The sequence below is a fragment of the Juglans microcarpa x Juglans regia genome, chromosome 2S, assembly GCF_004785595.1.
Source record: "Juglans microcarpa x Juglans regia isolate MS1-56 chromosome 2S, Jm3101_v1.0, whole genome shotgun sequence".
Classification (NCBI taxonomy): Eukaryota; Viridiplantae; Streptophyta; class Magnoliopsida; order Fagales; family Juglandaceae; genus Juglans; species Juglans microcarpa x Juglans regia.
Window position 1 is genome coordinate 10,329,891 of NC_054597.1, and position 72,089 is coordinate 10,401,979.

Genomic DNA, 72,089 nt, shown 5'->3' on the forward strand with positions numbered 1-72,089 from the left:
TACAGGATCAATAAGCTGGATCTAAAATATTTACCTTGTGTATTTTTTAGGTATAGCATCAAGCACAAGGGCTACAAGTGTTTTTATCCCCTCACTGGGTGCATGTGTTTTTCTCGCCACGTTGTTTTTGACGAATCTGCCTTACCATATAACTCTTTGATTGGGAACAAGGCTCTTCACAAACACCACTCCACATGCATCAGCTTATGCATCACTGATACTTCATCAGCCATCTACAGCTGCTATGCCATCCTCTTCACATGAATTGACACCTGCTTTGATCCGGTCAACCGAATCAATCATTGTTGCTCAAGAGTCCACAAGCCCTACAACTGGCATAGTCTCCTCTGAAACTATCTCAAAGGCTCCAACCAAGGTAGCACATCAAATGGTCACTTGTTCCAGAGTTGGAATCCGTAAACCAAACCCAAAAGACCTAAAACTGTATGTGGCTTTACTCTCCTCAGACATACCCTATCTTCCTTGCTTAGTCATTACGGCCAAACGCCATCTTGGCTGGGCAGTCGCCAAGGAAGAAGAAATTGCAGCCCTTGCTACCAACTCAATCTGGCAGCTTGTACCTCCACAATTCTCTATGAACATAGTTGGGTGCAAATAGGTTTATCGAGCAAAACTCAAGCCTGATGGATCTTTGGATCACCTCAAAGCACGGTAAGTCGCAAAAGGATTCAATCAAGTAGATGGTTTCAACTTCTTGGACACATTCTCTCCAATCATCAAACCGGCAAGTATTCAACTTGTGCTCACTGTGGCTGTTGTTAAAGGCTGAGAAATTCAGCAACTTCACGTAAAAAATACATTCCTCCACGACCACCTCTCTACCCCAGTATATGTGCAACAGCCTCTGGGATACACTGACCAAAATCATCTAAACCATGTTTGCAAACTTTCTTGGGCATTATACGGCCTCAAACAAGCTCCCCGAGCTTAGTTTGATCGTCTTAGTCATTTTCTCCTTCAACATGGTTTCTACTGCAGTGTCATCGATCCCAGTATATTTATCTACAACTCACCTGATGGTCTCTTGGTCTTGTTCTTGCATGTTGATGACATGATTCTCACCGGTGAAAATCAAACCACGCTTGATTGGCTCATCTCTCAACTTAGCATAGAATATTCCATTAAAGACCTAGGGCCTCTCCATCATTTTCTTGGCATTGAGGTTCAACGTTCTGCCACTGGCATGGTGCTATCTCAAACTAGTTATGCATCAGACCTTCTCGAGCATGCCTCCATGGGTTCATGCAAACCCATCTCCACACCATTGCCTTCCAAAGGATGCACTAAACCATCCTCAAATGAACCATACAATGATCCTACTCACTATCGCAGCTTGGTTGGTGGTCCTAACATTCACACGGCCAAATCTTCCTTATTGTGTCAATTATGCATGGCAATTCATGCATTCACCAACAGTTGAAAATTTCAAGGTTGTCAAGCGTATCTTATGCTATGTGCATGGTACTGCTGACTATGGTCTCCAGATTCTCTCCTCCAGTACTTTGGACGTATATGCCTTCTTCGATGCCGACTGGGCTGGCTGCCCCACCATTCGTTGCTCCACCACCGGCTTCTACACATTTCTTGGTAGCAACTGCATATATGTGCACATTTCTGCACATATCATGGAGCGCCAAAAAAGAGCCAACCGTAGCTCAATCAAGTGCTGAGACCGAATATCGATCTATGGCCTCCACTGCAGCTTCTTGCTTCGTGACCTCAACATTCATCTACCTCACCCTCTGTTTTACATTGTGATAATATTAGTGCCCATCACATGACCGTAAACCCAGTATTTCATGGCCACACCAAGCATATAGAGCTGGACTTCCATTATGTACAGGAAAATGTGGTAGTAGGATCTCTTCAAACAAAATTTGTTCATTCTCAGCACCAAATCGCAGACATATTCACAAAACCTTTTGCAAAGCTACCATTCCGTCATCTACACAACAAACTTGGCCTACAGCCTCGGCCTCGTTTGAGGGGGAGTGATAGCCCTACAGCTCACACACTGTAACTCTAGGAATTCGTCTGTACATTATGTATAGAAACTTGTTCTTGAATATTTGTAATCCTCACAAATCCTCCTGAACATCCTCTATATCATCCCTTTTATAGTTCATTCATTGTAATATTTTTTGTTATATATTCTCAATAGAACCAGCATCTCACGCAGGTGAGACAAGTTTAGCAAAAGTCTTCAAATACTTTATTAAAAAAACTATAATCAATGGAAATATAGATTAGGTTAGAAATATAGAATGCATCTTTTTGTTTTATAAATTAAAAAGAAGAAAAACTAATATGATAATTTGTGTTCTTAGGATGGTTTCTTGGCTATTATATTTTCATGGGTGTATCTGTTAGACTCACCTAATATCTATTAGAAGCTTCAGTTGCAATCTAAATCCATCCACAATTGAACTACCTCCAAATCTACAGGATGATGGCTTTGAATCATGTGAGACATTTTTAATGTGCTTCATTTTCACAATAGTATTTGTCTTTTGGAATTTTCACATTTATTCTTTGTAAATTTATGTTTTACATTGTGATGTAAATAACAATGTAATATGTAGTATGCATGTATTGTGTGTTGATGTATTATTATTTATTTTGTATTATAAAAATTTGAATAGGCAATAAAAAAGTTTAAAAAATGCCTATAAAGATCCGGTTAATTTTTTCGAGTAGATAGCCGATTAATTTTTAAAACTCAGATACGGATCTGGTTATGGCCTGTTATCTAGATCCATATCCGGATCTATACCTACAATAAATTATATTTAAATAATTGGTCAATTTTATAATATTTTTATTTAATTTTTAATGTTTTAAAATTTAATAAATATCTTAATTTGTTATATATATATATATTGAGATATTGTAACTATTCAAATAAATATAAGAGAGGTTACGTTTGGATGTTGAACTGAGTTGAGTTGAGGTAATAAAATATTGTTAAAATATTATTTTTTAATATTATTATTATTTTAAAATTTTAAAAAAATTAAATTATTTATTATATTTTATATTAAAATTTAAAAAAATTATAATAATAAATTAAGATAACTAAACAAATCCAAGAGTATACCGAATATGGTAGATTGATTAGATGTTGTGGCCAGATGTGTCCACAAAAGGTTGCCGAAAAAGTAGCTGACAATGAACTCTTAAGAAGTAGAGATTAACCATTTTCCTCCTAAAAATGTAGACAAAAGAATGAACTCTAAAAAGTAGAGATTAATCATTTTCCTTCTAAAATATAGACAAAAGAAAACGAACCTAGAGTCTCGTGAAAGAGAAATTTGAGACCGGAAGTACTGATATGGGTGAGAGATGTACAAATGTCAAAAGTAGGTGACAATAAACTCAATGAATTTAATAGGTAACTATCATTTTAAATAAACTCCGAATTAACTCATATGTTAAAAAGATTAATATTTGATCTATTTAAGAAATAAATTATAAATTAACATACTTTAATGTCATACAATATATTATATTTATATAACGATGTATCACATATTTATTTTCTAAATTTTTTATAAAAAAATTATTTAAAATTAACAATAACATCCTAATTTGAAAATCAGAAAGTATGTTAAATAATAATAGAAACTATATTTTCAGTTTTATAGTAGATAAATTTTGTATACTTCTTTTTAAAAGAAAGTAGATAAATTGAAAATTTGTATAAAAAAATTAATTTTTTAATGATATATTCTATGTATTTTTTAAAAAAATACGTGTAGCTTGCATATTTTGAAATTATGCATTATTCAATAATAAAATATGTTAGATTTTAAATTTATTTTTTATTTTTTAAAAAATGAACAGCAATTACACGACTGAAAACATCATTTAAAAAAAAAAAAAAAACTCGCCGTTTGGAAATGTCAAAAACAGCTACTATACCACGTGTTGGAGGAAATGGCAGAATCTAGAAGGCCATGAAAGAAAGCACGTGAATCCGTGTAGTCCCCTCCCGGTGGTCGTAGAGAGAATCTTTGATCTCTCTTATATATAAACAGAGTTCCCCACAACTTTCTCATTCTCCGTTTAGCTCCAGTTTTACGCGTTTTCTTCCTCAAGGCCGAGGATTCGTGATTCGCTCCTATTCCTCAGGTACATTCTATATCTTACGATTTTATTTACCAAAACATGTCAAACCAGACTCGATCTCTCAGATTTTTCTCCAATTGAATATAAATTGTAGCCCTGTGGAAGTTTTCTTCTTCTTCCCTCTCTCTCTCTCTTTTTTTTTTTTCCCTTTCCGAGTTTTGGAAAGGAGCTTTGATGGATTTCCCGTGGGAGTTTGAAAGTTGCCTTTGGTTTGTGAGATCCGATTTCTAATGTTGTTTCCTTTGCTCGAGGATTTCAGTTGGTATATTTTATCCTCGTCAACTCTTGTTATTTTTCAAATTCTTGAATATATGTGTATACATATTGTGGAGTCTCTATCTGATGTTTGGGATTTGGGCCTTCGGCTCGCGGTTAGTTATGGAGACCAATTTCTATGCAAACTTAGAAGACTTTTATGACTTTTTAACGGAAGCTTAAACAAATGGAAATCTTCTTTGTTGATTGCTTCGCTTTCTTAAACCTCATTGTATCGAAGTCGGAGTCGTTTTGATTTGCATTTTTTGTCATTTTCGTGGTTGGTATTGTGCTCTGATGTGTTTCATAGGCCACACTAATTGGTCCTTGTTCTGGTTTGTATAGGTCATCTTGATCAATTTTATTTACGATTCATAAAGCATCGTGTTCTGAACTTTTTGATTCCGTAGTATCATGGCCGAGGTATGCGGTTCTTTTAATTTTATCGTAATTTATTTATTTTTATAAGGTTTACCGTCCTTTGTATTTGTGTTTCTTCTCCTATTGTGTTCTGCAAATTCTTATGTATTAGTTCCTTGAACTCGCGGCAGGAGGGTCACAAGGTTACCTTGAATGTTTATGACCTTAGCCAAGGACTAGCTCGGCAGCTTTCCACGTCTTTTTTGGGGAAGGCTATTGAGGGTGTATGGTGAGTGCACGCATTATTGATTCATGGTCATGGTACAGATGTGGCAGTACCTTTGATAAGCATGATATAAGTTTTATGTTGGTGTGTATGGAGTGTGTAACTGACATATCAAATGCTGATACTCAGATCAGATAGGTGTTAACTAGGTCGTATTGGTGTTGCATTTTTGTTTAATCATTGCGTGCTTCTCTTTAAATATTTAGGCCATTTTTCCTTCTAAGGATATGTTGGATTGATGCTTCTAAGGATTATTTGTGGTTTTCGTTTATGATGTATATCCTTTATTTTTTACAGGAGGGAATAATTGACTGTGGTTTAGTACTTTAATCCAAGACATTTTTTTTTTCAAATATCTTTTGCATGACAGGCACACCGGGGTTGTTGTTTACGGTAATGAATACTACTTTGGGGGAGGCATACAACATGCTCCTGCTGGATTGACACCATATGGTACACCAATGAGGGTTGTAGAATTGGGAGTTACGCATGTGCCAAAGGAAGTATTTGAAATGTATCTTCAGGAAATAAGCCCTCGATATACTGCTGAAACATATAGCTTGCTCACAAACAATTGCAATAACTTTAGCAATGATGTTGCTCAGTTTTTGGTTGGTGCAACCATTCCAGACTACATTCTTCAGCTTCCTAACGAAGTCATGAGTAGTCCAATGGGAGCTCTTATTTGTAAGTTATTATTGACCTCATTTGTTGTTCTCCTTCTGTGTGAGATGTTAATAGGTATAGACATCTGCTGTGATATCTTTTGTTTTAATCCCAAGTAGCTTAGTGGTCGAAGGTTCTGCATCTTCCTGTGATAATTCAACCTACCGGATGGTGGGCTTTTTTTTTTTTGGCAGGATAAATTTATCTTTTCCTCATAGTTTCTGTTTGACTTAAAGTATTTGCCATCTGCCCTCCTCCTGTGCGCACAAGGAGGTGTTACCGGATTGAGCGAATGGTATTCTTGAGTGGTTTGGATTCAGAGATGAGTTGAGATGGGTTGAGATGGTTTGTGAATAATAGAATAAAAGTTGAATTATTTATTATATTTTGTGTGGAAATTTGAAAAAATTGTTTTGAGATTTGAAAAAATTAAATTATTTATTATATTTTGTGTGAGAATTTGAAAAAGTTGTAATAATGAGATGAGTTGAGGTGAGGTGAGTTTTGAATGCAAACGAGGCCTAGTGCAACGGCCTTTTGTAGAATCTCCCTACCTTGGAGGGTTACTGGAAACTTCTGTTTTTCTTGGTTCTATCTCTCTACATTTGTTTCATCTTTGCTTTCTCCCCTTTCTGAGGACCCTTCCCCAGTCGGAATGGGTTTCCAATTCTATGCCTGTTGATAAAGAAATTTATCAAATTAACAAAATTGAGGAAATGGAGTTATTTTTATTGTTGGTTAATTTGTGGGAATATTGTTGTCTTTGTTTTTTTCTTCCCTCTCTTCTGGATCAGTAAATAAGGAATATTGTCCTTCTGTCTTTAATCGTCAGAATTTATGTTGCAGTGCCCATGATACAGAATCTGGAGACAACAATGAAATCTGGTGCTGTTCCCCAAGTCCCACAATTTAGGCCTTCGATGGGGCAGTCTTCGCGACCCACCACAAACATCAAAGCGAGTGATAACAAAGTGAAATCTGAAGAGAAACGGTCCAAGTCCGAGAAGCCAAGGACACCCGAAAACACAGTGCCACATGCTGTCAACGTTGCAAAGGAGAAGTCTGCAATCAATGGGATCGCGGGAGACCCTCTTGGGAATGCTCGGAGCAAGGTGCAGGAGGAGATAAGCAATGAATTCGCTGCAATCATGGCAACAGGGACATTGCGTGCAAGTGAGGCAGCTGCGCTTGCAACAAGAAGAGTTATGCAAAGATATCAGAATGTCAATGCAGCAATGCCCCAGAGTTAGTATCTGGAGGAAACAATATTCTTTTCAAGAGTACTACTGTTAATTTCTCTATTGCGGGTCTACAAGAAGACCCATTATCTATATCGACATTTTATGGTTTGACTCGATTAAGTTGTGCCCAAATTGTGGGCATCTAAATTTAAGCTTGTTTTTATGGATCCGATGGAATTATTCAGAATTGAGCATGAATATGATGTCATTACGGTTGACATCGTCAGAATTGAGCATGAATACGATGTCATTATGGTTGACGATGTTGTGATTTTTTACTTGAAAAAAAAAAATATTTGAAGTGGAAGAGCAAAATGCTGATGATAAAAAAATAAAGAGAAACTGACAGCCAAAGGTGTTATCTTTTTTTTTTTTTTTTTTTTTTTTTTTTGTCTTTTGTTTTTTTTAAAAAAAATCTAAGACAAATTAAGGAATATGCCACCATTAAGCATCATAATGGGAATTTGATTAGAGAACTTAGAAATTCAGCCTCTTTTCCTGACAAGCTTTTGAGGTCCTTAAACAAGCTATTTGAGAATTGAACTTGTTCTGTATTTCTTGCATTAAGCCTTCCAAACTTGTTATCTCTCCAAGAAATATAAGAGAACTGTGTGTAGAATAATGACAATCCCTTTTTGTTCCTGTGATGTATAGTTACGGGTGAATGCTCACTTTATACTTTTTAGGTCTCAACAAGTGAAAAGGAAGTAAATTCTATGCTCAAAGCTGCAAGATAACTTGGTTTCTCGTTGTATGAGTATTATGGTGGCTGATATTTGTAATGTAAATTATTGCAAGTACTTAAGACTCTTTGAGGGGCCTGAGGTCCAATGAAAACACTCAAAGTGAAAGAAACTGATCACCGCACAACGACAACTTCTAGACTCTTCTACATAACAAAAGCATAAAACATAACGGAAATAAACTTGGCCCATGACATATGCTAAGCCAGGTTTCAGACATTCCCCCTAAAGTCTAGGGTTTCACTCAACGCTCATAACATATCTCCCCCTTCAAAAGACCTTGCCCTCAACGTCAGGGAAATGCCGTTTCAGCTCCTTACGATCCTCCAATGTCGCATCCTCTCCGGCCATTCCTTTCCACTGAGTATCTTCTCGGGTTCTGGTTCTGGTTCTGGGGTTCCTTCCATTGTCACCTTTGGGAGTTTGGCCAGTGGTTGTTTGTGTTCTCCCAGTGTCTTTTTAAGGCACGAAACATGAAATGTTGGGTAGATCTGAGGTTCCTGTGTTAGATCAAGTCGATACGCAACCTTCCCGATTCACTATACCACCATTAACGGTCCATAGTACCTCGGTGAAAGTTTAAGGTTCCTCCATACCGCAACGAAAATTTGACGATAAGGACGTAGCCTTAGGTAAACTATGTCTCCTACTTGGAACTCCTTGTCAGTCCTCTTATGATCTGCATACATCTTCAATTTTACTTGTGCTTCCCGTAAATTTTCTCGAACTAACTTGTTAATAAGCTCTTTGTTTCTGAGTTCATCATCTACTGCTTGGACTCTTGTGGATCTTGGTTCATACGATAGCATCCTGGGTAGTGGATGTGCATAAACCACCTCATAAGGTGAGATCCTTGTTGATGTATGCTCAGATGTATTGTAAGCATACTCTGCTAAGGACAACCCTCGTGCCTAGTCACGTGCCCTATCTCCAATGAAGCACCTCAGGTAACCTTTCCAATCCTTTATTCATAATCTCTGTTTGGCCATCAATTTATGGATGGTACACAAAGCTTAGTAATAAATATGTGCCACTTATTCTGAACAATTCTTTGTAAAGACTGGATCCCTGTCACTGACAATGGTTAGGGGTAAACCATGTAATTTAAAAACATTATCAAGAAAAATACATGCCATTGTCCTTACTGTGTATGGATGTGAGAGGAGACATGAAGTGAGCATATTTGCTTAATCCGTCTACCACCACCATTATTACTGTACGCCCTCCTAAGAGTGGCAACCCCTCGATAAAATCCATACTAATGTCCTCCCAATTCAATGTAGGACAATGGTAAAGGCTGGAGCAAGCTAGAGGGTTGAATTGTGTCCAACTTATTTCTTTGGCATATGTCACACTCACGGATGAAGGCTGGAACATCCCTTCGTCCATATTTTTTATATATACCTATGTGGCACCCTAATAGACTCTATGGAAATGCTACAAGATCTCTTGTTGGAATGACACCAAGCTTCCAAGGCCTTTGCAGGCCATTGTGGATTTGGTACTGGGATTAGTCCAAGATTTCCTGATGGTAGTTGCTCATCAGATCCTACAACTGAAAATCTTGGGGGTAAGGCTTTTTTAACTCTTTTATCCACTGTGTTTGAATGAGGCTTATGGCTTGTACTTGAGGGTTGGTGGTTTGGGTTTTGTGGAGGATGAGATTTGGTTGTTTGTGTTCTGATGGGGTGGAAGGGTTGGTGTCTAGGTTGGTGTTCGATTTGGTTGTTGTTTCTGGTTATTTAGTAGAGGGTAGACTAGATAGGGCATCCGTTACCTTATTTGTCTTCCCACTCTTATACTACACAAAAAAATCATATCCCAGTAGCTTTGAAACCCATTTTTGTTGGGTAGGGGTCACCCGTTGCTCTAACAGATATTTCAAGACTTGCTAATTAGTGGGAACCTTGAAATGTTGCCCTACCAAATAGTGCCTCCATTACCTTATTGTCATCATCAATGCTAATAATTCTTTCTCATAAGTGGATAGCATAAGACTCCTTCACTTTAGACCTTCATTGAGATACACAATTGATCATCCTTCCTACATTAAAACATCTCCCAATCCCTCACTTGAGTCATCACATTTCACCACAAAAGTTTTAGAAAAATAAGGTAATCTCAAAACAGGAGGACTAACTATGGCTCCCTTGAGTTGCTCAAAAGTTGTTTGAGCCTTGTCAGGCCCGATGAAAGCATTCTTTCTGAGTAAAGCTGTTAGCAGTGCTGCTATGGTGCCATAATTCTGTACAAACTTACGATAATAACCAGTGAGATCCAAAAAACCCTTTAAGGCCTTAAGATTTTTGGGCAGAGGCCAACTTTGCATAGCTGCAATTTTCTGGGGGTCAGCTTTCACTCCATCTTGAGAGATTAAGTGCCCTAGATATACCACTTCCTTGATGCCAAACACATACTTAGATCTTTTTGCAAAAAACTAGTGAAACCTGTATGCAAATGTTGCAAATGATCCTCAAAGGACTTGCTATAAATCAATATATCATCAAAGCAAACCAAGACAAACTTTGTTCATCAAACCTTGGAAGGCGGAGGGAGCTTTGGTGTGCCTGAATAGCATCCCCAAAAACTCGTAGTGACCATCATGGGTCCTAAAAGCTGGCTTGTGTATGTCATCAACATGCATTCTGATTCGATGATAACCAAAACACAGATCCAATTTATAAAATATTTTAGCCCCATAAAATTCATCTAACAATTCATCAATATTAGGAATATAGTACTTATCTTTTATCGTGTTCTTGTTGAGGGCATGATAATCCACACACATCCTCTAATCCCATCTACTTTCCTAACCAATGGAACAGGAGAAGAATATGGACATTGACTTCTTCTTATTATGCCATTTCTTAGCATTTCAACCACCAAATGCTTTATTTCTGCCTTCTGGTAATAGAGGTGTCTGTAGAGTCGAACACATGGCTGGTTTTGAGCCTTCCTACATCTGTATCTTGTGGTCATGACGCGGGGCTAGAGGCAGACTATGGGGTTCAGAAAAAGTAGCCTCAAATCCCTTCACTTGCAGCACAGCTGGCGCAATTGCTCCCTCATACTCGATTACATCTTCTCCTATTAAATGCAACCAAATTCCTTTCACAAATCATTTTTATAGTTTAGGGACATGCTCCTCATCTTCCAAGGTCTCACTGGGTGGTTGTAACCCCTGCAATTTAACCACAGCTCCCTTAAAATCAAACTCCATGGTCAGATCAGTAAAATTTCACAAAATAGACCCGATATTTCTTAGCCAATGCACTCCCAACATGACATCACAACCTCCCAAAGACAGTAGATAAATGTTAGCCTTAACCCTTAGGTTTTGTAGTTGAATAATAAACCTTGGCAAGGAAGGCTATCTCCATTGGACACTTTGACAATCAGCTAGCTCTCTCCCACTAGCAGTCTCGACTTCCTTGCTATATGGGCATCCACAAAACTGTGAATGTTACCTGTATTAATACGAATTAAAATCTTGTAATGGTTAATAATTCCCTCTACCCTCATGGTTTTTGGGGATATGGAGACTGCCATAGCATGTAAGGATATGCCTAATAGTTCACCAATCTCATTTCCTTCTCCAGCAGCTTTTTCAAATTGTAAGATTGATATATTCCCTTTAGTTGTCTCAGATTTCTCTTTCTCTTCCTCCTTTAATCCTTTGAACAAGAATATTTTGGGTCAACTACACCTATGTCCTGGAAGAAACTTTTGATCATAGTAATAACATAGACCCATTTCTCTCCTCTCTTGCATTTGGTTTGGTGTGATTCTTTTGATGGGTATGGTGGAATACTTTTAATTTCTCGATTAAGTTTTGCCCAAATTTGAGGCATCTAAATTTCAGCTTGCTTTTATCGATCGATGGAATACTTCAAAATTGAGCATGAATACGATGTCATTAAAGTTGACGATGTCGTGATTTTTACTTGAAAATAAAATATTTGAGGTGGAAGAGCAAAATGCTGATGGTAAATAAAAGTAAAGAAAAACTAATAGCCAAAGGTGATATTATTATTTTTTTAAAAGAAAATCTAAGAAAAATTAAGGAATATGCCACCATTAAGTATCGTAATGAGAATTTGACTAGAGAACTTAGAAATTCAGCCTTTTTCCCAACAAGCTATCTGGGAACTGAACTTGTTATGTATTTCTTGCATTAAGCCTTCCAAACTTGCTATCTCTCCAAGAAATAGAAGAGAACTGTGTGCAACATAATGGCAATTGTTTTTTGTTCCTATGATGTATAGCTACAAGTGAATGCTCACTTTAATCTTTTTAGATTTTAACAAGTAAGAAGGAAGTAAATTCCATGCTCAAAGCTGTAAGATAACTTGGTTCCTCGCTGTATGAGTATTATGAGTATTATGGTGGCTGATATTTGTAATGTAAATTATTGCAACTACTTAGGCTCTTCGAGGGGCCTGGCGTCCAATGCAAACACTTAAAGTAAAGGAAACTGATCGCCCATTAATTTATAACTGAGAAATACTTATAAAAAATAAAAATAGACTTAGTCAAATGATGATTACCGGACTCGACTAAATAACTACCCATAATTAGATAACTTACCCACAACATTTAACAGACCCACTTGCCATATCGTGGCCCACGACTGCAACTTCTAGACTCTTCTACATAACAAAAACATAAAACATAACAAAAATAAACTTGGCTCATGACATATGCTAACCCAGCCCATGTGGCTTCAGACATTTCCCCTAAAGTCTAGGATCTCACTCGACGCTAATAACAATGAGAAGTTTCAAAACGATAAAATTACTGGTTATCGTCCTGTTTTATAAAAGAACTTATGAGCGAGGTCCTTGTTGATGACCTACTACACTTCATATATTCATTGCTAGGGTTGGGTTGTAAGCCTATCACTACTTATGTTGTTAGGGAGTAAGGAGAAAAGCACTACACCTATTTGAAGAAATGCTACAAAGAGACTTTTGACTACGTAGAATTCATTTCATTCTTGAATAATTCCTCAGTACAACAATGAAGTATTTATAGACTTTTTGAGCCTATATTTCAGACAGTAAATTTTAGAGAATATTTACAAAATGTGCTCGTATTCTGTTATGGAAAATATTAGAGAATCTTCTACTTTATTCCAGCATGTCTATTGTTCAATTCTGTTGAGAGTTTGTTGCAGAAGTTTCTTTCGATGCTGAGTCACTATGTGCTCTATTATCCCCCTTGCTCTAAGCGGCATAGGAAGTATGCTAAGACTTGAACGCAACAATGAGAAACGGACAGTAGACAAAGGCTTTGTAAAAATATCAGCCAGTTGGTCATGACTAGAGACAAATGACACATTGAGTGTTTTGGCTGCCACATTGTCCCACACAAAATGAAAATCCAGGTCCACATGCTTTGTTCTAGAATGCAAAATAAGGTTCATAGAAAGATAAGTAGCACCTAGGTTGTCACAAAGTAAAGTAGGGGGATTAGTAAGAAAGATTCCTAATTCCTTTGATAAGGATTGTAACCATAGTAGTTCACAGGTTGTATTTGCCACCGACTTGTATTCAGCCTCAGTAGAGGAACATGCAATCGTAGGTTGCTTCTTTAAGCTCCAGGAAATCAAGTGTGAACCAAAAAAAATGCAAAAATCACCGATGGACTTCCGGTCATCAAGGCAGCTAGCCCAATCAACATCGGAGAAGGCAGGAAGTTTACAAGATGAAGTAGGAGAGAAACGTAAGGCAAAGGAAGCTGTGAAACGAAGATACTGAAGTATTCATTTTACAGCTTGCCAATAGGGAAGATGGGGACAATGCATAAACTGACTGATTTTGTTTACGGCAAATGAAATATCAGGCCTTGTGAAGGCAAGATATTGGAAACTCCTTACGACACTACAATAAAGCTGTGGATCCTCAAAGGAAGAGCCTTCAAGTGCAGACAGCTTAGTTGAAGTAGACATAGGTGTAGACACAAACTTTGAATTGTGCATATTCGTGCATAAGACTAAGTTAGAAATATAACGTGACTGAGAAAGAAATAAACTAGTAGTGGTGCGAGACACTTGGATTCCTAAGAAATAATGTAACATGCGAAGATCTTTTACTAGGAATGTAGTGCGAAGTGCAGTGATGAAATTAGTGATAAGGGAAGGATCAGAGGCAGTAACTATGATATCATCGAAGTAAACCAACACATAAACATATGTTGAAGTAGATACATAATGAACAATGAGGAATCAGAAACAAATGCATGGAAACCTAAAGCAATTAATTTCGAACTAAGTTTTGAAAACCAAGCTCATGGAGCTTGTTTAAGCCATAAATGGATTTTTTGAGTTTACACACATGATGAGGAAAGTTAGGATTTACAAACCCTACTGGTTGCTGCATAAAGACGTCCTCCTCCAAGTCGCCATGAAGAAAGGCATTCTGAACATTAAGTTGATGCAAGGGCCAGTGACGGGAAACAACAATGGAGAGCCACAACCGAATCGTTATTGGTTTGACAACTGGGCTAAAGGTCACAGAGTAATCAAGACCAATCTGCTAATGAAACCCAGCAACTAGTCGAGCTTTTCGTCACTCTAGGGTGCCATCAACATATCTTTTGGTCTTGAGAACCCATTTCGAGCCAAGAAGATTTTGACTGGGGTGTAGAGGGACAAGGGTCCAGGTTTGGTTGTGGAGTAAGGCCTCAAATTCGCTTGCCATGGCAGCACGCCAGACAGGAAATTTGGAGGCCTCTGTGTATGTGGAGGGTTCTTCGGGAATGGACTTTGGTTCAGTAAGATGAGAGATAGATTTTGGAGGGGGCCAAGGTACGGTATTGTCGGAACGATGTAGAAGACAATGGATGTTTGTTTTTGAGAGGGTGACCATGGGATGAATCGAAGGAGAAGATGGAATGGAGTTAGGTTTAGATAGAATCAGTGATGAAATAGGAGATAAGGTGGGTACCATGTTTGACTGAGGAGACGAGGCAATGACAGAGAGTGATAGCGTTGGTAAGGGAGATGAGATATTAGGGTTTGATGGGGGAAGAAGATGACTCGAGACAATGAAGGGAGAACTCGGGAGCTGAAGTGGGTAAGTTGGATGTAATGGATTGATGGGTTGATGATGTTAAGCCGAAAGAGGGGGATGAGGCTAGATGCTAAGAGTTAGTAGAGGGAGATAAAGTCTGTGAAAACAAGTGTGAGTTAGTATCGGAAGAGATACTAGGCTGAGAGAGTGTATTGGGCTCAGAGGGAAAGGTGTATAAGTCAGGATGGGCCAAGGGAGTTATGGAGGTCTGAGCGGTAGGTATAGAGGGACTTGTATTGACAGCAAATGGAAAACAATTTTCGTCAAATCGAACATCACATGAAATATAAATGCGTCCAAATGGAATGTGAAGGCAATTGTACCTTTTATGATTAGATGTGTAGCCTAGGAAAACACAAAGTTGAGAACGCACGTCTAGTTTATGACGATTAAAGGGACGTAAATTAGGCCAACAAGCTGAACCAAAAATACGTAAGAAAAAAATAATCAAGAATTTGTTTGAAGAGTATTTGAAAGGGAGAATTATTTTGCAAAATAGGAGTGGACATGCGATTTATAAGGAAAACAGTAGTTTGAAAAACATCAACCCAGTACTTGGTAGGAACAGAAGACTAAGCTATTAATGACAGTCCTGTTTCTACAATATGGCGATGACGCCGTTCAATAGTACCATTTTGAGCATGTGAATATTGACATGTAATTCGATGTGAGATGCCAAAATTTTGGAGTATTTTTGGAAGGAGATAAAATTCACCCCCCAATCTCTTTGAATTGCAATTATTTTGGAAGAAAAGGTATTTGCAACATATTTAATAAAAGCTAGAAAAATAGTAGTAACATCAGATTTGACACGAAGAGAGAAAAATCAAATGTACTTACTAAAGTCATCAACAATAGATAAATAAAAACAAAAACCACTAGAGGACAGCACAAGCTCTGGTCTCTAAAACATCTAAAAATAAAAGTTGAAATGGTTGAGTGGATCGGGATGGTGACGGTGGGTGTGGATGTGGTAGTGCATGGGATTTTGCTTGGAGACAAGCGTAGCAAGGTGACAAGTTATTTTTTGTATTAATTGGAAGTTGAAAATGCCAAATAGTAAATGAGGTAGTACGTGGAGAGGGATGACCAGGACGTGAATGTCATATTTGTGGAGAAGTCACCAATAAGTGCTTGTTTGGGTGGAGAAGTCATAGCCGAAGCATCAGATGGAAGCACATATAAGCCATCCTTAACGGGTCCCTGAAGAAGAACCTCCTATGTGCGTAAATCCTTCACAAGAAAATCAGATGAATTAAACTCAAAAGAAACTGAGTTATCAAGAAAAAATTGATGAACAGATAATAAATTGCGAGAAATTGAAGGAACATGAAATAAATGACGGAGAAGAAATTTGCCAGATGGAGTTGGAAGAATCCCAGTGCCAGAATTTCAAATTGAAATAGATGAGTCATCTCCTATGCTGACTTGGTTAGTGTCGTGATATGGGTGGGAGTCCAAATTCAAGTTTGAGAAATCAGCTATAAAATGGTTTGTGGCCACTGTATTAGGAAACCAATTGTTGGAAGAATCAGGGAAGTAAGGGTAGGCCGTGTAGTTGGCTGAAAGAGACTGTGGAGGAGGGGACTGATAAGTCTGATTAAAGCGATAGTAACAGGTTAAAGCAGTGTGACCCATTTTCTGACAAACCTGACACATCGGACGATTTGGGGAAGGAGCTGTAAAGAAATTTGAGGAAGGAGAGGAACTAGGAGCACAACCTTCACTGTAACGCCCCGACCCCAAGGGTTCGGAGAGTTAACTCATATAACTTGAAAGTCCATTCCAACAATACTCATGTATTTCGAAATCCAAGAATATATACTTCCAAAACTTCAAATTAAACGTATATACTTCAAATTAATAAACCATACATACTCACATATCAAATCCTCAATCCAACAACCCAAATAAAATATCAACTTTTCTCCATGTCTCAAATAACAAATCAGAATATAATAAAATTGACATAAGTCTCCATAAACCGTCTAAATCTAATGAAATCAACTTAAAAAAAAAATAATATCCAACAGCAGCACTAATATCGCGAGATCCCAATAACTATTCACCGCTATTCTTGTCCACAAACCCAAATTCTGATCCTCAACTGAACCATCAATGTCATCTGAAAATATTATGAAGAATTAGGAGTAAGTTATCAAGAACTCAACAAGCAGAGAGCATATACTAACATGTAAACATGAGCATTTATAACGTTGATATGCAAAACAAAACATTTTCTTTCAGAATGTAGAAACAACATATTTTACTTTCGAAATGCATAATCCAAAACTTGGTGCAAAACATCAGAGCGAAATTTCTAGAAATACAAACTTATTCCCTAAAAAGAAAATCCATTGGCATATCCAAACTGAAACATTATATTTATATCATCTCATAGCATCACATCGAGACTAATACCATGTTTAACCCCCATGGTAATGTTATAAACCACCATTATACCCGTGGCTGGGTCATATACCATGTTTCACCCTCGTGGTAGGGTTATAAACCACCATTATAACCTTGGTTGGGCCTTAACAGAAACAGAACGGAATATCATCGGAATCAGATCACATTTATATACAGAATCAGAACTTCATGCCAAGGTTTTTAGATGACACATCATATTAAAACAAAGTACTGAATAATTTCAGATCATTTCACATGTTCGAAATAAACATAATCAAAATATTTTCATTTATTCATAACAAAAATTTTTAGATTTTCATATTCGCTCTTTTGCATAGTTCAGAAACAAAATGTACAAAATTGACTCACGTCTATACCAGTCATGACAGAAAATACTTTCTCTTATATAGAATTTATGCAAATGCAGAATAAACATTTGAGGTCGTTTTCAGATTTCTTTTCAAAAACAAACATGCTTATTTTCAAAGTCAACCTCATTTGATTTCTTTTATGCGAAACTAGTATATGAACCCCGCTTACCTGACTTCCGTGTATTATCTATACCTTGAGTTGAAACTCTAGTAGTAACACCACCTAAAAAAAACATATACCCAACATTTAATAAACCAATCCAGTAAGCTACTATTTATTGAGTAATAATTCAAAACAGCCCATTTTTAACTCAATAACTATCATAAATTTAAACCCGACCAGTCTCCTCCTCAAACCATTAGCATTTAAACCCCATCACCGCCACTAACATCTCCACGCAGCAGCCAAATACAACTCATACATCTTACCTCTTACCAACATGCCTTTAATCAAAGACAATCAACCACAAAACACCACTCCACCCTTGATCACTGCTATTCCCACCAGCCATGTAATTAAAATTTCACACCAAAACCATATCAACAACACCTTATCAACATTTCACAACCAACCATGTAATTTCTAAAAAAAAATATACTACCTTTACTATACAATCAAGACATAAAAGCTTTCAGATTAGGAATAGAAAATACAGATCATAATATTAAGTATATAAGTAAAATGATACTATCACTATAGATTGACTTAGATTCTCGAGTTTAGTACGATCAAAACGAAAGCGAACGGACCCTGCCTGAAGATTATATCAATGCCCTGTGACACAAAGGCAGTGTTACTTGTGATTTACACTTGCAGTTAACGAATATCACTCTCAAAAGTTTCGGAAGAGCATCACCTAATAGAGTTACCAATGGCTTCGCACAACCTCAAATCAAAGTAACCCACAGAATTCTAAGCCCAAGACTCACTAAAATCTAGTGAAAGAAAAAAAAGTGATTCTGCACAAAGGGAAAAAATTTGAGTGGTCTGAAAGTGTACACGATGAGTTCAAACAGAGAGAGGGAGAGAGAGAGATGACTCACCGTCGTGGAACCCAGCCAACGGCGACGAGCTTTCGAGGACACATAGAGATTGTAGTGGCAGCCAAGGACGAACCAAAACCTGTGAAAAAGGGAGGGTTCTGAGTAGTTCAAATGTGGTGAGGGAAATTTCTATGAAACTGAAAATAATTGTAGAACGTGGGAAGAGACACATGGGATGGGAGGTTTGCGGAACTGCAGTGCAAATGAAAGCAGAAACTCACGTAGAAGAGAAACAGTGCAGGAAAAAGGGGAAAAAAAACACTCACCAAACGACGCCGTTCGAGCCTCCCTTCAAGTGATCACCATGGGCCGGGCTTCGTGCAATCGGACTGGCTTCAACGGAAACTGGGCTTAGAGCCCGAGTATTACATCCACCCCAACCTCGTTGAAAGCCACAGCCACGGCTTCGGTTTGGTGGTGTGGGTGAAGAGAATGGTCGAACTACAGTGGAATGTGCAGCCATTGGACTGCTAGAAAGAATCGATTGAGTTTGGTGGGCAAGTCGAGATTCGTGATTGAGGAGGTAACTGAAGATTTATGAGGAAGAGAATGGATCTGGTCTAGTAGAGATAGACGTGACCAACGATTCATAGTCAGAATCGAGGCTAGCCAAGAGGTATATATTGAATTCAGAGGAGGGGAGAGGGTGACTGGCAACATGAAGAGAGGTAGAGAGTGCTTTGGCTTTATTGAAATAGTTAGAAATCGACTCAAAGCCCTTCTTGAGAGTGGCTAATTGCATGAATTTGCATAAGATGTGCATTTGTTTGGGAAAAAAAAAAGGCCATGAAGTGTCATCCATACCTCCTTAGATGTTGAATAGTCAAGAACATGGACAAGAACACTGTTAGTGAGGGAAAAATTGAGGGAAAAGATAATCAATTAGTCTTGGAGAATCCATTTGTCATGATCGGGATTAGGCTAATCACTAATAACGGGTGGAGGTTTGGGGCAGGAACCATCTACAAAACCATATAGTTGGTTACCCTTGAGAAATGGTATTACTTGGGCTTTCCAAAAAAGGTAATTTGTAGAGGTAAGTTTGCTGGTAATGAGGTGGGCAGCGGAGGAGGTGATGGTAGGAGTAGGTGTGGGGTTTTGTGAGGCCATGGAGAATCGAGTAGATGAACATGAGTCCTAAAGGCTCTGTGATACCATAAAGAGAAAAGCACTACACCTATTTGAAGAAATGCTACAGAGAGACTTTTGACTACGCAGAATTCATTTCATTCTTGAATAATTCCTCAGTACAATAGTGCAGTATTTATAGACTTTTTGAGCCTATATTTCAGACAGTAAATTCTAGAGAATATTTTACAAAATGTGTTCATATTCTGTTATGGAAAATATTCGAGAATCTTCTACTTTATTCCAGTATGTTTATTGTGCAATTCTGTTGAGAGTTTGTTGCAGAAACTTCTTCGGATGCTGAGTCACTATGTGCTCTATTAGGAAGTGACCTTTGTTACATCTTCTGGAAGAAAACAAACCTTTGAATAGAAAGTTCCAACAGAGGAAATACAAGCTTTTGGGTGTTGGGCAGTTGCTATTCACATATAAGAAGGTGCCTGCAAGGCAAGGAAAGCTATGCTTATCTTAGTAATGCATTTTTAGGGTAAATTATACCTAGCATGTCTTTTTTGGCACTATCGTTATAGCTCTTTATGACTTGGAATAAAATATATATATTAATTGAGGAATTTTCTCCCTGACGTAGAAATGTCATTTGAAACACGAAAACCCGCCCCAAGTTACCTTCAATGGAACTTATACTTTCATGAAAGAGATCACATGATAATTTTGTTCTCAGCCATTGTGAGGACTGAGGTTTACAATATGTATTTGATATACCAGGTGCTCCTGCTTGAAAGTATACATGAACTGGGATGAAAAATATAAAAATTCTGGTTTGGTCCAAAGGTTTCCGGGGGAATAAAAAAACAGAAATAATTTGTAGTTTTCTCATATTTCTAGAAGATTTCTATTTTCTTTCCTATTATTTGAAAGAAACAGTGGCTGATCACAAAATGGAAAACAGGTAGAAATGGATATAACAGCACCTCTCACGTCCATATCTATGGTAAGACAAACCATGACTTACAAAGATCATTAGACTTGCACTGTGGAACAAAAGGGAAAGAATGTCATGGGAGAAATTCATGACAGATGCCATAACAAATAGGGATTATCGAAGCATAGAGATACATCAAACATGTGGGACAACACTACCATGCAGAATTGTAGAATTACAAAGAAGAAACACTTTCACCCCGTGATGCATTACGTCTGGAAGTTGAACCCCATTCCATGGCTTCTGCCACAGCTCGTTGTCGTTCACTTGTGCTTTCTTCATCATGAAGATTCCCATTTTCACCCACCATTATTTGGTTAGATGGTGGAGAAGGATCGTCAAAAGATGCTGCAGCTGCATCTGGACCACCGGTCCCAAGGAAACTGAGAGCACTGACAACATCGATCATTAAGGGTCGAACTGATGGTTCCTCCTGGAGACACATGGCTGCGACTGCTACTGCTTGGTGTAGTGCTCTGACAGGGAAATCACTAAGAAGAAGTGGATCGGCTAGCTCTTGGAATCTATGAGGATCCTTAAATACAGGTCGTGCCTGATAAGAGGAAACAAATTCAGTACATTCTAGTCTGATAAAGATCTTCAAGTTCCCTCAACAGAGAGAAAGATGGACACATGAAATGTACTCTACAGCATTTATTAAGCATTTAATGCTGTCCAAAAAATGCATATGTTAATAATAAATGTCGTAGGGCTCATTTTATGCATCTGCGATCTTTTTCCTTCTAGTCAATGAATTGACAAGATAACAAAAATTTGAAAAAGAATGGCCTAATAGAAACGGGAGAAACATACCCAAGTCACTAGATTTTGCTCCTCGGTACATCTCGTGTTGTCAATGGCTCTCCTTCCAGTGATCAGCTCCAATAAAACAACTCCAAAACTGTACACATCCGACTTCACTGTGAGTTGTCCAGTTCTTTGATACTCGGGAGCACAATACCCATATGTCCCCATGACTCTTGAAGACACAGACTTGTCCCCAGCAGGTCCAACCTTGGCTAATCCGAAGTCAGAAAGTTTGGCATTGAAATCCTTGTCCAGCAAGATGTTTGAGGATTTTAAATCACGATATATTACAGGTGGACTGGCCTCACCATGTAAATATTCTAGGCCCTTGGCAGCTTGTAAAGCTATTTTCATTCTTGTGAACCAATCTAATGGCTTTTTCCCTGGTGCTAGATCTGAACATCCAAATATTTTTCATGAAGATCAATGGTGTGTAGTTTTCTGATGCAGGGTACACATGGTTATTGGGAAAAGATGCATAGAGAAATAGGTAACGTGACAAAATCATTAGGGGGTTTTACTCTTTATGTCCCAAACTATCAAACTTAACATCTTGTATGTTTCTACTACTAAAATTTGACAAATAGCATCATTGTCTAATTATGACTGGTAAGATAGACTAGAAATAGGTAACTATGACAAAAGAGTAATGTGACTCATCATCCCAATTCTCATAATCCTTTCATCATCCCATGATGTGACATTAGATGATTAGAGATTTTATTATATTTCATCTGTGAACCTATCATCTAATACCACATCATGGGATGATGAGGATGATGAGAAAAAAGATGATGAATAGATTTACTCTGTGACAAAATCTTAACTATCGGATCTCAATAAAGAATGTACATTGCAACTTTTTATAGTTTGAGGCAGATCATTTGGAATGCAAAATGCCACAAACTTCAAATACTCACCCCCATATTTATCTATACCTTGTAATAATTAATTTTAGAAACGAAATATAAAAGGGTTAGTACCAAGTAGATGTTCCTCCACAGACCCCAATGGCATGTACTCGTACACCAGAAGTCTCTGCTCCCCATCAGCACAATATCCTATCAGATTCACGAGATTTTCATGGTGTAAGGCGCTTAACATCAATACCTCAACAAGAAACTCTCTATTTCCTTGCAATCCATTCCTATCAAGTTGCTTCACAGCCACAACCTGAATAGAAACAACCGCAAGATCACTACTAGAAATCTTCTAGAAGTTTTGCATGAACTGTGGAAGCTTTCAAGGCTAGAAAAAAAGCATCAAACAGGAATGTTTTTACCTACCCGGCCAATTTTCTCAAGTCGCCCCTTGTAAACTCTTCCAAATCCACCTTCACCTATTAGGCATTCTTGTCTGAAATTCTTTGTCGCCGTGGCCAATTCACGGAAAGTGAAAGCTTGGGCTGCATTGTTGTTGTTGGCAACTTCTTTACAGGAATCCTTCTTCTTGGTGGTTTCAACTGGTGCCACCTTTGGCTTTTGATTTTCTGAACAAGATATCTCTTTTTGTGAATGTGACAATTTAATTAGATTTTCCTAGAGTACCTCCAAATTAGAATTAGAATTTAAGACAAGGTATTATGATACCATGTTAAATCATAAATTGTTTCAAGAACTTAGATTAATTGAAAATGGTAAATTTTAATCACTTACTTAACCAACTTTTTAAAAGGATTATGCTAAAAACCCAGCAGTCTCATAATAATTAAGGTGGTCGCTTAAGAGAAGCCATTTCTATTCACTACAATCTACCTAATTAAAGAAAACCTAGTAATTATAAAATACTTCCATGAAATTGCAGAGGTGAAGGTGATGAACTGACCCAGCCTTGGCTGTTGTGGAATGGCTGCGTCTCTACGAGTGGAGGCGCCAGGCAACTCTTCCTTCCTTCCGCCATCGATCTTCTTTGATGATTTCTTCTCATGGGATGAAAAACAGGGAAAACAACTCATTTCTTGTACAAAGAATTTTCTCTGTTATTCTCCCCTATTTTGTCCTTGAATTCCCACTTTTGCGATACGTCCCAAAAAATGATGTATGCACTAGCTAGATAAACTATTTGAAGAGGAAAAAAAAAACTTCTAAACTCGATAATGGATATAGCTACAAAGTTTTCATCGAATAAATTAGAGAGAGAGAGAGAGAATGCAAAACTTGAGCTTCGTCTAAACTCGATAATGGATATAGCTACAAAGTTTTCATTGACTCAAAATGCTGATCGGCAATGCAAGCTTAACCAAAATCCCAACGTCGACAAAACCCCCATGCATGAAACTTAAAAAAAGAAAAAAGAAAGATTCAACAAACTCACCAAAAAGCCACGAACCTTGCAGAGGGAATTAATGGAGGCGAAACTGAAATGGGTTGACAGCTTTTGGCGTTCCCGCAAATGATGGAGAGACGTAGGTAGAAAGGGAGGTTTTGGAAGTTCGTAAATGTGACAGTCTTGAATACAACACATACTGCAACATAACTAGAAACTCAATAATTTTTTCCAAATTTTAGCTGTGTTTTTTATCTGTGTTTTGAAAAAATTATCTGTGTTTTGAATACAACGAGAACAATTCTAGAAATTCACTTTTTTCAAAATTTTTAAGAGTTTGCCCAGAGTTAATACCTTAAACCTATATTTAGTATTATTTCATAAATTAAATAACGATCACGGTGGCAACGTATACAGATCTCTCTTTAATTATTTAAAAAGTAATACTACATCCACATATAGTCTTGGAATGCGCAAGTACAGTCATTTTGAAAAAGAATTGAATGTACTATTAAACATTATTATTTTTTATGTGGGTATCGTATTTATTCATTTTTTTAAAGTGATTGCACGTCGTTTATGCACTCACGACTGCAACTATCATTTTTTTTATTTAAATTATATCGTTAAGCTTAACTCAACACATATAATAGTTGATTAAAGACTGCATTTGGATGCTGAGGTAAAATTAGATAATTTGAATTGATTTGTGAATTGTATAGTATTTTGTGAATCTCATTGAGATGTGTTTGAATATAAATAGTAAATGGGATAAATGCTGAATCAGAATTTAAATTCAGGATCTATATTCTGGTATTAATTTGTCCTAAAAATTTTTTAAAAAATTATATCGTTAGGACCTTAACAAGATTCAAGTATTTTTTTTTTCTCGGCAAGTTAGCTATTTCATTATAAAAATTGGGAAAAGAAATACATAGTTTGAGTATTAAAATATTACAAACAGGAGGATCCTTTCAACTATGAAATTTCAGCAGTGTTGGTAGAGAGGGGCAAGTTTCTATAATGATGATTGGAAGTAGCCCATTGTGCTATTTCATGTGCACATCAATTTTGTGATCGATCAATTTTACTTACATCCCAGTCTTCAAAGGATTGAAGTAGATATCTTGAGTCCGATGAAATACCTTGAATTTCCCAATCAAATATGGAATTATGGTCTGAAATAGAATCAATCCACTTGTTGGGAGTCTCCTTCAATTTATAATTTTTTCAGATTTCTGTGATGTGCCTCTTGGATGCCTTCAAACACTATTGTTGCTTCACCCACAAGAGGATTGATGTTGTTAGTGAAACTTGTGGTAACGAATGGGGCTGCCATCACTTGATTTGCAAATGGATGTTGGGGTGCATTCTTTTTCTCTAATTGCCACATCAAATTGAAGCAGGTTAAAACCTTCTCTAATAATGTGTGCTCTGACTGTGGGATGATCGTACTTCTTAGCCGAAGCTGAGATGTGGTTCGAAAAAAGAGAGGCTACAGATAAGACAATCTGAGTTGGTGATGGTTTGAAGGTTGTGTGGATGACTTTGTCTCTGAGGAACCAAATGCAATCCATAGCTAAAGATGCAAATAGTTGGAAATTTTGAGATTCTTCTTCAGGAATCAAAAGAGAGCTTGAGGGATTGAGGATTCTATTTATCCGGACTGTGATGGGAAACTCATTAAATTTTGATATGTCAATGGGCCAACTTGATTGCCTCCATAGAATTCTGGCAAAAGAGTAGTTGAAGAACAGATCGTGGAGGGTTTCCTCTTATGATTCACAAAGGGGACAGAGTATTTGATCAGCATTAAGATTGATGGCTGTTTTGAGAAGTGATTTTGTGGGAAGAAAGTTATGAGCAACTTTCTAGATTAGAAGTTTGAGGCGGTCTTGAATTTTGAGTTTACACAACTTTTTCCAAGAAATGTCTGAGACAATTGTTTCGGAGGTATTAACCAAAGCTACATAAGAAGACTTCATAGAGTAATTTCCTAAATAGTTGTAACACCCCGCATTTTAGTGTATTTTTACTAAATGATTATTTTTATTTATTTAAATTTTATTCTCGTATTTTAAAATTGGTTGGATTTTTAATGAGTTTATTTCTATGATTTTAATTTGGTGAAAATTATTTTTATGTGCTTTCTTAATATTTATTTATTGTTATGCATTTAAATTGCTTTTAATATTTATTTAATTACTGTGGGATTTAATTATTTCAATTTGACTTTACCATTACGTTTAAATTATTTTGATTAACTTGAGGTTTTGAAATCGTTTCCGTTGGATCATTTTTGTGACCCAAGTTATGAGGATTGGACCTCATTTCTTTTCCCTCTATTTTTCTTTTCCTTTTCTTTTTCTTTTCTTTTCTTTTCTTTTTTTTCTTTTTCTTTTTCTTCTTCCTGGTTTCCTCCCCGGTGCGCGACTCTCTCTCTCTCTCTCTCTCTCTCTCTCTCTCTCTCTCGCCGTGCATTCCTCTCTCCCCCAGCCCGCCGCCATGCGCCGGCGGTGGTCAACACCGCCCGGCTCCTCCGCTCCCCCTGCCGCCGGCGATCACCCCCCTCCATTTCCAGCTCCTCCATCGCCGCCGTTAACCACCACGAACCCATTGAAGCCGCGGCGTTCCATGCACCACTGCGCCGCCGTCGCGCCACCTCCGGCCACCATCTTTCTACCACTTCATCCCCGACCTCTTGGCAACCCATTGGACCCAACCCCAGCTCCGATCCGTCACCGGTGAAGCCCCACCAAGTCCATTTCCGATTTGTGTATTTTTGGCCTAAAACCACCCCTTGCGCCGCCACCCACGCCAAACCACCACCACCACTAGCTTCACCGACCTCTCTAGGCCCTACCCTACCATTTTTGGGTCTTCGTTTGTCCTCGTTGAAAAGTGGGTATCTGTGACCCACGGCCACAGTGTATTTTACACTGTGGTGTTGCTCAGACATCACCACTTGCAGCTTCGTGATCCTCCGGAAATTATTATATTGCACTGTAAGTATTTCTCCAAAGAACTTTCGTAATTTAAATGTATTTTTGCACTAACCCATTTCACTGTATATTTGGCATGCCGGACTGAGTCCGAGGAGTTCGGGGGTCGGATGGATTTGTGATTGGAGTTGTTTGGTTGGATTTGATTGGATTGGTCATTGTTGGTTTGGATATTGTGTTGGTACATGTGCATTTCATTATTTCATGCATGATCATGTTTGTAAAAGAAAACTGGGTTTTCGTGTATTGCATTCATGTTCATGTGTTTATGAAAACTGGGTTTTCATGTGAGAATGGATTTTTGGTGCGTGTGTATCACGACCCCAAGCCGAGATGGGGTATTAACTCGGTGGAGCTCCTCTGGTTACTCGGGAGCGGAATATACTGAGTAACGTCCCCTGGATTGTCGCCGGGCGACAATGGGATCGGACGAGATGGTCTCGTGCCGACTCCGTGGTCCTTTTGCTGGCGAGGACTAGAGGATGTCTGGCCACGTACGCGCTGGGCGCGGAACTGGGCATCGCTCGTTGCGTAGTGTGGGTGCTTGGCCATGTACGCGCTGGGCGCGGAACTGAGCACCGCTGCGAAGCCAGGACGTGCGGATGGTCCATAGGGGAGGCCATGGTGCATATGGAAATAATGCATGGTGCATTTGGAATTAATGCACTATTTTCTGGGAAAATAGTGCGAGTTGGTTTTTGGGTAAATCATTTTCTGGGAAAATGTTTTACGGATAATTTGGGCCAAAATGAGATTTTGGTGTGTGTTGGAAAATTATCATTTTTGGGGAAAATGATGTTTTGTGGAAAATGCATATTTTTCATGTGCATGCATGTTAGTTGCATTTAATGCATTTTTTATTACGTTGTTGTTTGGGTTATACTTACCTGCGATACCATTTTGTGGTAACGTAGATTTTGATGCTGAGGAGGAGGAGGGCGAGCCTGAGGAGACGGCTCTGCCTAAGGAGTGATCTGGGATCACTCGTTTGTATATCTGGAACTATTGTAAATTAGTTTATGGATGACTGTATAACTGCTATTTAAATCTTTACTGATGTTTGATTGTAAATAAATTCTGGTACTTAGTTGACTATCTGCTGCGTTATTTTATTTGTACACTGTTGCATGTACACACACTGGCACTTCGTTGGGATGTGTGACCGTGTTGTTACTATCCTGGTGTCTCAATCTCTGTGTATTTATATAAGGGGGATTGGGGGCGCCACAGGTGGTATCAGAGCAGTTCGACTCTGGGTAAAACCACATGTCCCTTAAGATAGTACCAGAAAATTATTTTTATTATTATTTTAAAATAATAAAATTTTTGTTTAAGTGGTGTAAGTTAAGTTATTTATTTTATATTATGAGTTTATTGCTATTTTATTTTATGTTAATTGATGTTATTTGATTTATTTGATTTTATTGCTTTAATTCGTGTTTACCTTTGGTTGAGTATGGTTTTATTGGCTTTATTTATTTTATTGTATAATAATTCTGTTGTTTATTTATTTTATTGTATAATAATTTGGTTGTTTATTTATTTTATTGTATAATAATTTTGGTGTTTATTTATTTTATTGTATAATAATTTTGTTGTTTATTTATTTATTTGTATGTCATTTTAATTTAATTGTTTTATTTTATGGCGGATTATTTTATTGTTATATTTATTTTATGGTGAACTACTTCCTTAGTTTTATGCATTTTGTCATATGTTATTTTATTTATGGAATTTTATTTTATTTTGTTTTGTTCGAAATTGAAAGGCGGGTTAAGGGTTATGTTATGACAGGAAGATGGTACGACTGAGAAGGCCATTGTTAGGCTTAAACATTGGTATAGTAGGCCTGAACTCTTGGTGATTGGTTGTTTTAATATCAAGGCTTGAACATCAGGATCTGGTTGAACTCTTTGGATTAGGTACTCAAGTTGCTGCTAACGAGGGGAATAATTTTTAATTGCTTAGGATAATTGAGGATTTAGGTTCCGTAGAATTTAGGTAATGAGTCTTTGGGGTAGGAGGTTGTAAGTTCAACGAATGTCAATGTTAGATTTATGAGAAGTTCATCTAAGGTTTGTGGCCCCATAGTTTTTTAGAAAATAAGTTAATAGGATTTAAGCTGGTAGGTTCAACAAGCAATTAAGAGATTACTTAGACTAGAAGTTTTTGATCTTGCTGACCTCGATAAGCAATTTGATAACATTTGGGGTTTTAGAATTTACAAGTTTTATAAGGCGAATGTTTTAGATTTAAGTTCATCAATCTTGAGGATTTCAGGAAATGATTTATATCTGGGTTAAGGTTTTAGAATTTCAGAGTTGAATGGCTGAATTAAAATAGGATTGATCTGAGTTGAGTTACTGATATGAGAATTTTTTTTTTTAGGGGAGAATTTCTTTGGAGATGGAGGATGTTGATCTAGTTCGGTTAATAATTGTTTTTAGCTTGAGGTTACAGTGACAGGTTAATGATTTAATCCATATCAATTTTAAGGATAATAGATGGTGACGATTAAAGAAATGATTCTTATTGATTTCGAGGATATAGGTTTAGTGATGGAAATGGTAATGATGATCACCTGCACGTTTGGAGGATTATTGGTTTTGGCTAAGGGTGCGTAAGATTGATGTATAGTAGTGGTGAGTGATTATGGATTTCGGAGAGTATAGGTCCTAGTCTCATTTGGTTTGGAAGAAGTGGTTTTGGTTGGTGTGGAAGAGGAGTCAACACAATAGTAGTAATTCAAGAGACCTTGGCTTGGAGTTTTTGGTGAGTCGATCGAAGTGTGCAATTGAAGTGGGTTACTCAATGAATCATGGTTGGGAATAGTTATTGTGATTATCTTCAGGAATTAATTGTGACTTGAGGTTACCTAGGAATTTAAATTTTTGAGGCTATACATTCTTTTGGAGTTTGAGCATCTAGTTGGTTGAATGAAGGACATTGTTATTTAACTTGAAGAGAGATTGATGGGATGTCACGTATGGTATATGAAAAGATATTCGAAGTTGAAGCTTAGGCATCAACAGTGGATAATATGATCAAGTATGTGGGGGTAATAAAGCATTAGGATCCTTGGATGCTTTGCAATGGCTTTTGGTAGATTGAAGATTTGATCAGTATGGTTTGCCCTAAGGTTTAATAGTGATGTGCTATTGAAGGAACTAATTGTGTTAATACTAGCTTATTGGAGTAGAAATAGGTGGGCGAGTTACCAAGGAGGTTTTGTTAATGTTTTGGTGAAGTCAATGGTGGTTCGTTGTGAGTTAGTCACCGTTAGATTAGATGTTGTTTAGAATGTAGATGATGAGCTCTCGGGTTTAGGTTGTTAGGTAGAAGTCTCTAGGCACTCTTTTTGATTCGCTAGGTTAGAATTGAGTCTTTTAAAGTATGTTCCTTATCGTAGATGAGACAGATGTATTTTGGGTTGAGGTTGCTTATTTTTAATTTGGGATGCTGAGGTTGGTTGATATTGGTTTTCTGTCAATGATCATGGATGTATTTTATAGAATTTGATTTTGATCAAGGCAGTAGAAATTAATTGAGGAATTTGAGTTAGAACTCGTGGTTTTGGGAGAGAGTATTTTTTTTTTCTACCAAATTGTGATAAGAGTTTTGGTTAGTAGGAATGGAGCCACCATGTACTCGATGGTGTTAGTTTCATGAGAACGTAAGTTTTATACATGAGGCGAATATCAGAGTGCGCAGCAGAAGCGTGGTATTTTTGTTGTAGTCAGGAGTTCAAATTGTGCTGATTTGAAGAATTAATGGTGACTTGAATTTTGAGAAGATACTTGTGATTGGCGATTAATCATTTGGTTGTGCAAAATCTGTTACTGATGGTTAACATTGGAAGTGGCTATTAGGTTTCCAATAGTAGAATTCAATAAAGGTTTAGAAGTTGGAGCATAGGAGTTGATTGCAGTTGGCACATATTATTGTAAGGGCTTTTGATCATTGGAATTTATTGGATGTTGTATTAAGGTTCTAGAGGAAATGAGATTTTTTGGATAGCAGTCACTCTAGGAATACTGGTCGTGATGTGTCATTGGGGGATTAAAATGAGTATGTTGGATAGTGCCATGTTCATTGAGGAATGTGCCACGTGCCGTCAAGTTAAGGCTGAGCATTAAAAGACCTACTGGTAGACTTCAACCTCTCCCTATTCCAGAGTGGAAGTGGGATGATATTTCTATGGATTTTGTTGTGGGTTTGCCGAGGACTCCTAGTGGGAAGAACTCTATTTGGGCGATTGTTGATTGATTGATCAAGAGTGCTTATTTCTTGCCTATTATTAATACTGACTCTTTGGGTAAGTTGACTCGGTTATATGTTAAAGAGATAGTGCGTTTGCATGGAATACCCAAGAGTATCGTGTCAGATCGGGACTCGCGATTCACGGTCCATTTCTGGAAGAGTTTGCAGGCAGCATTAGGCACTAAATTGAAGCTTAGTTCGGCGTATCACCCTCAAAACAGACGGTCAATCAGAGCGTACTATTCAGACTCTGGAGGATATGTTGCGGTCTTATATCATGGAATTTCAAGGAAGTTGGGAGAATCATCTGCCGCTTATCGAGTTCTCTTATAATAACAGTTTTCATTCCTCCATTCAGATGGCTTCGCATGAAGCTTTGTATGGAAGGAAGTGTAGATCGCCTTTATGTTGGGATGAAGTTGGCGAGAACAGATTGCTTGGGCATGAGATAATTCAAGAAATGAAGGATCAAGTTCAGTTTATCAGGAAGAAGATGGCTGAAGCGCAAAGTCGCCAGAAAAGTTACGCAGATACAAGAAGAAGAGACTTATCCTTTGAAGTAGGTGATTGGGTTTATCTTAAAGTCTCTCCTATGAAAGGCGTTAAGCGCTTTGGTAAGAAAGGAAAGCTTAGTCCAAGATATGTTGGCCATTTTCAGATCGTAGAGAAGGTTGGGTTTGTTGCTTATAGAGTGGCCTTGCCAGACTATTTTGGTGGTATGTTCTTAGTCTGCTCTTAGTTGAATCTTATTCCTGTCTTAGTCTTAATGTTGACCTTGCCAATTTCGAGGACGAAATTTTATTTAAGGGGGGAGGATGTAACACCCCGCATTTTAGTGTATTTTTACTAAAGGATTATTTTTATTTATTTAAATTTTATTCTCGTATTTTAAAATTGGTTGGATTTTTAATGAGTTTATTTCTATGATTTTAATTTGGTGAAAATTATTTTTATGTGCTTTCTTAATATTTATTTATTGTTATGCATTTAAATTATTTTTAATATTTATTTAATTATTGTGGGATTTAATTATTTCAATTTGACTTTACCATTACGTTTAAATTATTTTAATTAACTTGAGGTTTTGAAATCGTTTCCGTTGAATCATTTTTGTGACCCAAGTTATGAGGATTGGACCTCATTTCTTTTCCCTCTATTTTTCTTTTCCTTTTCTTTTTCTTTTCTTTTTTTTCTTTTTCTTTTTCTTCTTCCTGGTTTCCTCCCCGGTGCGCGACTCTCTCTCTCTCTCTCTCTCTCTCTCTCTCTCGCCGTGCATTCCTCTCTCCCCCAGCCCGCCGCCATGCGCCGGCAGTGGTCAACACCGCCCGGCTCCTCCGCTCCCCCTGCCGCGGCGATCACCCCCCTCCATTTCCAGCTCCTCCATTGCCGCCGTTAACCACCACGAACCCATTGAAGCCGCGGCGTTCCATGCACCACTGCGCCGCCGTCGCGCCACCTCCGGCCACCATCTTTCTACCACTTCATCCCCGACCTCTTGGCAACCCATTGGACCCAACCCCAGCTCCGATCCGTCACCGGTGAAGCCCCTCCAAGTTCATTTCCGATTTGTGCATTTTTGGCCTAAAACCACCCCTTGCGCCGCCACCCACGGCAAACTACCACCACCACTAGCTTCACCGACCTCTCTAGGCCCTACCCTACCATTTTTGGGTCTTCGTTTGACCTTGTTGAAAAGTGGGTATCTGTGACCCACGGCCACAGTGTATTTTACACTGTGGTGTTGCTCAGATATCACCACTTGCAGCTTCGTGATCCTCCGGAAATTATTATATTGCACTGTAAGTATTTCTCCAAAGAACTTTCGTAATTTAAATGTATTTTTGCACTAACCCATTTCACTGTATATTTGGCATGCCGGACTGAGTCCGAGGAGTTCGGGGGTCGGATGGATTTGTGATTGGAGTTGTTTGGTTGGATTTGATTGGATTGGTCATTGTTGGTTTGGATATTGTGTTGGTACATGTGCATTTCATTATTTCATGCATGATCATGTTTGTAAAAGAAAACTGGGTTTTCGTGTATTGCATTCATGTTCATGTGTTTATGAAAACTGGGTTTTCATGTGAGAATGGATTTTTGGTGCGTGTGTATCACGACCCCAAACCGAGATGGGGTATTAACTCGGTGGAGCTCCTCTGGTTACTCAGGAGCGGAATATACTGAGTAACGTCCCCTGGATTGTCGCCGGGTGACAATGGGATCGGACGAGATGGTCTCGTGCCGACTCCGTGGTCCTTCTGCTGGCGGGGACTAGAGGATGTCTGGCCACGTACGCGCTGGGCGCGGAACTGGGCATCGCTCGTTGCGTAGTGTGGGTGCTTGGCCATGTACGCGCTGGGCGCGGAACTGAGCACCGCTGCGAAGCCAGGACGTGCGGATGGTCCATAGGGGAGGCCATGGTGCATATGGAAATAATGCATGGTGCATTTGGAATTAATACACTATTTTCTGGGAAAATAGTGCGAGTTGGTTTTTGGGTAAATCATTTTCTGGGAAAATGTTTTACGGATAATTTGGGCCAAAATGGAATTTTGGTGTGTGTTGGAAAATTATCATTTTTGGGGAAAATGATGTTTTGTGGAAAATGCATATTTTTCATGTGCATGCATGTTAGTTGCATTTAATGCATTTTATATTACGTTATTGTTTGGGTTATACTTACCTGTGATACCATTTTGTGGTAACGCAGATTTTGATGCTGAGGAGGAGGAGGGCGAGCCTGAGGAGACGGCTCTGCCTAAGGAGTGATCTGGGATCACTCGTTTGTATATCTGAAACTATTGTAAATTAGTTTATGGATGACTGTATAACTGCTATTTAAATCTTTACTGATGTTTGATTGTAAATAAATTCTGGTACTTAGTTGACTATCCGCTGCGTTATTTTATTTGTACACTGTTGCATGTACACACACTGGCACTTCGTTGGGATGTGTGACTGTGTTATCACCATCCTGGTGTCTCAATCTCTGTGTATTTATATAAGGGGGATTGGGGGCGCCACAATAGTGATGAGTCCATTTTATTTTATCTTGCACTTGGGAAAAGTTATGCCTTAACAGAAGGATTTTGAGAATTTCTTGGACTGAATGTGGTGAGAAAAGGGTGTGACGAAGGAGAGAACACCATCTCCTAGGTTCCTCAAGTGTAAGCTCAACAACCTTCAGGGTGAGATCACTGATGGAATTATCTGGATTTGGTTCAGGGATGTGAGTGTCCATTGTTGGAATCCAAGGGTCTAACCAGACCTGGATTGAGACCCCATTGTTAATCTGAAAATAGATACCATTTTTGAGAAAAGTTCTATGTTTTAAAAGGCTTTTCCAGAATCAAGGTCAGAAGACTTTTGCTGAATCTAAAAAATGCTAGAATTTTTCAGATATTTCTTTGTTAAAAAATCTTTCCAAAGGCTGCTTGAGTTGTTGATGAGGGACCAGAGGAATTTCATGTTGAGGGCATTATTGAAGAGATGTCAGCTTTTAAGACCAAGACCACCAAGAGATTTTGGTATACAGATTGATTTCCAGGATTTTGGGGTGAATCTTTTAGTAGAATTATGATCCTTACCCAACCAGAATTTTTTGAACATGCTATCAATGTGAGTGGAAATAGATTTTGGCATTCTAAGAGTAGTCATAGTGTATGAGGGGATTGAAGCTGCGATAGATCTGATGAGGGTTGTTCTGCTAGCTTGGGATAAGACTTTTGTTTTCCACCCCTGAAGTTTGTTTTCGATTTTTTCAATGGTTTCTTTGAAAAAGTTTTTTTTTTAAGGCCCGATGAAGAGTGGTAGGCCTAAGTATTTGAGTTTTGAGGGCAAGTCTTGAAATCCAGAAAGTTTTTGATTTCCCTTTTTGAGCAAATTGGAGTATTATTGCTAAAATAGATAGTGGACTTGTTGTGGTTGGTCTTTTGACCAAACCAAGCAATGTATATATCAATGCAGTTAGCAAAGGCAGCTGTTGTGGAATGGTTTACCTTCCCAAATAGAATGAGGTCATCTGCAAAGAGAAGATGAATTATAGAAGGACCTCCTCTAGATATTTTGATACCTTCAAGATGGTTGAGATTTTCTTCTCTAAAGATGAGGCGGGAGATGACCTCGTTTCCAATAATGAAAAGGAATGAGGAGAGTAAATCTCCTTGTCTAAGATCTCTTGATGGTTGGATGAAACCAGAAGGTGAACCATTTATAAGAATGGAATAAGAGATCGTAGACAAGTATTCTTTTATCCAACCTATCCATTTTTTACTAAATCCTTGGATTTCAAAGATTTTGAGGATGAAAGGTCACTCCATATAGTAAAAAACAAGATTCACATATTTATTTATTCACAGTCAATTATTCAATATCCGGAGACACTCTTGTATGTTTTATATTTATTTATTTTTTTAATTTATTTATTTTTAAATTTAGAAGGTTTACTTAGTTGCCGTTTGGATAATAAGATGAGATGAGATAAAACAGTTTTAGATAAAAGTTAAAAGTTAAATAAAATATTGTTAGAATATTATTTTTTAATATTATTATTGTTTTGAGATTTGAAAAAGTTGAATTATTTATTATATTTTATGTGAGAAGTTGTAAAAGTTATAATGATAAAATGAGATTAGATGAAACCGTTTTTATATCCAAACGAGCCTAATAAAGGCGGGCACATAGAGGTTAAGTTCTTGAATTTTGAGATGGGGACTTGCATCTTGCATGTATTATTTTCTAGAGAAATGCTACATATCTATAGTCGTGAAATATACAAGTGTCGTGTAATTGTTTTAAAAAAAATAAGATCTATTATTAAAAAATTAAATTTTTTATGTAGATTCTGTATTTACTTAATTTTTAAAAAAAATTGCGTGAGGCTTATTGATTCGGCAACTATAAATATCACTTCTCTAATTTTTAAAATGCATGAGCAGGGCTATATCATGGATAAACCGAGGAGAAGAGAAAGAGTATCATCTCTCTCGTAAAAAAGAATAAAGCATGTTTCACAGTCTCTGACTCACTACTGGTATCCTCCAATCAATTGAAAAAAAGATCTCATCAAGCTATTGTTCAAAGGTTGCGGCAACTATGCCGTCCATCTTGACCGTTGGGCGGTATACCTAGCATAATTATTTTTTTTTTTTATATATTTTTAACATATTTAAATATATTTAAAAAATAAAAAAATATATAAATATATTTAAAATTACTTCCTTCATCACTAAGTAAAATATATATATATATATATATATATATATTTGACCAATGGTCAAATGGAGGTATCAAATAGTGTGGACATAGTAGTGTTTTTCATTGTTCAAATTTAAAAATCTTAAGTGAAAAAAAAAAGCATAAAAATGGAATAAATATCCGTATAAACATTTTGAATAATATTAAATGAATAATAAATATTATAAAATTTACTTTATATATATATATATATTTTTTTAAGAGTAATGTTATATACAATTGTAGAGTACACAATGTAATCGATTTGAAAAAGAATAAAAATTTACTATTAAAAAATTAATTTTTTTTATTTAAGTCTCATATTTACTCATTTAAAAAAAAATATTTATACACTCTACGACTGTAAATATCTTTTTTATTTGTTAATATTCTGAAGTTCGGTCAAATTTAAAATTTGGTTATACTTTGACGGATCAAAATTAGCTACGATGGTTTCCCCTTCAAAGAAAAGAAAAATGACTAAAAACAATTAAAGCTAATCCTATCATGTTTCCATTTATTCCAAAATGATTTCTCGTGCGTCGCTAGAACTCTACTCGTCTTCCTTTCAAGGTCTTTTTTTCTGTTTTTTTTTAATCTCTGGTTTGTCACCGTGACATTCCATCTCATGTAATTATTATAATTTTTAAATTTATATAAAATATAATAAATAATTTAAATTTTTTAAATTTTAAAATAAAAATAATATTTTATTCTACTTTTAATTTTAATTTCATTTTCATCGTGTAACCAAACGAAACTGGATTTCGGGTCGTCTTCGCAATTGAGTCAAACCAGTATTTTTATGTATGTCTTTGCAATTTCCATTTTCCCTTGACGAGGAATGTATACAAAGGGACATTTTGCAAAGAAAAATACTAGAGACACCGTTCCCCCTTCCCGTTTTGGCTTCCCGCTTGACGTGGGTATGCCCCGTGGAATTTTTTTTTCCTTTCTTTTTTGCTTCATTTCTTTTTTTCTTCCCCCGTCGTCTTCGTCTTCCAGTATCCCTGGTATCCATTTCGTCACATTTTTTTTTCCTTTCGTTTTTCTTCCCACATCGTCTTCCCCATTTCATTTCTTCTTCCCCATTCCATTTCGTCTTCTCCATTTCATTTCTTCATCCAAGATATGGAACATATTTTCTTCTATTACCTTATCTCCAAAATGTTTTCTTAATTGGAAGAGATGAATATTAATTCAAATTGATCTGCATATCTTTTCCCCTATTTTCGTCTCCTTGAAGTCTTTGAACACAAGATACTACTCTCTGGAAGATGGGCGACGTTTATGCATAGAGTGCATGGAATCTGCTATCATGGATACTGGTGGTTGTCAACCCGGCCCTTTACCATGCCATAAGAGATTATTATGAAGGACTGAACATGAAATTAGATCAGCAAATCCCAATGGTTCTAGTTGAAAGACAAGCACTTAATGAAGCTATTGTTGGGGAGAAGAACGTAATAAATGATCTCTTGGTGTTTGTATTTTATTTACTTTTTCATGGAAATTCTCAGATTCTGACGTTGCTCTGGGCTTTCATCACATGCCTGAGACAAGGGGTTTATGTCTTTCAGAAGAGCAGACAGTCACCAGTGTATGTAATCATAATCTTATACCACTTGGTTTTGCTTTTCTTAAATTTGAAAGAAGATAACGAGTAATGGGGCCGATTGTTTATTAGCTACTCTACCTGTGATTATTATCTTTTGTTATTTAGATATACAAAAGGCTGAAATTTAGCGTCCACCGACAGGTAGGAATGAGAACCCAACACCAAAAACTGACTTGAAAATGTGAAGTTACAGCCATTCTTGTTCTCTGTGGTCTTCCAAGGTTCGTCAATGACAATTTCGCCATTTTTTATTTTTTCAAGAGAAGGGGTTTGCAAATTTTCTAAACCCAATGCATTTTGTGTGTATGTGGTTTTTTTCAAAAAAAAAAAAAAAAACACTCAAGTCTCCATGCGCGAAGAGACATTGGATTGTAATTTTAATCTTTTCTTTGTTCTCTGTATTGAACGACTGTCCAAAAAGCTCAAACACCAATACTCCACATGTAAATGGACTGAGAAATAGTGAACAACCACAGGCCTTACGCTGCAAAACCCACGAAATTTACAGAATAGGATCGCCAACATTTTAACCTAGGACTTTTGGCCAATACCATGCAGAGAGACGAAATACAGAGGGGCTTCTGCAGACGAAATGCCTAAAGAAAAAAAAAAGTGCAAAGAGACAAAATGGATACCAGGGATTCTGGAAGACGTTGTGGGAAGGAAAAAAAAAGGGAGCAAAGATGAAAGAAAAAAGAAAAAGAAAAAAAGCATGTCACGGGGCATATCTACGTCAAGCGGGAAGCAACAACGAGAAGAGGAAACGGTGTCTGTAGCATCACCCTTTGATTAATCTTTATTCTTCAAGATCATAACATTTTACTACGCTTCTAAATCCGACGTTTATGGTAGTCCACTCTATCGACACTGATCCGATGGTAGCCCCGCTATCTATCAATATTCAATGATAAACCTTTAACCCTATGAATCATGAGCTGTTCATTTTATTGCCAAAACTGAAAGGGTGCAAATGATATAGATTTAGAGCAGTGCTAAATACAAACTCCAAATGTACAAGCCTTGCATAAATTTTTTGTAAAAATTTGAACCCCACCTAAAAAAGCTCACTTTTTCAAAATAGAATTCACTTTTTTATACAACGCTTGTGAATTTGGAGCTTGTATATATCATTATTCATAGATTTAAAGTACCAAGTGCTGAAAATCTAATTTCTGAGATTTCATTCGTAAAATGGCCGATCTCTTCTCAAAAAGGATCCTGTGACATAAACAATCTTCCTCTTTTTCAGGTACCATAAGTTGTCACCATAACAACATAAACTAGACTATCCAACAATATGGGATCTTGCCAAAAAACTAAAATAACAAGCGTGCTGTTCATTTGAAGAGAAAGAAAAGCATGATTTAGTCACGGTTTACTCTCTCTCCATCACTCATCAACGAACTCGACACCAGACATGGGTACCTCTCCAATTATTTGATTGCCATCATCCTCATCCTCGCTCCCATCACCGACATTCATGGCAGATCCTTTGTTGACATAGTCCACTTTGAAGTCATAGTCATCATCCATTGCATTTTCTGGAATTGATTTTTCAGCTTTTTTCCTTCTCTTCTTCTCAGCTCTTTTCATCTTTGTATTAAGTATACTTTCAACTGCATATAGCTTCTCATTCTGCCTGCCAGTAGCAGTTTTAACCTTGTCCTTGCTGGCTTCACCTTCTTCACCTGCCATGGGCACATCGTCCCCATCATCAGCCATGCCTTTGAGGGCTTCACCACCTTGAGTTGATGGTTTTGGTTCTTCATCATTCTGAGTCATAAAAAATGCAAGAAAGAGTTAAGACAGTAATGACGCAGTTGCCTGCATTCTCAAGCCATGTGTAATGACACCTCCATTTAGAACTAAATTGCATGTAGATTTAGTAATTTTCATATTCAGTTTTTCACCATGTCTGCGGATATAAAAAAAATATGATATTTTCTTCCTGGGGAAGGGATTTGGAGCCCCTTAAGTCACTTGACTGCCCAAGACCATAAAAATTTGTAAACCCTTAAGTTACCAAGGAGATCACAAACCTCCAGCATGTCATTATCAAAACTGAGAGGGCGGCTTGGAGGAACTTCAACAGGATTCAGATCGTCAACAGACTTGAGGCTTCCGATGAATGAAGATTCATTGTTATAAAGATCATCAATGTTAAACTCTTTACCAAGTGCAGTAACAATCTTGGCCTCCGAAGGTTCTCCTTGATTTCTAGTTGGGGGCATAGTGTAATATGGAATTTTACCTACACAAAATCATATAAGAAAAGTTACTTTGCACATATAATATTGTTGTTTGCCCTTTTTTTTTTTTTTGGGGGGGGGGGGGGGGGGGGGGGGGGGGGGGGGGTGGTTCTTTTTTTGTTTTGTAACTTTCTTTGTGTATTCTAGAGCACACATACTAAAACAATAGCCTAGAGACACATACCCTCATTCCAGTCACGCAAAACAATTCTTGCTACAGCATCAACATCCACAATCCCGCCCTTTTTCAGCTTACCCCGAACTGTAGCCACTTTCTGCAGAAAGTCATCAACCGAGTCAAAGCTTGGGATCTTGTACAGAGTTACCAACAGTCTAGCAGGGCAAAGCTTTAAAATTTCCTTCACTGCACAGATGGGGCAGGCGTTAGTATGACTCTCAAATCTGCTGATATGACTAAATATAAGCAAGGAAGCTAGAAATCTGAGTATACCTTCTGTAAACATTGGACTCATCTTTTCTCTTAGTATATGTGTAAATATAAATATAAATATCACTCATCAAAAGATTATAATAATACAATATGAACCAGAATTTTCATCCACTATTTCATCTTAAAATGCCAAGGTAGATGTAAGTAAGAGAAGTTGATGTCACTCTAGTTTTTTCTAACCAATGCTCACTCTCTTTGCCTTAATCATTTCCAGATCTAAAAATGCAAAAAGCGGTACACCAGCTACAAGTTCTCTTTGCCAGGAATAGATATGTGGAAATACATCCCTATCCTACAAAATATAAAAATATGAGAATTACAATTTATGTGCAGGTAAATAGAAGAAAAGGTTCAATCTGCCAATCAGGTTATAAAACAACTTGAGATATATTAGTCTTCAGCCAACTAGAAAAATATACAATGAAATTCCTGCCATGAAAACAAATCTATAAGCAACAATGATATATTAGAGGGAAAAAATGAATAAAAATCCTTTTTCGTTTCCACGTGGGGCCGGTTTTTGAGGAAGGGGAGGAGGTCCCATGAATGGCATGCATGGTAGTGATGATAAGTGCTAGAAATCTCCCATCTTAACTTAAACCTATGAAATCATAATATCATTCATAACCTTTTCAAGCCAACACCAAAGAAAACTATCAATATACCACCAACTGAACTCCCCCGAATAAAAAACCCCAACTGTCCCTCCCCCGAGAGGAATAAAAAATAATGAAGTGGCAAATTTTTGTATAATTAAACCATTCCTTAACCACATGAAAGGCACTCAAGCAGAATAGCAGATAAGCCAGCAAAAAATGAGTATGAGTTCAGTCACCTGGACCAATTGGATCATCCAACTTTTCAATTCTTTTGCAATTTCGAAGAGCTACAGATGCATCATTTACTTCAGATCTAAGCATTACAACCCCAGGGCAGTCCAGCAATTTGACATCCTTGTCTAAATGAACTTCTTGCATTGATCTTGTTAATCCAGGAGTAGCACCAACGTTGGCGACATGGCACCTCTTCAAACTATTAATGAGACTACTCTTACCAACATTGGGCAGGCCAATAATACCCACCGTAATTGACTTCTTGATCTGTTAAAGATAACCGTGTACAGCAGATGGATTCAGTCAATATTATTATGGATTTAGCCAAACTCAAAAACCCAAATTAAAAGAAATGGCATGGAAACTACCATTAAGATACTGTAACCACAAATATACTTTGGCAGGCATCTAATAATTTAGATCCATAACATCCATACTTAAAAGATAGGGTAGCATACTACTTATCAGAAAAAAGATATGGTAGCATACTGAAAAAAAAAAAAAAAAAAAAAAGAAAAAGAAAAAACAACTTATCAAAAAAAGAAAAAGAAAATAAAACAGAATCATAGCCCAAACTCCTCTAATCCTTTATGGATCATCATCATCATCATCATCATCATAGTCATGACCATTGCTATCATCAAGATTAACATTATATATTTCTTTTACTTGTAAAAATATCACTCATCAAAAGCATTATCATTACCATGGTACCATCATCTTCATTATTATTGCAACTAGTAGCTTTTATTCTTGGTATCTACTATACTTTGATAAGTCCAACAAATATGCACAAAAACAATGAATATTCAATTGGCTAAATAAGACATCAAATCTTTGTCGCAATTTCCTAAAACGAAAATTTGTTCAAATAAATATAAAGGACCAGAAGCTAGTACCAGACGTGCATAACTCACTGGGTCAGAAAGCTAAACAATTTTTTTACTTGATAGCATTCATGTTCATGAACCAATTGCAAAATTTGTATTCGCACAAGCATGAAGATGCATTACGTGTAATTTTTCAGTTTAAAATGCTTTTCAAGACAAAAGCCTAACCAAATGCATAGGAAAGGTTGATGCTGTACAGAATCAGAAAACAATCTTTGTACCGAACAAACACTCCCATGAAAAATCTTCTAAAACTTCAGAGAAGTTTTCTACATGAAATATATGGTAGTCGCAGAAAATGATTGATAGGCATACCTCGTGGCTTCTCGAGTAATTCTTCAACAATTTAATAAGAGTTTCAGCTCCTAGACAATCACTCGTTTGCAGAAGATTGCTTGGTTTTGCTGCCTTGGATGACGACTTCCACCCTAAATTTGATCTTTGCTGTTGAGTACTGCACTTAAATGCAACCGTTGGTAATTCTTCCCTAAGATACTTGAGCCACTTCTCAACAGCTTCTCGAGGAACAAGATCTGAGACACAAGTAACAATACAAATTATTTTTTTATATAAAAGTAATGATTACAACCATAAAATCAAAAAAGTAGTCAAAACATTTCCTGATGTTCTGCATATGATATATAGTCTATAAACTTAACTGGAAGCCAAGATATGATTAATCGTTGTCTGATAGTGAGATTTAGGCCTCGTTTGGTTACACAGATGAGATGAGATGAGAAATATGTGAATAGTAGTGAGATAATTTGTGAATAGTAGTGAAATGGTTTGAGTTAAGATTTTTATGGGGTTTTGGGAAAGGAGAGAGAAAAAAATTGAATAAAAAAATCATAACGTAAAAAGAGGGTAAATATTATTTTTTTTAATATTATTTTTGTTTTGGAATTTGAAAAAGTTGAATTATTTTTTGTGTTTTGTTTGAAAATTTGGGAAAGTTGTAATGATTAGATGAAAATGTTGCAAAGTTGAAAATTTGAAAATTTGAAATCGAAAAATGTTTGTGTTTGAATGGTATTTGAATATTGAGATGAGATGGTTTGAAAGGTTTGTAAAATCAAACCAAGCCTTAGCATACAGAACACACTCAAGAGTTATATATGTCTACTCTTCCACTCTTAGAACGATGGTTCCCCAACATTTTCGGTCAAGTTGTTACATTACACATCCAATCTAAGTTCTACTAATCATTTTGCGCTTTTTAACTGTTTCTACTTTATCCTTCTCTAAAATTTCTGTCTACACTAAGGTGCAGTTTGAATAGAGAGATGAGATGGTTTTATATGAAAGTTGAAAGTTTAATAAAATTTTGTTAGAATATTATTTTTTAATATTATTATTGTTTTGAGATTTAAAAAAGTTGAATTGTTCATTATATTTTGTGTGAAAATTTGAAAAAATTGTAATGATAAAATGAGATGAAATAAAACACTTTCACGATCTAAATGAGGCCTAAATAATGATCAAACAGCTTAAGAGAGAGAAAGTGAGGGAGAGAGAGAGAGAGAACAAAACCTTACCAATTTTATTCAGAAGCAACACTAGATTCTTATTAGGACCGGATTTCATCACCAACTTCTCCATATCAACACAGCGAGTACCTAGGGGATCGCGAGCATCTAGAACCTCCACAATAACATCTGATGCTTCAATGACCTTAACTAGCTCCTTGTAGAAAGCTCTGTCTGCATTATCTGTATCAAAAAAGATATATTAGAAGTATTGAAAATATACCGTAGAGGTTAATTTAAGGGGGAAAATCATCTTCCAACACAACACATTTTTGTATAATATTAGCATCAACCATACCCCGGTTTTTCCCAGTTCCCATGGAATGCTTGCTACCCTTTCCCTCTCTGGAATTCTGTCCTTCTGGAGAAGTTTCAGCCAATTTGGAGATACCATCATCCTCTAGTAGCCCCAACTTCCTCTTTTGAGCCTGAAAAAATATATATGGGTCCATTAAAAATGAAGGATAAAGTACAGAGAAAAAGCCATAAATTGTTGCATGGATATAATGGAAGTGCAAAAAAGGTCTACATTGATTAAACTATCGACCAGGAGAGAAAATATTATCTTCATTCCGATGTCTAATAAATAATAGGAGGGATATGAATATAGATATCCCTCCCTTTGTTAGGTTGCAGGGTGAAATGAAGAAGAAGTGGTGAAGTATTACCCAAACTGAAAATAGAGTAATGTAAGCAATTAGGGTTTATTTGAACATTTCAGAATTTTCATAAATGGTTACCGATAAAAGAGAAGTATAGAAAAATTCAGTAAATATCAGCATCATCTCCATTCAAATTCCCTTAAATTGAACAATTGGAAAGGGAGCATTGAGGGAGTAGATGATACCTCAATATACCCTCAAATCCTCTCTCCCTCCCTTCCAAAATAAATCCAAACAGGGGAAAGAGTAACTCAAACCCTTCCTCTCCTCTCCTCTCCCTCCATACATATGCAAGGTTAACAAATATTCATAGGACAAGCATTCAAGTAACATCTTAATTGTGACACAGCACAATTCTGAAAGGTCAAACTGAATAATCACTTCAATAACTTGCTGATGGTATCTATCAAAAAATAAAAAGAACTTGCTGAGACCTAAATTGTCTACAGCATCTCCAAAGTCTTTTTTTATTGGCACCGGGTTTCCAGAAACAAAATCCTGACTAATCCCAGGGCTGCACAGGCCCTCAGCAAGAAGTTTCCCGCAATATATCTCAGATAATTCAAAGAAAATTCCTCTAGCCCGATGGCCACTGCAAATTGTTTGCACCCAAGAGGGTTTGAACCTTAGAACTGAAGGGAGCATACCACCAAGACCAAGGTTCAAAGCTCCAGACTTTATGCTCAACAACTCCTAGATCCGGTTAGATGAGAGGACGCATATGTACTCTAACACTCAAAATCACCAGCATCTCTCATGGATCGGTCCAATTTACTTCGACAATGCCAAATCGACATCGAGAAATAAAAATAGGAAAATTCACAATACGCACAAGCACAAGGATAACCATGTAAAAAACAAACGAATTAAGTCGTACAACAAACCAAAAAACAACCATTAACACTAAATGAGGAATCCAATAGAGGCAGGCAAAAGTGAGGAGTACCCTTTCTTTTCGGGCGGCTTTCTTTTGCTCCAACTCTTCAAGAGCACGGGTACGGCGGGCTTCGAGGGCCTTGAGCTCCTGTTCCTTGAAGGGCCAGTCGTTGGGGATGCCGGGGTCCTTCTCAGGCTTCTTCTTTCGCGTAAGGCCCAGCTTCTTGGCCTCCTTGGCCTTCTTCTTATGGTGCTCCTTCACCTTCCTTATGACCTTGTGCTTCTGCTTCAATGGTACTCTCTTGCTCTTGCTCTCTGACAAAAAAGAAAAACAACATTAATGACGAAAAATAAGCAACAGAAGAGGAAGGGAAGGATTTTAGAGATTGGATTGTGGAAGGAAAAAGGGTCTTTGCTTACTTTTGCTCTTCTTCACCATCTTTGCTTCTTGTGCGAGGTTCGAATTGGAAGAGAAAAAAGTAGCCTTCCTCTGATGGAGTAGGTAGGGTTTTTGGCAAACTGTTACGAGTAGGCGACGAAAAAATCTTCGTTGGGTTTTTGCGTTTTAGGGTTTATCATTTATGGGGGATTGGAGGCGTCAACGGAGTCCCACGAACCGACTGTACGCGAAAAAAGATAGGGCAATGGGGTGAGAGAGGCTCGAACTCTCGACCTCAGGATTACTCAGAAAGCTATGAGACCTACGCGCTAGCCAACTGCGCCACCACCCCACTTGGAACAAGAATGCTTTTAATTTTTTATATTATTGACATAAGATAAATGGAGAGAGATTTCTTAAGAAAAGGTTTTAGGATATGGTTTAATGAATTGAAAATAACGTATAATTATTATTTACAATCTAGCACATCAAACTCTAGTACTCAGATTTCTAAACAAATTAATTGGAATTAGATTAGCCTCCCTATTGAATGGAAATTAGATAATATAACCTTATTATCTAAGGTAGAAAATAATGCTATTAATTATCTTGAATACATTGATAAAAAATTGAACAAATCAATCCAAATATATTTTCAAATTTGTAGAAGATCATTTTTTCATTACTCTATATCGACACCTTTCAGTTACTAGACACCTAGGTCTATATTTACCTCAGTTTCTCAGAATAAGTCACAAAATTTGGATACCCAAATTCAAACAATTATTTTTGGAAATATTATAGATACACATGTTTACACTATTAATACTAATATACCTTCTACCTCATGAGTTCATGAACAACCTAGGGAATCTTCTTCTCCAACATATTCATAAATAGTGGAGATGATGTCCAAATATGCATTTTGTAAAGAATATTTTAAAATTAATAAAGAATATCTTAAACAATATTTTATGAAAGAATGAAATAAACAGAAAAGACTTTTATTTTTCTGAATTTTTTCAAAAATAGAAAGATTATATTCAAAAGAAATATTATGAATTTCTAGAAGAAGTACAGATAAATATATTATTCTTCATATGGTTCAAAATTTAAAATAAAAACACTGGATGCCAATGTGGTTCAACAACAATTGAAGAAGCCGAAAAACATTGTGAAAGAAGTGGAGGGCTAATAGTTTGAGAAGGAGGAGATGAAGAAGAAGAGACGGCTTTTGACTATAGTCGATAATTTTGAAGAAGATAATTGTGAGAATTGGTTGTAAGATGACCTTACTGGTGGTGGTAATGTTCTCAATACTGTGTACGGTTTGGAGTTGCCAATGAACATAGTGAAAGATAGGGAGGAGATGGTGGCATAGTGTATGAGGCTTTTGGATTTTACTCTGGATTTTGAAGATAACATGATTTTTCTTGTAAGAACTCTCGGGAAAGAAAATCAGGAAGAGAATTAGACTCTCATTTAATATGCTCAATATAAAAATAAAAAAAACTTAATATAGATTACCATTTAGCAAATATTTAATTAGAAGCCAAGTTGTTCACAGCTTTAATCAAAACTTCATTGGTTAACTTGTAATCAATTCTTAGAAAAAAATGTCAATTTATCAAATCATCTTGAAATTTTGAATACATAATATGATAGCTAAAATCTTTCTTAATAGTTTTATTATTATTCTGAGTAGAATTCCAACATCCTAAATGAAAGCGAATAATTTTTGTAGGATTAGATGATAATCTTTGCTTCAGGATTCTTCTATAACAGAGATCAGAAACATCTGTCTCAATGATTTTAAAAGTATGAGGAGAATGGAGTCCTAAGCATGAGAGTTGCTTAACATGAGACTTAATTTGTTTTATAATGCTTGTATGTTTTTCTATCCACGACTATGAATTCATTTTTAATCATTTAAACTAAAGTTTACATATTGACCTAAGAGATTGATAATAGAAACATAATTAAGGCTTCCTAAAAACCTTTGTAATGGTTGTTTATCTTAATTTTATCATAAAGTTTATTAGCAAACTCTATTACTCTATTAATAGGTGTGATAGTTCCTTGGTAACTATAATGTTCAAGAAATCTAATATTATTTTGAAATAATTTTATTTTTGGTGATGAAACAACTAATCTATTTTGTTTAATAATTTGAACAAAAATATTCAGATGTTTTCAATGTTGCTCAGCAGATGAAGAAAAGATTAATATATCATCTATGTAAATTATAGAGAATTGAGTAAAAGGGGTGAATATATCATTCATGATATTTTGAAATTTGCTGAAGTATTTTTTAATCTAAATGACATAACATTTTGTTCATAATATCCGAATGGGACTGCAAATGCAGTTTTATAATGATCTTTTTCAAAAATTTGAATGTCAAAATCCATTTTTCATATCAAAATTTTGAGAATATAGCATTATAAAGGCCAAATAATATATCTTTTTTTATTAGAAATTGGATAACAAATCTATTGTAAAAACTTAAATATAAGATAATATTATTTTATACAAGAAAATATTCATTTCAAAAGAAGAAGTTTCATAATTTGTAATTTAAAATCTCAAATGATTTATTTCTTCTTTAGTGAAATTTTGAAGACGAAATATCTAGACTAATTTGCATATATAATTAAACTTAAATTCTTTTTATTGTATTTATTTCACCTTGAAGGCCTATATCAAGAATCATAGTATTTCTTGTACAACTAAAATTTAGTTTTTATTTAGTTTTATTCTTTTTGAAGCAATAATGCATACATCAAATTAAAATGAAAATAGGAGGGCCAAGAAATTAAGGGAAATGCTTGACATCTTCATTCTAGTTTTATCCCATTACCATGAGGTAGTATTGTCCTCAACTTTTAATATTTTATTTTTTTTATATTAAGAGATAATCCTAGGTGATGAAGTGTGCTACATTTACAAAATGAGATAGTGTGATATGATTATATTATATATGATTATTCAAAATAAATCTTAATATATAAAAAGATATAAAATTTCTCATAGGTATAAGGTGGGAGCGTTCGCCCGAACCACCACCATCTACTACAAGAAAAACTGTCTTTTTCGGCACTAATAATCTCGCAAATAACCCATAAAATCGCCACATTTAATATTTCCCAACAATTTCTACTGCGTCAAGTGTTCAACGCAGTTGTTTATTCATTTATAAGTTGAACCAGCAATAGGCAAAACTCGTCAAGAAAAATTACTTTTTTCGGCAATTTTTACTTGTCGCAAATGCATAAAAACTAGCCGGAACTAGTGTGATCCGTTTATTACTAAATCGTTGAGAAAAGTCAATAGTAACGAAAAATTTCGTCATAAATACTCAATAAATCGCAGCAAATGACTAGACCTTTTTCCAGTGATTATGAATTATCATTACCATTAAGTATTCCTAGCGCATAATTTTCTCCGAAATAGAGATTTTACGGCGATTTTTATCGCCAAAAATAACTTTAATGGACGAAAAAAATATTTTCAGCAAATTTTACTTGCTGGAAAAGGTTTTTTACAAAATAAAAAAAATGCACAAAAATAGAATATTTAAATTACTTGAACTTCCCAACTCACACCCAAAAAGGTTATTATGTTATTATGATCCAACAACATATGATCCAACACATGCAGAATTTACTTTGATAAAATAAATTCTAGATCAGGAACATCATACACTTTACCTCCTAAACATCCAAAAAAATCACATTGCATATAGATTACTAATGATCTAATGCATTCTCACAAGAAATCTATTTTATATCTGGAAAACAAAAATGACAAGACAAAGCAATATTAGGTATCTTGAACACTCAAAAAAATCACATTGCATATAGATTACTAATGATCTAATGCATTCTTACAAAAAATTTATTTTATATCTGGAAAACAAAAATGACAAGACAATGCAATATTAGGTAATTACCTATTGCATATAATCTGGATTTTGTTGTGTAGGATCCCCATCAAAACATAATAACAAAGCTACTGAGACTTTACAAATTTAATATATGACATTATGAATTCATCCAAATGCACAATTTAATTAGTTTCAACTAACTGTAAATTCATTAAACCAGTCAATGGTGCTCTTACAATAATGTTTTTAGACACATGTGATGGCCTGGTATCCATCCTATTAGAAGCCATCCCTACAGGATACACGTACTAGCATATACATATACTATAGACAATGGTGCATTCACATGAAAAACAAGTATAAATCTGATCCATTCATAGGCAATTATCTACGTCATAGCCTAACAGATATATTTTTGGCACATTAAGTAAAAAGTAACTGGTCCTCTAATCAACTTCAGATGCTAGGCAGCAATAGTAATATGCTCCAGGTAGGGGTGGGTGCAATAACAACTTCAACATTAATGCAATCATGCAAGAACAGAACTTTCTAAACAATGATCACCAAAATGGAGGTGGGAAATTTCAACATGTATTTTTTGGATAGCAATACTCTGGACTGCTTCCATTTGACCACATTCAAAGGGAGTTTATATACAGTCACATCAGCATCCACCATTCTCTCAATTAGGCGCAGATCAAACCACTTGAAGTATGTAATCAATATTCCAACATGTTAACTCCATGCATTAGTACTATACAACAACCAGCGATTAAATGCATGATGCATTATGCTGAAGATGCATGTAACTTTTCATGAACACTTATATACATTTCAATATATATTAAAACTGCATGAAAATTATTTTGAATTATTAACTGTCATACTCTATTAAATTAGCTAACCAAATGTATAGACCTTAAAAGGTTAAATGCACTGCTAGCCCCCTCTCTCTAATCTGTTTACCCATCCCCTCCTCTCCCAGAGTAGTTTTGGTGTGTGCATTAGTGCATCTTATGTTTTTTACATCCATACCTCAGCTAGCCATCCATACCTCAGCTAGACAATCATAATTCACAACCATTAAACCCAATGTTTCCAACTCCTTCATAAATATAGATTTTGGCATATTTTGTTTGTCTCTATTGCTTTTTCCTAGTAAATTCTAACAATTTGGGAACAACCAAAAGCACCTTAAATTGTTAAGGTACCTAAAATACCTAAGCATATGCCTAGTTTACATCTATGCTCATTCATTATGCTATTAGGCAATTTTGTTAATTAAGAAGTTGTAGCAACCATCAACTCTTCTCCAGTTCCATAGCAAGCCATATAAAATAATTCACCATTATTTACAACCTATAATTAAGATACACTACAACTTCATGCAAAATAAGTATTTTTTGTAGGGGAATCATGACATCACCTGTTCGCAAAGCTTTGAGAATTATCCACAACGAATTTGCGCAAACTGGAAATCCAAGTGAAGACCAGTTATCAAGCAACGAGCATCTCTGTCCAGATTTTATGGAACCCTACCTGCTCGGCTACCAAGACTCCAATCATACCATTTGGTGATCTTGTATAAAAAAGATTTTAGTAAATTAGGATGCATGCCAATACACATTGTAATAAGAGTGGAAAAGTGGTGGCTTATATTATAGGAGACTCACTCACTCAAAAACTTTCTGACTTTGTTTCTATAATTGGTTTATATGGTTTCTTTCATATGTGGGAAGCTATTAAAAGATGTTACAGATTCTAAGGCATAATATATCTTCAAATCCAACATTCAAATCCATGTCTACTCTCTCTCACATTTGAGAGAAGAAAAAATAACAGAAAATGAACAAGATATAAATCATCGGTGTGACTTATGAGGGAAATAGTAAAAATAGAAATAGAGGCATACTTGTATATGAGTTTTCTGGAAAGACACAACACCAACAGATTGGTAGAAAAATAAACCTAGAAAGTGAAAAGAATATGAAGTCATACAGATAGGGGAAAACCTTATTGTAGGTGAAGAATGCATGAAAACCTACTTTCCATAGTAGTTGTAACACATCAGCATCAATCATCTTAGGAACTGTAGTAGCAAAAACCCTTGCGATCTCAAGAAGAGTCACAGTTGCTCCATATAATTTTCATATAATCATGTGTAATATAAAAAAAATTAAAAACTAAAGATGAATCTAAACTAAAGATACCATAACCCAAGTGCATACTAATTGCACATAGGCTTGATGAAATCATGCTATGGAGGTGGAGAAAGTACTAATTTTCCTGAGGAGAAGCCTCAGTATTTTCCCCACCTCCATGATATACCATCTGTATCACTTGTGTACAGTTAGGGACATCAAACTACCATGAGTAGAATAGAATTAAACTTCTTTTTCAGTAGTAATGTCAACCTCTATGGAGGACAAACCAAGTAATCCATATAAAACCAACCTAAAAAACACGTACAATAATAAACTACAGGATTAGCAAATGAAACCCTGCCAATTTGACACCACTAGTTATTGACAATAGACAAAACATAACAAAATAGGAATATTTAGCCATACCATAACTATGATGAAACTGGTTAAAAATTAAAATTAGCACAAGAAGCATAATAAAGATTTTCACACATTGGCTTGCAAGTGGAACAAACAAAAGCAGATCAATGAAACTAGGGTTCCTTGAGCAAGAGATAATTATCCATAGGACTTGCAGCCACCAGTCTACATATATATAGATTAAGCAAAACCACAAAGCATTACTAGACTAAAAAATCAGGATTTCCAAACTTATATCAAAACATCTATAGAGGATTAAAAACAATTATTTATATTTGGTGCACAATATTATACACAACTCAAATTGCAAGAGTGCGCACAAAGGAGGGGCTTTGTCTTCCAGCTCTGGAAATCCCTGAAACTGTTATGGTTTTAAATTTGAGTCCAAACTTTCTTTACCACAAACTAGAATTTCAACACCAACATGCTCTGGCAATCTCCATGTTTGAAACAGTTAATGACATTATAATTACCCACTTTTCTACATATGGCAATAGGAAGGTTACAGGTACTCTTCCCTTCTAAGAGAGTGTCATTAACTTATGAGTATGTTGAAGTAATCTTGAGTGCAATCTTATGAATCTCATTAGCTTTCTTCAACCCTTTTATCTTTAAGGGCTAAGAAATAAAGATTTCATCATCCCGGTGCACATGCTAATTGATTTGTTATTTTTAGAACAATAAAAGGAACTGAAAAAAAACCTTACAAATTAAGGATAATAGAATGTACACCATAAAATTGAAGTCCTGGCTCGCTTCATCCATTTTCGTCCCATTACACCCCTACTTTATCCTCTAAAAATTGAAACCAACCAGAATATAGCTCGGCATTTGAGAGCCGCATTCTCCAATACTACGAAGCAAAGAAAAACTCGATCCTAGAACCAACTATAAATGGCCACTTTTATGTTAACCATCGGGCCTCTGGCGCTAAACCAAAGAAAGTCGCAACATTCAACTTGAAATGGAAATATTTTTTCATGAATCAATAAAGAACTCCCAAAAATTCATCATTTAAAAAACCCAAACTCTGTTTCTAACAACAACTTTAAAAGCTTCCACAGGACAAAGCTAAACACAAATAAGCGAATGTCAACAAGCCACAATATAAACTTGGGCAAAATAAAGAGAGTGCAAAGAATGGTGATGGTTTATTCTGAAACAAAAAAAAAAAGAAAAAAAAAGAGAGAAGAACGAGAGACCTCCAGGCCATGTTTATATCGCTTGACCTTGCGTAGAGGAGAAGGGGGCTCCAACGGAGGACTAGCGACGATGTGGGTGGTGGTGAACGGCGCCCCTAGCGGCGGCGATATAGAGAAATCAGAGAGAGAGAGAGGAGAAGGAAAGAGATCAGCGAGGGGCTAGGGGAGAAGGAATGGGTGCCATCAAGGTGAGGTGACATGGTGGGGTCGTTGGTGACAGGCTGTGCGTAGCGGCGTGGGTTGTGTGTGGCGGAGGCTTGAGGGAGAAGAGAGATTGGGGAGAGAGAGAGGGGGAGGGGAGGGGGACAGAGACGGCTGGAGGGAAATGACTAAGGGGAAAACACGTGGGGCAATTAAATTTAATTAGCTTTTTACAGTGAGTTAATATTTTCGCAAAACCTGAAAAATTCATCGCAAAAGATGAAAATCTCATTTTCGACGAATCAAAAATGGTTGGAACTGTTCATTTTCGGTGACTAAAATTGGCCGCAAATAGTCTTGTATAGTTTTTCATAAATTTTATAAAATGCTATTTTCGGTACTTTTGATTCGCCTCTAATAAGCATTAATTGGCTGCAAAAGACTTTTATGGCAACAATGTTCGCCACAAAAAAAATATCTTTTGTGGCGATTTTCCTATTCGTTGGAAAGAAAATGCTACTACAGTAACAAAAGTCTTTTGTAGCAAAAAAAAGTCGCGGCAATAGGTATAAAAGTCATTGCAAAAAACTTAAGAGTGAATTCTTCCTCAATATTTTCCAAATTCGTGCTAGAATTCAACGATGAAATGGAAATCGCTGCAAATAAGGACTAGTTGTGGAGATTTTTTTTTGGACGATCTAAAAATCGCTAGAAAATGCCTGATTTCTTGTAGTGATCTCTCTCCCTACTCCTCCCTCTATGCCCCATCACTTCCTCTATCCTTCCATAGCTACCAATCGATACCGCCATTACCACCTTCCTAACCCCCACCTCCCATGTCTTCTAGCTACAACCACCACTTCAATTTTCTTTAGCCTCAAACTCGAACCCCATTTCCTCTCACTATCACCATGACTTCTCTCCTTTCCTCTTTTCTATGTATATACACCACTGCCAGCTCCCTCATTCCACGGTTCACCTTCCTCTAAATACCATTGTCATCACAAGCTGCATACTCTTGAGTAACTCTTTTAAATTTTTTCTTAATGCAACTAAATATTAGGCTCTCTCTTTTTAATGATTTAAAACCAACATAGAAGGAATCTTTTCTAAGTATCATGAACATTTTGAATCAAGACAAGAATAAATTTCTCACTAAATAAATATATAAATAACATATAAAAACAAATTACAACAAATGAAACTTCGTCGAGAGCAATGATCTATCAACTTTGCATTTTTAATTTACATGATTAATCTGGAAAAATAAAAGCTAGGCTAATATCATAGTCACATAAATATAATATTTCTTGTGATAAGGAGATAGGGATTTATACCACAAATTAAGGGGCTGGATGGAGGTTGAACTAGAGGCTACTTGGGGGGAGACGTTGCTATTGTGTTGCTTGAGGCTGTGCCAAAATAGAGGGTCTCATTGAATCGGGGGGTTGAGCAAGGAGGCTTGGTGGTGTGGCGTATGGGCAGTGATGGTGGCTGGGAGACTCACGGTGGTGGTGGCTTTCAATGGTGGTTTTGAGTTGCAGAAATGGAGAGGATTTGGGTTACAGATGTGACATCGTGTGGCTTTGTCATGCGACGGAGGGAAGCAGTGGACTAGCTGTGTGTGGGGGCTAAGCAATGGTTGTTGGCTATGAATGGACGCAACCTAGCGGGGGTGGTAATAGTGGCATTTTATGGAGGGGTGGCTCAAACTTGGATGTGGGATACATGGTGGGTCTCGGTCTCTGTTACGATGGGTTGAACATGGAGCTGGCAGTGGCTGCTGTTGGTGGGTCAACGTGGATGGTGGTTGAGAATGAGAAATAGAGAGGGAGAAGGGAGATCGGGAGGGGACCAAAGAAGGAGACAGAGGCATTGGGGGGGGGGGGGGCTGGGCTTCAGTGCAAGTCATCTTGTGCTGGTGGTGCTATGACAATTGTTGTCCAGCATCCCTCGGCGGTGGTTGGACGAGCGGCTTGGAAAGAAAACCTTGAAGAGACAGTGTGGAAGGATTGAATTCGTGCAATGTTGCGACGTGGACAACGGCTGGGCTTACCATGCATGGCGGGGAGAGAGATAGAATGAGAAATGATAGTTGTAGTCAAGTGTAAGTATTGTGCAATCATTTAAAAAAAATAAATAAATACGAGATTTATATAAAAATAATAATTTTTTAATAGTAAACTCTACTCTTTTTCAAAACGATTGTACGACACTTGTGCACTCTATGACTACACGTGGATATAATATTTGTATGCGCTTGTCACGGGCCAGGGCAAATGGATTCGATGTAAGTTTACGAGCACGTGAGCGCATGTGGAGGCATTGGACAAAGTGTAGAGAAGAAGTTGTATTAGGCTGTGATGGGTTTAGTTGTAATGGTCAGTGACATCGGGCCTTAGGTAAGAGATAGAATAAGTAACAAGTAGAGTCCAGTAGTATAATAAAGCCCATGGGTCCATAAATACAATTACAAGACAAATGTATAAAAAGAACTACAAAATGTACAACGGCAGCATGAAAAATACAGATATCATCTTCGAATTCTCTTTCTCCCTCTAATTCTTTCTCAATCTTTTCTTTTCTCTCTCTTCTTCTTGCTTCCTTCTAGGGCGTGTGACAGTGCCGCCGTGATTGATGGAATATGAGGGAGAAGAGGGAGCGAAAGGGAGACTCCGCATGAGGGGGGAGAGAAAAGAAGACAGAGGAAAGAAATAAGAGAATTAGGGAGAAATAAGAGAGAAAGAAAGAGAGAAAATAGAAAAGAGAAGGGAAATACATTAAATGTAAAACCCATATTTGTTTTCTTGATCCAAAAGTAATAATTTTCGTTATAAGATAAAATGATGAGCTTTAGTAAATATTTCTAAGAGAAATAAATTCATATAAATAAATGGAGTTTTTCACATAAATTTAAATGATGAATTTCAACAAATATTTTCAAGGAAAAAAAAATCATTTAAGTTACTAAATATCTATTTTATCTCGGAGGCATCCAAAAATTAAAGAGGCTTAGTAAAAAAATTAGGTTTAGTCCATTTACTCTAAAAATACCTCATTTAAAATAATTTTAGACTTATAACATATTTGAAAGATTTTAAAACACTTGACTTAATTTAAAAATCATCGCTAGATTTAAAATAAATGTTTGATAGTTAAAACGATTAGAAGAGGCTCGTGGCCAACCCGAAAGGAAAATGAGTGGTTGGTCACATCCCAATTCTCTTATTAGCTTCGATCATTTACTTGATTTCTCTCAATAAGATAAGCCATCATCCATAGAATAAGTTTATGCGACTTTGCAATTTTGATATGTTAACATGACATCACTTGTTGTGATACTCCAATTAGTTATAAATTAATAAGTCAAAATTTTATTTATCAGTTGACCTGACATGTCTCTACATCCTTTGCATTACTGATGTGTTTTGGTGTGTTAAAGACTTATAAATATACCTTTTCGTTTAAAATTAAGTTTTTTTTTTATTAAAAAAATATATCAATGGTTTTGAGGGTGGATCCTTAATATATATGAAAATGCTAACTTGTCGCATGGTTTTGTCCCCTTAATGACTGTTCATGTATTTTATTTTATTTTTTTAATTTTTTATTTAATGATTAAGAAAGTAACTATTAGTGAATTTGTGTATTTTTTTAAAAAATATGTTCAAAGATATTTACAAAATATTTGAAAGAAAAAAAAAAATTTACACTAGCAGTAGGCTCAAAGATAAACGCTTGACGGCTGACTAGGCTGTCCTAGTATAGTATTGGCTTACAAACATAATTTTTCTAGCTACTAACGATATTATTTGAGGCTCCAATTTTAGATACCTTTGAAAAGGCCGATGGAGTACTAGTTGATATCTTTTGGACGAAGAGCCATTGGAATGCAATATAAAATTTCTTAGAAAATCGAGGGTTTTAAACTGCTTTCTGTAAAACATATTATGTTGCTGCTCAGAGGGAAAACATGTATATATGCATATAGCTGCTCAAAAAATGATCAACTCAAACAAAATGTTTGAAATTCAATAGTTTTTTTATTTTTATATTGGTCGATCTACTATCTCTTGTAGGACGTATCCCCTGAGGATATTTCTCAGGAAGCTTAAGGCAAATAGATAAATGCATGGAAGAATCAGCAACTGCGCGCGAAAATTCAACAGTAAGCAAATGTCTCTACACGTAGAGGTGGATGATCATGATAAATATACAATTAATCATGTGGTGGTAGATGACATCAACGAAATGCTAGCAAGTTTGGATCCTCCCTTGCCACCTGTTTGCTGTATCTATAGATCGAGTTCCAGATCGCATTCGCAAATGGAATGAAGCAGCCTACACTGGTCGAGTTATATCAATCGGGGCCTTTCACCATGGCAGCATACGATTAGAGAACATGAATAGGATTAAACTGAGATATCTCAAGAGCTTCTTGCAACAGACTCAATTTAAGTGTGGATATATAGCATCGTAAGCACCATACAGGAGTGGAAAGGTAATGCTTGTCGATGTTATGCTGAAAACATCCAACTCGTGAGTAGTGATCATTTTATTAAACTAATCTTGTTCGATGCGATATTCATTATGGAGTTCTTCGAGATAGGATGCTAGAGATTACAAGAGATAGACAATGACGACAATATTATACGGTTAAAACCATGGCTCTATCATGATATACGAGAGGACTTGATTTTACTCGAAAATCGACTTCCTTTCTTTATCATTGAGATATTATTCAACCTTGCATTCACGTCTCGTCCAGTCTGCCCTTCGTTCATAGTGCTTGCATTCAAGTACTTCAGTGATTACAACCATCAAGATTTGCCTAGAAGTTTTGACATGGAAATAAAGTACCACTTCATTTTTTGACATGTTACAGATTTGTTTCGGCCTATTGAGCAATTTTTGTCCGTAACTGAAGATAGAGTCATGATCCCGACCTACGAAGGTGATTCAGGCCTCGATGATGCAGTTTGAAGCCCATAATGGCAGTTTGGGGTGTCCGTATGGTATCCATACGTACATTCATAGTCGTAAATAGTAAAAGAATACTGTATTGTAAACAGAGAAGACACACAAATTTACATGATTTGGCATAGAGCCTACGTCCATGGGTTGTTTTAAGGGAAAATCTACTATGATGAGAGTATTTTACAGTTTTTCATGGTCTCTCATACCTCATTGTACAAATGGGGGCTGGTGACCCCTTTTTTCCTAGAGAAGATGGTCATTCTAGAGTCTCTTGTCGTGAGGTTGAAGAAGATCTATTCCCCTCTCTCATCTAATCACATCCCCATTTATTGAGGCCCTTGGGAGTGGTGAGGAAGGGTAACTTTATGTCATCTCTTCCTTTGCATGTCTAACTTGCCTTCATCCCTTAGCTCTTGCCTTCTCTTTTTCCTCTTGCTTCCTGATAAAGCTTTAAGGTGGATTGGGCTTGATATAATTACCCCCAATGGTATGTCCGCAATTCTTAAGGTCGATTTGCTCAACAAGAAAGACCTTGAGAATCTTCAAGTCTAGCTGTGAAAGAGATAGCCCGTGGAAACCTATAGAAAAATAAATTCTAGGAACTGGCCCCTGGTTTTCTGTTGTTTGTGCCAAGCAATGAAAGTCTTTGATAGTGGAGCTTGAGAAGACTTGCAAAGTTTGTAGTAAGGGCCTTGAGGTGATTTGTTTGTTTGCGAAATTTGAGCTTGAGACACTTGTCTGTACAAACGTAAGGAAGGACCACCTAGTAGTAGTGAATTTTTTGTCCCTTGTGCGATTTTCTATTGGTGTTTCCATTTTGGTGTTAAGATTAGAGTTTGTTTGTGTGATCCGCACTAGGTGGCGAGGAGGGAAATGCTTAAAGAAGTTGTTTCCTCATTTAGTCGCAAGTGTGAGATAGCTAGGTGGGAGATAGATCGACCACGCCAGGTGTGAGTGCACAACTCGACTGGTAGAGCTAGGCAGGAGATGGCTAGACTGCGCTAGGTGCAAGGGGCTCAACCATGCTAGGTGCAAGCATGGAGCTCGACTTCGATGAAGGAGATGCCTGACTATGGTGAGGGGCAACCTGTATGCTCGAGTGGGGTTAGACTCGACATGAGATGTATTCGTCTGTGTTGAGGGAGGCTAACCCGACTGCTCAAGTGTGGTTGAACTCAGTGAGAGATGTGCTCGATTGTGCTACTTTAGCGATGGAGCTCGACTGCACCAAAAAATTGAACAGGTTAGTATAAATAATCTAAATCACAAGTTTGAGATTTACAAACCTAAGCCATTCTGCTAGAGTATGGTGAAGGCTTGGCGTGCACAGAAGAGGCCTGCGGGTAGTCATGCATTGGCAATGGTAAAGATCTGGGGTGCCTGTATTACTGAGTGGCCTACTCTGATGAAGATAGATTAAGATGCCTGAGCGTTGCCCAAGAGGGGCTTTGTAGCCAGTGTTTCACGTCACAGGGGTAACCAGGGTCATTTAATAGTTTTGGTCGTGCTTTGCATGGGTTAACGTGTTGAGCAACCTATTGTTGTGAGCAACTGATTGCAGGCAAGCAATATTCTATAAGCGAGGAAGCTACTGCAGCGAGGAAAGTGATTACTGCATTTGGTTGTCGTGGTACAAGTAGCTTTTACTTGCGTGCTTAACTAGGTGGTAGTAAGAGGGTGGTGAGATATCGCTTGTTGCATACCATGAAGATGGAGCCTGGCCTACATGCAGGCTGACAAGAGTTGTGGTCAGTGGCGCATGTTACATGGCCCATGCAACGTGCTATGTAACTCACCAGTATCGAACCTTCGTCCCTCATATTCTTGTGAGGAATGGTGGTTGCCCGCCATAGGAAGTGGCAAGCCGGGCGAGGAAGGGTTGTTGCCCGCCACAGGATGTGGTGAGCTTTTGTGGTTGAGGAATGAGCCACTAAATGCAGCAATCTGTTTGTTGCCAAGGAATGAGTGGTCGATGAAGGTGGTGGTCGAGAACTCACTATGGCTTAGTAACTAAGTATGGTGTGGTGATGTGTTGCCCAATGTTGGCGAGGTGATGCCCTCTATGGGCGGTCGGGGAAAGAGAGTGCCTTGCTAGGGATAGAGAGTGCTGGTGATTTAGGCGGTGGCCGGTAACAGTCCCACCTACTCGTGGACGCTCAGCTTGAGGCTCATCTGGGTGCACAACATTGTGCACCCGTTGCACGCACTGTGCAGAGCCCCCATAGTTGGGGACCACTTTGGTGACGACAGAAAGCACTGGCGATCTGTGTAGTGGCCCCGACACCCTCACCACGCTCAAGATTGGTGGGCGAGGTGGTCATCATTGGTCTCATGACGCTATACAACATGAGTTAGGTGTAATGACCTTCGTTGGCTCTGTCTAGCTGCCCAAAGGAGTGGCAGGACACAAACGAAGCTGCTCTTGATGGGCAACAGGTAGCACCTTCCGCCGCGAGCCTCCTGGGTAGGGGTGAGCATTGGGCAGTCCGAATCGGAAAAACCGACCGGACCGACCAATTCAGTCAGGACCGGATTGGACCGGGGCTGGTCCCGGTCGATTTTGGTCCAAATTTTATAGGACCAAGTTCATTCGGTCCGGTCCACGGTCCAGGGGTTTTTCAGACCGGACCGGACTGGACCGGATTGAATGTAAATAAAAAAATATATATATTTTATAATTTATATATAAAATCAATTATATAATTTTTATCTAACCTAATCCTATCACTAACTAATATATAATTACACTATATTATAATTATAAATTAAGTATAGACTATAGTTATACAGTTTTACTAATATTACTAATATATAGCTATACTATATTACTAATAGTCTAATGCTTTATACTAATACTATTATATATTTATACTAATCATGATTCATAATAACTAATCACTATAAGTCTATAACTATATATATTTACTATTTAGAATCAATGTATTATTATATTCTTTAATGTATTACTAATACTATAAGTATTAAGAGTTATAGTATAAATTATAATATATGTATAATTTATAAATTTATAATAGTATGTATAATTAAATATTTTATGCTTATATATAATAGTATGTTAAGTATGTATTTTTCTCAATTATGGATGTCATATGTATGGATAATTAAATTATTTATGCTTATTGCTTCATATACAAAATGTTAAAGTTGTATATGACTCAAATTCATTGGCTCATTATGCATTAACATACTTTAAGTTAGTAATAAAGTAATAATTAACATCGTCAATATAATTATAACTAAATTAAATCACTATAGTCTATAACTATAATTATAAATTATAACTAAATCACTATAAGTCTATAAGTCTACTATCTATATATAGTATAAAATTATTAATATCACTATAAGTCTATGACTAATGACCATATCAATATGAGTCTATGAGACTATGACCATATATTATTATATAGTATTAATATCACTATTAAATTATTAATATTTTATATAGTAATAATAGTATTAGTAATAATTTATATCAATGTATTATTATATAATATATAGTATTAGTATCACTATATCATTATAATATATATACACACACACACGCGCTATAAGTCTATATGTAGTAGTAACAGTAACACTATAGTCTATAATAGTATAATATATAGTATTAGTATATATTAATAAATTATAAGAGTTATAGGATTATAGCATAATGTATGTATAATAATATAGTATTAATATCACTATAAGTTATAACTATATATACCTTCTTTTTTTGAAACATATAACTATATATACCTAATAGGCTTATAGGCTAATACAATGATTTATTAATCATATTACAAATTTATTGTTTTCTTTTATTATTGTATTTTTCAAGATCAAGTTTTGTTTTAGTATTTTTAGCTAAAAAATGTACAAAATTTGAAGTGGGTTGAAAATAATTGAAATTGGGCAAAAAAAAAAAAAAAAAAAAAAAAAAAGATTTAAATGGGCTGAATAGCCCATTTGGGGCATGTCCAGACCGAATGGACCGACCCTGGACCGGACCGGTCCTATATATACTTAGTCCAATCCAGGGTGGAAAATTCCTGGACTGAATAGGTCTGGTTTAGTTCGCAAAACCGTCTAAGACCGGACCGATATCACTCCTACTCCTAGGTGCACGGTTAATGCACTATGCATGTCATGCACAGTCGAGGCATGCTTTACATGCAGTGTTCACTTAAGTGCATAATGCCTACTCATGTACTTGGTTCTCGCCTTTGTCTTTCATGCACAATGTCATGTAGTGCACTTAAGTGCATAGTGCTCGCCCATGTACTTGGTTCTCGCCTCGTGCACAGTAGGTGCCTGTCTTTCATGGACAGTGTCATGCGTGAACTCGGTTCTTGCCTTTTTTTTTTTCCAACAGCAGTATAAATAAAAATAAGAGATAGAAAGTTGAGAACACTTATCTGAGAGGAAATTTATTTGCTCATTCGAAGATGATTTCGTAAGCCAAAAGATCATCTTTCTCCCACTTCAAGTGTAGAGAATAAGATGATTCCACATACAGCACCAATTGTTAAGGACAAAAATGGCGTAATAATCCAAAATGGGATAAAGAGTCATCCCCAGCCTACAGAGGTGACTTGGTGCGTTGATGATGCGGTTTGAAGCACACGATGACGGTTTAGGGTGTCGGTACGGTGCCCATACGTACATCCATAGCCGAAATAATAAAAAAAATACTAGAAATGTAAACAGAGGAGACACATAGATTTACGTGGTTCAACACATAGCCTATGTGCACGGATCGTTTTGAGGAAAAATCCACTATGATGGGATTATTTTATAATTTCTTATGGTCTGTCGAACTTCATTGTGCAAATGGGGGTCGATGACCTTTTTTTCCCTAGAGAAGATGATCATTCTGGAGTCTCTTGTCGTAAGGTTGAAAAAGATCTCCTCTCCTCTCTCATCCAATCAGATTCCCTTTTATTGAGACCCTTGGGAGTGGTGAGGAAAGACAACCCTTTGTATGTTTGACTTGCCTTTCTCCTCAACTCTTGCCTTCTCTTTTTCCTCTTGTTTCTTGATGAAGTTTTATGGTGGACTAGGCTTGGTATATTTACCCCTAACAAAGAACTTCAACACAAAGTCCGTTAAGCATTAGTATAATGCAACCCAATTGCATGAGGCCGGAGTAAAGTTTAGGGGACGCTCAGTAAAATGCTTGCTTGATTTGATTTTTAAAAATGGAGTGTTGGAAATCCCGACCTTAATCATATACCGAGATACAAAAACTCTTGTCAGAAATGTCATGACCTTTGGAGCAATGTCACTATCCATATGATGGACATCTTACTGATTATCTTCATATATTGGATTTCCTTATTGATTTCACTCTACCAAAGATAAGGATTTACTTATTCAGAGGGGAATCTTGGTTTGTTGGCTAGGCGAGAGCAATTGGGTGACAACTTTGTTCAAAAGGATCAAGGGTAATGTATTTCCAAGCTCGGACTCTGCTTTCTTTCGTTTGCGTAGAAGTTTGAATGCGTTCTATGAGGAACCTCACCATAGATGGAAGGCTAACTTGAAACGTGATTATTTAAGCACTCCTTGGAGAATAGCTTCTACCATATATAGCTGCCATTACTCTCCTAATATTCACTTCCATACAAACAGTTTGCTCTATTATCTCTGTATCTAAGATCATGTGAAGCTACTTACCTTCAAATATAAAAGTGTGAAGCAATATATAATTCAAATGGTATTTGGGTGCAATGTATGTTTTACTCTTTAATCCTGGTGTTTGCATGGGATTACGGTAGGAAATAAATCTTTTTATAATAGATATTTTAATTGTAGAGCTTTATTAAAAAGTTTTTTTAGTCCTTTATTAATAAATTGTTTACTGTTTGATAATCATCCACTTAAAATACTTTTAAAGTTAATTACAGTGATTTTTAAAAATTATAGCATTATCTGCGTGAGCTTTTTAACAAAATTGCACTTACAATTGTGTTTTTTAAAAATTATTGAAAACATGTTCTTCTTCTGTATTTATTGGTTGGTTGTGAGTTTCTAGTGATTTAGAAATTTGAGTTTAGCCAAGCATTGTTTTTCATAAAATTTGGATGCATTTGAAATAAAAATGGAAGTAGTGTTTTTAGTTACAACGATGTGGAATTGGTTTGTATAAGACTAAACATTGTGTATACATGATATTTTATAGGCTTGCTACCCGTCCCTAGCAGACGGGCAGCCGACCACCCTGCCCCCGCCTCTGCATGGGCAGGTGGCCGCGTATGGACCTTGACACCCAATCCTGTCTAGCTACCGGGTGGACGGATGACCATGCAAACCATCTAGATTCCTCTAAACAACCAAGATTTCACAAATTCCTTCACCAAACTCATAGATCTATCCCTCAAATATGCTGATCAATCATCAAAACACAAATATACAAACACAGATTCAAGAAATATCAGCTTAAACAAAAAGAAAAGCATTGCAGCAACGCAAGACCACGATGTGGCTTTGGGTCTGCTAAAAGACTCATGTCTTTTAGTGGCCATGGTCCTCTGAGCAAACCTATGGCCATGCCATGGCCTGTGGCTTAGGGAAAAGAACCACGACCACAAATGGTTGTGAGTCTCTTCACAGACCCACAACCACGCCGTTGCTCGTGGGTCTCTCGCAACCTTTAAGAAGAAAAAGTGGAGGAGGAGAAGAAGAAGAAAGAGAAGAAGAAGAAGAAGGAGAAGGAGAAGAAAGAGCAGAAGAAGAAGAAGAAGAAGACGTATGTCTGCTGGGGGTTGGGGCGGCGACGGAGGATGAGATGAAGAAGAGAGGAGTTTGAGAGAGGGGGGGTCGAAGTTGAATGGCGAAGGGAGAGAGAGAGAAGAGAGAAAGGAAAATGAAATTTGGGTTCTTTTATTCTTTCTTTTATACTAGGGTATCTTGGGCGGGCAGGTGAAACTCGGGCTGGTGGGTAGTCCTACCCACATACTCTTTCTGTTCTAAATGCCCGTTCGCTTGGGCCGGGCTGATTGCCAGCCCAGGCCCATGAGGGGGTGGCACAAATGTATTGGATGCGGGGCCCTCCCAGAAACCCTTATATTTTATGTGAGACTTTCATGTTTTATGCAGCTATGGTAACAAAATGCTTACGAAAATAACAAAAAGCAAAGCTTTCACTTGGCTTAGCAGCTTAGCTTACCAATATGTAATCTTATATTAAAGAAACAAAATAATGAAATATAATAATTTTAAAATTAATAGTAAAATAATAGAAAACCATATGTTTAATTGTGTGATGGACGAAATGAATAAAAATGTATATGCATAAGAAATAAATGTTAGGAGTAGAAGTTTAATTGAAAGCATGAGTGCATTAAAACATGATTTGACGAATCAGATGTTGGAGCTTCATTGTATTAGATTGATTATACTTAGGCTGTACACATAGCACAAAATCTCAGCATTTTGAAATGATGTAAAGATAACTCTATAGTTTGACTTGTTATACAAATTACGTCAATTTACGAATTTATTTTTATGAGATTTTTTTGTGATTGATTATTTCTCAACTAGAATAAATTCAAAGAGTAACTAAAAACAACGTGCTAACTTATCAAAACCACGAGTTGAAATGATCTTGGGCATGTGTCAACATTTTTGAAAACTCTGGATGGGAATTTGGAACACTTTACAATTGTGTTAAATCAACAATATTTATTTTGCAACATTCACTTTAAACTACCAAAAGTTATAATAATGTGCATTGTGAATTATTATTAAATATATATACACATATCATTAGAATCAAATAATTAAATTATCTCCTCTAACTTATTATTATTTGAGCTTAGCAGTTGAATCTTAAATAAGGGCACTCAATATTATTTTGTGATACAAAGCCTAATTTCGTCTAATTAATCTTATAACAAGAAGTAAGGTGTGAAGAGCTTATATGCTAAATACACAATCCACAATTTTAGGTTTGAGTACTTATAATTATAATTTTACATATATGACTCATTTTGTTAATTTTTTTTAAATTTTAAATTTTAATTTTAATTATAGCTAACACGTGGAAAGTAATTTTTTTGCAAGTTTTTTTAAAATATAATTAGCATTTTTCTTTATCTTTTTATTTTTAAATTTTTAAATACAGTTAGCATTTATTATATTTTTTTTAAATACAGTTAGCATTTACTGGCATGTTGTGCAGTGTATTTTTCAAAATCTTTATTGTTCAAATTGGAAAATGGGAAGAAAAAAACGGCTATAAGACAAAAAAAAAAAAAAAAAAAAAAAAAAAAAAAAAAAAAAAAAAAAAAAAAAAAGAAAGAAAGAAATGTTGGCATTCTTTCCGTTGTTCAATTTCCGTTTATAACACTGTTTATTTTAAAATATTTTTTAAAAATAAAACACAGAAATGTTGGCATTCTTTCCGCTGTTCAATTTCCGTTTATAACACTGTTTATTTTAAAATATTTTTTAAAAATAAAACACCGTTTATAGCCGTTCTTTTCTTCCCATTTTCCAATTTGAACATTAAAGATTTTGAAAAATAAAGCGCACAACATTCCAGTAACGGTAAAACATAATACCCCAAAGTATCCAGATGGTGAAATCGTTCGCCATTTGAATGGAGAGAGAGACTTTCGGTGGAATTCCTCTTTATACCTGCGTCGGTTTAGTCTTTGCCCTCGATTTTGCTCAATCGGTGTACTTCTGGTGCGAAACATTGCCTCTTGATTAATAGTTTTCAATGGTAGCGATGAGTTCTAGTATGAGCTAAGGTCGTGATAATCATTGAAATTAGACGAGCTTGAGCACGAAGTCATTTGTCTGCTCGAATTAAAGATTAACGATATGCACGCCTTTTTCTCTCCTCCGTTTTGTCTGCTCGGGATTAAAGATTTGCGATATGCTCGCCCCTTTCTCTTCTCCTTTTCGAATTGGGCATATGCTTCTTGTTCTTTTGCTAGCTAGGTTTTTCTTGCCCGGTTCTTTCTCTTAGTTAAGAGTATTCAGCCCACACCCTTGTTTGTGAACGTATTCCTTTGAGTCTACACGATTTTAATGTTTCTTTGTGATCTCACCAGGTCCTCAGCTATCCGGCAGTGAGAAGCACCTCAAGGATTTCTCACGGCAAGGCAGACTCACTGCGATCGTTGGTCTCCAAGGCCTCTGCGGTTTATATGTAAGTGAAGGTGATAGGGGGGAAATTTTAACACTAATGATTCGCAATGTATCTTTAGTTTTGCTTTTTGTTTTTTTTTTCTCTATATCTTCAAATAAATTCGTATCTGCAACGAATGCAATCATTGTTTTACTTTTTCCTTTCCCCGATCTTTCTAGGGAAAATTGATTCATATATCTTTATAATTCTCAACGGGGGTATCTTGATTTTGCAGTTTTAATGCAAATCCACTTCTAATTCTTTTCTGGCTTTGCTTTTCCTCTTGGCTAGGAATATTCAGCTCATCCACACCCTTCAATGAGAACGTATTCGTTGAGTCCATACGATTTTGAATTTTTCTTTGTGATCCTACCAGGTCCTCAGCTATCACGCGGTGGGACTCGCACCGAGATTATTGAACATCATGTGCGTGATTTGGCCACTGTTGGGTATCCAGTTAAGAGTGTGAAACAACCATGCTTCAGTGGCTTCCATCATGCTTGTTACTGAAATTGCGTACAACATTGTAAGTGAAAGTAATAGGATGCTTATTTTGGCATTAATGATTTGCCATAGTTCCGTTCCTTCGCCACCCCCAACCTCTGTGTTCGTATGTGAAATGAATGCAGCCGTTGTTTTAATTTTTTTCCCCCCGATCAGTCTGGTGAAGATTGATTCATTGTATGCTTATAACTCTCCTCATGGGAAGATTCCAATTGGTAAGCTTCTTTGCAACAGAGTCCTTTTTGCCTCATTTGGTATGTTATTTTCCATATAGTAGTAGTGCTTTTATGGTGACTACATATTTCAATTACTTGAGACAAAATTATTCGTTCAACTAGGTCTATTTTATCAGAATATTTGCTTTGATCTGGATTCATAGAAAAGTAGATGTTGAAAATGTGGTCGGTAACCAATATATTGCCTGCAGAGTTTAGCAATCCTTAAGCTATATTGTGCCACCTATTGTGTACTAGAATGTTGTAGATGATGTCATTCCTGATTGTACTGCTATGACTTTTTATATGGGTTTAAACTTTAAAAAAGTCTTAAGAACCAATTATCATAATTTGTTTCATGTTTGGTGATTCTCTATCACGGAATAGCTCTTGCTAGTTCCTTTTGTTTGTTGTTGAGGTACAGGGGTTGTTTCTTTATTGCTTTTCTTGTTTAAACAAGAAAGTTTTCATGTTTCATTTACATGGAGATGACACTATTAAGGATTTTTTCAACCAGTTTCTTGTTTGGATTGATGGGTTGTTCCCCCCTCTATCTCTTTATGTTTTTTATTAGTGAAAAATTAAAATTTTCTTTTGTTCTTCAGTGAATCACCTTCAAAAACTCTTGAGTGGTACCTAGATATAAAGAATTTTATAATCAATACTTCTATGATTTTTTTTTTTTTATATTCATTTTGATTCAGCTACTTCTTTTCCCTTTTCATCTGACTCTTTTATTTTTAAATTTTTTGTACATGTTGCAAAGGCTAAGAGATCCTTGATTGACGAAGCCTTACTAGAAACTGAACAGAGATGAGTTAAGGTCCGAAGTCTAGAACTTCTAAACCAGGAAAGGAAATCCAATCTTCCAATATTAAGGTATCTGTTAAAAAAACAAGACTATAAATTTATAGAAGATGAATACAATATGTTCTTTTTGTCTCATTGAATACAGTATGTTGTTATCAGTTCAATAAATGTGTTTTTAGTTACGATGTTGCCATTATACCTTCAGAACTTGGGAGTTAAATTACAAAGAGCAAAGACTTTGAGTTTGAATACTATTCAAACTTTTCAAACTTATATTCCTTGGACGTTGCATGAACCAAAACTTGGAAAGCTATAAATGGAACCAAAACTTATGTTAGATTATTGAGAGCAAAGGCTTTGTTATGATGTGTGAGTGCGTTGTGACTTTGGGAGTGAACCTTCCTAATGATATGTAGAGCTACTAGTAATATTATTCATCAGTTCATCTTTCTACCTTGAGTTATATAATCTTTTTGGGTATCAAGAAAGGAAAATTGAAGTATATCTTTATTTATGTGGCCTGCTTCATATTTCTACTCCATGGTGTAACTTGGATGATCCCGTTCAAATCTAAGATCCAAGTTTGCTATAAATTTATGAGTATCAGTTAAATGCTGAAACTTGGATGGTTTGAATGGACATCAAAGATAATTGAGTCAAACGTTAATTATAGCTGTACTAAATCAGTGTGAATGGTTTTGGTATCCTGTAGAATCAAACTTTTAGCACTATCAAAAGCTGAATGCTTTGTCCAACTGTTGTATTTAAATTTTTTTTTAACCAATTTGTTTACACGTGGATTTATCATGAACTCATGCCTATGAACTTTATTTTTGTTTGTCTATCTGACATATACATTTTTAGAGGCTTATCCCTGCAGAACTAGGGAGTTAGAGATTACTGGGAGCAATGACCATGGGTTTGAATATTATTTCAAACTCATGTAATTTGGAATTTGCATGAACCAAAACTTGGAAAACTATAAATTAAACCAAGACTTATGTTAGATTACTGAGAGCAATGACTTTGTTATGATGCGTTTGTGTATGTGAGTTTTTCAATGATTGTTCCGAATGCTTTATAGAGTTACTAGTAATATTGTTCATCTGTTCCTCTTACTTTAGCTCATTTTCTTTTAGTGATGGTTCCTAATGTTCAATTGTCCTTGACTTTACTTTCCTGTATTCAATTCAAAACATAAAGATTTAACTATCATATGATTTAAAAGTACAAATTATGAGTTATTGCAAAGCTATTGTTGTTTAGGGGAAGACCCTTGAATGAGTCCAAGCATACTTTAGTTGCCTCATTTTATCATCATAATTGCCTAACTTCTTGTGATACCCCATATCATATGGATAAGAGTAGGTGGTATATGGGATCCTACATTGCTTGGGAAGGAGAAGTTCTTACTCTTTATAAGGTTCTAATAAGACTCCAATTGTATCATTGACTAGTCCTTTTGGAGTATAGGCCAGTGGTTTGGGCCTTCCATTGGGGCGTTACAAATGGTATCAGAGCCTATCTCAACCAGAAATGTGGGACTTGAGCCGTGCCACCTACAATGGACAGGCCCGACGAGGACGTCGGGAATTTAAGGGGGGGTAAATTGTGATATCCCATATGATATGGATAAGAAGAGTAGGTGGTATATGGAATCTCATATTGCTCGGGAAGGAGAAGTTCTTACTCTTTATAAGGTTCTAATAAGACTCCAATTGTATCATTGACTAGTCCTTTTGGAGTATAGGCCAGTGGTTTGGGCCTTCCATTGGGGCGTTACAAATGGTATCAGAGTCTATCTCAACCAGAAATGTGGGACTTGAGCCGTGCCACCTACAATGGACAGGCCCGACGAGGACGTCGGGAATTTAAGGGGGGGTAAATTGTGATATCCCATATGATATGGATAAGAAGAGTAGGTGGTATATGGAATCTCATATTGCTCGGGAAGGATAAGTTCTTACTCTTTATAAGGTTCCAATTGTATCATTGACTAGTCCTTTTAGGTTTGGGCCTTCCATTGGGGCATTACAAATGATATCATTGTGATACCCCATATGATATGGATAAGGGTAGGTGGTATATGGGATCCCACATTGCTTGGGAAGGAAATTATAAGGTTCCAATGAGGCTCCAATTGTATCATTGACTAGTCTTTTTGGAGTATAGGCCATGTGGTTTGGGTCTTCTATTGAGGCATTACAAATGGTATCAGAGCCTATCCCAACCAGAAATGTGAGACTTGAGCCGTGCCACCTACAATGGACAGGCCCGACAAGGACGACGGGAATTTAAGGGGGGTAGATTGTGATACCCTATATGATATGGATAAGGGTAGGTGGTATGTGGGATCCCGGAGAAGTTCTTATTCTTTATAAGGTTCTAATGATGCTCCAATTGTATTATTGATTAGTCTTTTTGGAGTATAAACCATGTGGTTTGGGCCTTCCATTGGGGCGTTACACTTCTTCCTTGATTACTATCACTAATGTCTCTTGGATCCTACTATGTTAATCCATTTCTTAAGGAACTTTGGATTGCTTGCAACCACATTAAGATGCAACTAGGTGTTGTTTGGACTATGTCCGTTGCCATCATTGTAAAGCAAACAAAGAGCAAAGAGAACTTTTTGTCGTCGTTGAGAGTGTGGGTATATAGGTATATTCATTCTTTCTTTAGGAGATAAAGAATGGGTTTTAAAACCCTGTGCATGTGTGCCTTTGTGGGTGTTAGTGTTCTTTTTAACAATGATATATGAGATAACTCTATGTACATATATATATAATATGTTTTTCATGCAGTATCAAGGATTTCTACATCCTTCCAGCACCTATTTGCGCCACTTAATTTTAGAAAGCAAGATAAAGGAACAGTGCTTTGCAGAGCATTAGCTAAATATGGGGGGTAATAGCATTTTA

General features: G+C 36.5%; 3 protein-coding genes, 1 long non-coding RNA gene and 1 other non-coding gene across 5 annotated transcripts in view; 2 read left to right on the top strand and 3 right to left on the bottom strand.

Annotated features, from left to right (window-relative positions):
* The first annotated feature begins 4,000 nt into the window (after positions 1-4,000).
* On the top strand, positions 4,001-7,121 carry LOC121253004 (desumoylating isopeptidase 1-like). Its single transcript, XM_041152878.1, has 5 exons — positions 4,001-4,152; positions 4,750-4,827; positions 4,956-5,053; positions 5,421-5,737; positions 6,563-7,121. Exons 2-5 carry the CDS (start codon positions 4,819-4,821, stop codon positions 6,964-6,966), a joined length of 828 nt encoding a protein of 275 aa, XP_041008812.1. The 5' UTR covers positions 4,001-4,152; positions 4,750-4,818; the 3' UTR covers positions 6,967-7,121.
* Positions 7,122-20,644: 13,523 nt separating this feature from the next.
* On the bottom strand, positions 20,645-23,969 carry LOC121253005 (probable serine/threonine-protein kinase PBL26). Its single transcript, XM_041152879.1, has 6 exons — positions 23,792-23,969; positions 23,303-23,396; positions 22,765-22,967; positions 22,462-22,651; positions 21,485-21,873; positions 20,645-21,224 (listed from the first exon to the last, which is right to left on the bottom strand). Exons 1-6 carry the CDS (start codon positions 23,939-23,941, stop codon positions 20,847-20,849), a joined length of 1,404 nt encoding a protein of 467 aa, XP_041008813.1. The 5' UTR covers positions 23,942-23,969; the 3' UTR covers positions 20,645-20,846.
* A 15,047-nt stretch (positions 23,970-39,016) lies between these two features.
* Positions 39,017-46,020, bottom strand: LOC121253006 (guanine nucleotide-binding protein-like NSN1). The gene is made up of 9 exons (XM_041152881.1): positions 45,766-46,020; positions 45,416-45,660; positions 44,106-44,235; positions 43,817-43,990; positions 42,597-42,814; positions 41,394-41,658; positions 40,292-40,471; positions 39,898-40,109; positions 39,017-39,631 (listed from the first exon to the last, which is right to left on the bottom strand). The coding sequence occupies exons 1-9, from the start codon at positions 45,782-45,784 to the stop codon at positions 39,248-39,250; spliced, it is 1,827 nt and encodes a 608-aa protein (XP_041008815.1). The 5' UTR covers positions 45,785-46,020; the 3' UTR covers positions 39,017-39,247.
* On the bottom strand, positions 45,991-46,076 carry TRNAM-CAU. The gene is given in 2 exon segments: positions 45,991-46,026; positions 46,039-46,076. It is a non-coding gene; the product is annotated as a tRNA-Met (tRNA).
* Positions 46,077-67,030: 20,954 nt separating this feature from the next.
* Positions 67,031-72,089, top strand: part of LOC121253007 — a 5,092-nt gene continuing 33 nt past the window's right edge. The window contains exons 1-3 of the long non-coding RNA XR_005938318.1: positions 67,031-67,660; positions 67,931-69,237; positions 71,973-72,089. The exon at positions 71,973-72,089 is cut by the window's right edge and continues 33 nt beyond it. This is a non-coding gene — a long non-coding RNA (uncharacterized LOC121253007). The remainder of the gene's footprint in view (positions 67,661-67,930; positions 69,238-71,972) is intronic.

What these genes read in the sequence shown, in the direction of transcription:
- LOC121253004 (XM_041152878.1), top strand. An exon ending in AAGGCTATTGAGGGTGTATG is followed by an intron (nt 5,054 to 5,420) that starts GTGAGTGCACGC and finishes TTTGCATGACAG; the next exon opens with GCACACCGGGGTTGTTGTTT. An exon ending in TCCAATGGGAGCTCTTATTT is followed by an intron (nt 5,738 to 6,562) that starts GTAAGTTATTAT and finishes TTTATGTTGCAG; the next exon opens with TGCCCATGATACAGAATCTG.
- LOC121253005 (XM_041152879.1), bottom strand. Translation starts at nt 23,941, where the DNA reads ATGTGTTGTATTCAAGACTGTCACATTTACGAACTTCCAAAACCTCCC. An exon ending in TCCACAACAGCCAAGGCTGG is followed by an intron (nt 22,968 to 23,302) that starts GTCAGTTCATCA and finishes TATCTTGTTCAG; the next exon opens with AAAATCAAAAGCCAAAGGTG. An exon ending in TGTGGAGGAACATCTACTTG is followed by an intron (nt 21,874 to 22,461) that starts GTACTAACCCTT and finishes TTGGATGTTCAG; the next exon opens with ATCTAGCACCAGGGAAAAAG.
- LOC121253006 (XM_041152881.1), bottom strand. An exon ending in GGGAACTGGGAAAAACCGGG is followed by an intron (nt 43,991 to 44,105) that starts GTATGGTTGATG and finishes TTTTTGATACAG; the next exon opens with ATAATGCAGACAGAGCTTTC. An exon ending in GTTGCTTCTGAATAAAATTG is followed by an intron (nt 42,815 to 43,816) that starts GTAAGGTTTTGT and finishes CTTGTGTCTCAG; the next exon opens with ATCTTGTTCCTCGAGAAGCT.